The following is a 56,595-nucleotide window of genomic DNA, read 5'->3' as shown; positions in this document are numbered from 1 at the left end:
TCTATCAAAGAATCAGGAAGCGCAGTCGTTTCTCCTCAAATTTCCTTCTGTGCCTTGACCCAGTACTGAACCTACCACTGGAGACCCTTGTGCATGTATTCCAGCTCCACTCTACTTAACCCTAGAAAGACTGAGCTATAGTTACAAATATTAGGCAGTAATATAGGCAATAATAGTTCTGTGAATTATTCTGAATTGTTGATTGACATGTGCTGTATTTGACCTAATACATGTTAAATGAAGTCTATTTTTAAAATAAAACGAAATAAGGATGTTATCTTGAATGAGTTTTATTTTTCCCTTTTTGTGTTTTTCCTAATAATGCATTGGAACATGTATTAATTAATTATGCTCTTCACACTGTATGAATATTTGGGTTATAAATATCTTATCAAGATTTTCCTTTAAAAAGAGAATTCTGCAGAAATACTTTGTGCAAAAAAGTTTTGTATTGTTTCCTTTTGTAAGAACCTATAGTATTATTACATAACTGGACTGGAATGGCATTTGCCTTGTATACAGTTAACAATATAATACACAAATCCATATTGTTATGTCAGCACTGTTAACAGGGTCATAGCATGAGTGGAACAGGATAAAAAAAAAACATAATTGCTTAAAAGCTCCCATCCCTCTCAAAAAAGCAGCTTGACTTGGTTCATTTCTTGACATCAGCAAGCATGGGTAACATAAAACACATTTAGCTCTTCAGAAAGATTGAATATTATTTGTATATTTATGTATGAATACAAATTCACACTTTGGTCTTTGGACCATTAATTAATTATAGAATTCCTCTTAAAATCTTTTAAATATGTTGGTATTCTGTTGGAATGGTACACTCCCATCGGGTACACTGGGTTACACTTGCGTGTTTGGGTAGGTGCACATTTGTGGTCTCAGGCTTGTGTGGTTGACACTGGCTCTTGTTCTTGTGTGGATAGTGGTTTCCTTGTTTGTGCAACATTTCATGTCATTTTGTTAGATGCCCTTTGTGCTTTGCTTCTGGAGTTGCTTGGGACAAGAGCATGTGCTGGATGTCAACAATGCAAATGTAGTGTTAAATGTACTCACCTCGTTCACTGCTTTGGATAAGAGCCTCTGCTACGCGACTAAACGTAAAGGTATTGTAAATATATTGTACACGTTGTCACTACAGATATTTATATATATATATATATATATATATATATATATATATATATATATATATATATATATATATATATTTATATATATATAAACTTCAAATCAATAATCCAGTACTACATGCTACACCTACTTCTGGCCTCAGTCAATGTCCTTTTATGAACATGAATTTACTTAAGCCCACACACTAAATCACCCTACTGAGTGTAAGAGCAATATCTGGAATTTTGAAGACAAAGCACAGAGTATAATATAATTCAGCAATATTATAGATGTTTTTCCTGATCTATAAAAACAAACCAATCCAAATTTCTTTTTTGATTCAGTAGCCACCTCCTTGGGAGTCAAACTGTCATTCAAACCCCAGACTGAATTTCACCATTTCTCTGTCTGTCGCTAAAGAGAAGCAGCACTCACAATGACCTGTGCAGTGGAAATGAGGGATTCCATTTGTTTTTCAGTTACAAAGGGGAGCAAGGAACAGCTAGATTTTATCAGAAGAAATCTGACATCCTCCCGCTGTCTGAATATTGTATATGAGCAACACAAGACAGAAGCCGCAGACTGCCTCGCTGTGCATACTGGAGACTGGAGGCAGAGAGGGTCAAGGCTGGGGACCACTGTCTGTTCCAAAAGAAAATTTACAACATCTCTGTAAAATGACACACCTTGTTGTCTGCACAGCCACATTAATGTAGAGGGCTCGTAATGTGACAGTAAAAACACTTACTTGTTCGCGGATGTCTGAACTCAAGCATCCATTCAGTTACCACTCACCAACAGTATGTAGGATTTCCAATATTATAGCTATTAGTAATAGTAATTATCATTCTAAAATTCTCCAAAGAATATATATGTAAATAAAATGAAAAAAAAAACTGCTATAAAAAAAATTCATTCACACTTGGTACATAAATGATATTTATTAATATATTTTCAGACCTTAATACATTTGTATTATGGGCAGAAACATGATTCCTTCCACTAAGCACACAGACATTTCATTCTACCAAAATTCTTTCCTAACTTTTTTTAACATCATTGACACGTTAAGGGAATTAAATCAGACACTTGTCAACAGAGACCACTGTCCTCCTTTCCCAAACAGCCACTCAACATTTTGTTTGTTATTTCGTATCTGTGAATGGGACACAGTTTGTCCTTGAATACAGCCATTGCTCCTCATAAACAGGCACCTGTGCAAACATGGCTATTAGGATTAAGGTGATGTCAAACAAATAAGATTATATTACATATTACACTGAGGTCTGTGTATAACAAAGATTCAGGGACAAATCTTGATCACAATAAAATTTACTACCGTTGTGGAAAGTACTGAGCCTCAGATGGCTCATACTAGTGTGGGTCTGTTTACCTGGCATGCCCTTTATGCACTCCATTAAAGGCAGTGAGTTTGGCACAGGCTGATGATGGTCTAAAGTCATCTCCCTACACATCCAACGACATTCTGCCCCCCTGGGGGTTTTATATCAGAAACATGTCATAGACAGGCCATACCTAAAAGCCTAGAAGGAGCACAGTTAAAGATGGAATGAGGACAGCTGGATTGCTCGATTACACAACCGTAAAAGCTGTCAATACAACATGACCACTGAGGTAAACAGTAGTGGTAAATCTCTCCAGTGGTATTGACCTTGAAAAGGATGGTCTCCGGTTCTTTTCCCACAAGGAATTAAAGTAATCCACACCTCTGTCTCCATTTTTTACAAAAAAAACGACTTGTTTTGTTCCTGTCTGCAGGACTGAAATTATCTGCAATAAACCAGCTTGCCCGTTTCAAAAGCATTTACAGTCTTTGGTCTGTATGTTTTCCAGGAACTCTTTCAGTACACTGATTGTGACACAGAAATAAGCAGTGCCAACTAATGTACTGTGTTATAAATGGCACGGTTATGAGGTTCTGTACTCTGTGTACAAATGTTAAGGGCACAGGGATCCATTACCTCTCAAGACCGCCCACTCTGGCCTCTATGTACATTACATAAATCAGGGCTAAATCAGACCACCTCCAAAACACTAATAATGTACACTATGTTTCAAACAATTAGAGGCTTACCCGAAAACCATCCCAAACACAGACACAAATTGATAGTAGAACAAACCCTTTAGAAGTCAATATGCAGCATAACTGCAGCTATTACTGCTCATCAATTTAGTATCTGTGATATACTGGGACAAAAAAGTGACTTGTGCTTTGGAGTACCAGATTGATAATGTACAGTAATGTACAAGTCCAATGTTGGGAAATGCATGCAAACATGTAGTGTAGTGCAGTTTCTTTCAGCCTTTCCTGCATCCTAGCAGAATGATCACATGATCACCACCATGTCACATGACATGACAGCACAGAATCTGTAAAAGTCCCCAGGAACCTCAAATCTCCGTATCAGCTGTCTGTATTCTCATTTCCATGTATAAAAAATGTAGAAGACAGTAACAAACAGAACATTAAGTACTGCTCCAACAACTATGATAATGGCACATAAAAACAGACTTCCCCTTGGCATTTGGACTGTACTGACAATATGTAATAAACAATGAATATAAAAACAGAACAGAAAGCAGTGACGTAAAACCAGCCTGACCGAAAGGTTGCTTTGGTTACTCCAATGGCAAATAACCTCAAACGGTATTTTTATACACAAAACCTGTACAAATATTTCTAGACTACTCAAGTGAATCATGTCATGCATTCCATGATATTCTGAAATGATGCACATATGATTGCTCTCCCTAACAGTCTCCTGCCTTAATGAGGCACAGTTCACCCAACGGAAATTAGAGCTCAAGTGACCAGGTCTGAAAAGATATCATCCCGCCAACTTGCATCTCTCTTTATGTATGTATAAATATGTGTATCCATTTAAATTTCTGCACATATATATGCACACACACATTTTAGGTCAATGCATTGTATTGCAAGATGATGCACTGGTGCTATTTGGAGTTTGACTTTATCACATGACTAGTAACCTATATATGGTACCGGTCGATTGTTCCAGCATGCATGTAGCTCCACACGTTACACGTATCCAAGCACAAGCATGGTTACAGAGCCAGTCCCTGAGGATCCCAGAACCTTCGCTGACTGTTGGCATCCTGTTGGTCATTTCGAATTCTGCCGTTTCTCTCCTCATCCTTTTGCCAATGGTCACACATCGATCTTCTTCAGCTGCTCATACGTGATGAAGAACTGGGAGACGCAAGCTGAGGAATAATAGGTAACATGTGGACCCAATTTTCACACACCATGTTCACTCATGAACCTTTACATTAAGAAATGAAAAGTGAATGGGGAATGGGTGGCTTAAAGAACTTTGGTTCTTTTCTACATTTTTGCTGATTTCCTTTTTACATTAAATCTAAGGCTCCTGGTCCACACAAAAATGAATGAAGGACAAAATCTCAGAGAAGTTACCATCTAGTATTTTTAGCCAGTGGCTCATTCTGGTTGCAGCTGTTCAGTTTGCAATCACTAAGGGTCCCTCAGTTTATGAATGCATTAACTGGCCATAGATACGTTAAAGACTGTAAACAGACTGTTTAATTCACATGTGATCCCACTTCTAATTTAGCCGTTTTTGTTATTATCTGTTGAATAACAATTAATGGGCAGTGTTACAAGTTCATTAGTTGGGAACCTATGAATAGATCTAATTTATTAACATCTAGTTCAAACTAATAACCTGCTTTAATTTGAATTTTGTAATTATTGGGATCAAGTAATTATAGATAATTGGTCAGTTTATATAGAGTAGCTTTCTGCCTCAAAAACATTCCCACGGCTATCTTCAGCAAACTAGCAAAGCAGAATCACCCATGGATTTTCTGGAGAGATAGAGCAGCTTGTTTGCTCACTTAACAGATAAGTGCAAATGTGCTGTCAGGACAGAAACAGAGAAGCACTAAGTGCTACTGTTTACTGGTCACAGCATAAGAGTGGCCTCCCTAACTCCCAAATCACTGGAGGACACTTGTTGTATGTCCCAAAGGTACTCTTCAAGGAAAACTCTTCAAAAACAGCATTTGGAGTGCTCACAGCACTCCAATGACTAGATCAGGATTGTTTGTCTGAGTGTGGGAAGAATATGCAGTTTGAGTGTGCTCTGACTGGTCGAGTGATGTCACCATGAGTTGTTCAACTGAGACATGCGCTTCTGTGAGATTTATAACAGGGGAACTGAACCTTAGGCCAAAAGTGCCATCTGGCCAGGCTTCAAACAAGAATTTCCATCCATTAATTCAATTAATATTTTTTACTTTAGTTTATCCCATTATATAATTTAATCCTCTACTAATAGCATTAAACTAAGAAGGACCCCTCCCCAGTTCTTATACTCCACTCTACACTTCAAAGTCAAATGCAGGGACTTATGCAAGCATTACATGACGAATCATTGTATAATCAATGAAACCAGCATTACTATACACAAAGAGTAAATGCCACTCAGCGACTGCAGCTAGAAAGGATACAATGATATTCCATGGACCCAGTCGCAACCAGTTGGGAAAAAATCCCTTGTAAAGAGCAAGGAAGCCTTCTGAACGCCACGTCTAGAGTAAAAAAAAACACAACAAACCGTTGACAACAGTGAGTAAACCATTGACACCTACATTTTACCAGGTGATGCCATTATCCATAGCAACACCAATCAATGCTCCAAAGCACACTTTTATTGTATAACTTAGGAACAAACCATACCTCTGAAAATTCAGTTAAATACATGGTGTGAAAGCCCTGTAGGGGTCAGAGACACAGTGGCTGGTGCCTCAAGTAGTCTTACCTGCAGGAGGCAGTCTATAGTTCCCTTGTAGCCCACACAAGTCCCATCCAGCACAGCCTTCTGGTTCATCATGCGCGTCCGCACAACATCAATGGGGTTGGAGGCCAGCGCCCCAGCCAGACCACACACAAAGCTCGATCTGGAGCAGACAGAAAGGTCAGCTGTGATCTCAAAGCTTGCCCACCAGGGTTACTCAACCTTGGGCCTAGAGGACCACAGTGTCTGCAGGGCTACTCAAGCCTAGTCCCAAAGGGCCACAGTGTCTGCGGTCCCATCTGCAAGATTGCCTTGTGGAGCTTGATGACTATTGGATTCTGGTGAAAATTTTCTGACGAGCCAGAAGCTGAACGACTGATCACGAGAACCTGACACAAAATAACACTTTAACCATCCAGCAGCCCTGCTTTACTGTTTATTGCTATACATTTACACTGAGCAGCAAATATGTTTCCTCAAGGTACCTAAGACTGGCAAACAACTGAAGGATGAGCTGTAATGGTAGAACGATAGGCATGTTACTCAAGTCGCTCAAGTCACTCCAGCATCTCCAGAGAAGCAAGTCATCTGTTATTTATGCGGATGTTAAAGGCTGGGACAGACTTCACTCTGAGACACATTTTTCTGGTGCAAAATCAGCGAACTCCATCTCTGCAACCTGTAGACTAGTGAGAACTCATCTATGAATGTTGCTGTTTATCGTCAAACAGTACCAGAGCTGCTCATTACTCCTGTGGGCACACTGGCAGGGACCATAGGGGTCAGTGGGTACGTTCAGAACTCACAGGAAGTGTGTGTACACCGTGTCCCCCATGTAACCCGAGAGGATCAGGTGCTTCTTGGTGAGGTCATACACTGGCAGCTCTACCCCCACAACAATTGCCGCCCTCTGTGCTGTCAAGGATACACCCTGAAAACAGAGACAGAGAGAGGAGGGGGTGAGAGAGAGGCAGGGGGATTTCTTTCTTAATATCTATCACTGCACCTCTTCCTACCAACTCTTTGCAGAGTTGCTCACAGATATCGCCCTGTACTGCATTGCATAATGTCCTCCAGGCATTATTGTTCAGGAAAAAGTGCAGCGTACGCCAGCACGTGTGCTATATGACAGTGCACTGACAAATCAGAGGTACGACCCATGTTGCTCTGCAAGAGGTTTACGATACCGGTGCTCCACTGAGGTGAACAAAGCGAGAAGCCACAGTTTAAGAAAGGTGCTGGATGTACCATGTGCATCCTGAGCCAAAAGCCATTAAAAAGACAGATTTATAAATGCTTGTGGCACCCAGTCAACCACTCTCAAGTTTTATTTTCTCCATGTGCCACTGACCTTCCAGAGCCCTCGTGTTCCCTCCTGCTGGTAGATACTGAGGAAATTTCCCATCATGCCTCCCTGAATTACGCTTCCTTGTGCTTGCATCCGGATCTGGGAAAAAAAAAAACAAAAGCATTGTGATGCAAGCAGTAGAGCCAAATCAATGTCCTTGTTTTACAGTCAACAGACCTGAACGTTCTGTTTTGAACCTTTATCTAAAACATCATTTCAGATCACATCCGATGTCAATATACAACTACCTGGAGTATAATAAGTTACACATTACACATTATAGGGAAAGTTATCAATGGAGGAGCACAATGTACATTCACCAAGGGCCACTGACAAAACACTGCTATATTGCCACAACTGAGCTCTAATCAGAGGCAATAAAGTGTGATAAAGCACAGTTCATCAGGGAAAAACACATTCTAACCCATCCATTATGAACACATTCTGCTTTCTGGGAAAAATCAAGACAACAATGTTAGAAATACCAGTTCTGTACTAAACAGGAATGTTCTTGAGGCCTCTGACAGTAGTAGCAGCTCAAAAGTGTGCAGACAGGTCACCTCTGGCTGTTATGGTGCAGGTAAATCTGTAAAGCTTCACTGCAGTAGGTTTTTTTCATTGTCATTTAGTAAAAGCTTTCTCAACAGAAAAAGAACAAAATATCAAATCAATGACTGAAATCTTCAATGGCGTTTGATTCCTAAACTGACTTGGTGATTCAAAAAGATATCCAATGTAAGGGGGATATGGGGATGACATGGGGATGCAAACACTTTGAAATGAGCAAAATATGGTATACACTTCTTTAAAATGTTAATGCTAAAAATATGAATAGGCTCTGTGTGTCGTAGTCAGTGATGGTGTTCACTCCGTGTGAAGGCTTGGTACTATTTCCCAGGCGATGCGAGTGTTACAACTGGGCTCCTTCCTCAGCTGACTATGTCACGGGAGTCTGCAGTGCCAGAACAAAATTAGCTTCATCCTACTGGGGTAAGCCATGGCTCCTTGGGACACTGCTGCAACTACCAGGAAGACACCAGGTGTATATACAGTTACTAGGCTGTCGTCAGTAAAAGACATGCTGCTCCTCCAATCAGCGTTACATTACATACATACATGCAACGTTATAGTATGAAATTACCCTGAGGTCAGAATACAGTGTAATGTGGTTTCAAATTCCTCTGTACCCCTGACTAAAACACTCATCTAGAAAAATAAGACAGTGCTGCATTACATAAGAAACACATATATGTACATGTGATTTAGATATTCACTTAGTGCTATTTAAAATTTGGTTAATGGATAATTTGTAGCTGCTAGGCAGCCATCAGAGTAAAGGGACACATTTTAGATAGAGATAAAGCACACAATGTCCTGCTTCAAACATCCAGCCTCTGCAACAATCAATCCTTGCATTCCATACACAGAACTGGAGCCTTTCCCAAAGCGTCTGGCTTTGGCTTAACCATGAACTTATGAAGTTATGAACTTCCCCTTCATTACTCTGAAGTCACATACCCTGCAGATACACAGAAAGGAACAGCTTGTTCCTTTTCACACACTGTTCCCTTTCTGAGTGAAACCCAGTGATACCACACTCCTAGAGTACTTGCAAAATTAAAAGCAGCCTGACTGGACACGGGACAGATGAGTGCACTCTGCCAACATACAAGATCCAGCCACCGCTGATCATACATCAGCACCTGGCTTGTAATGTGGAACCAAGTGGGGAATTTGGGGGTGTTGGAAAACTCATCTGAGGTCTTCCCAGACAACATTTCTTCATTTCAATGTATGTTCAAGTCACATCATACAAAATCAAAACGCTGTAAAAATTTTTACCTGCCCCAGCATGAGGGAGTGAAAGGGGCACCGAGACAGGGGTGGGCATCAGGCACCGGAGGCCTGACTATAAATACATACACAACATTTTTATTATTACATAAGTGTCTCCCTCCAACCCTGGCACCCATTTAACCTTTAAGGAACATACTGCAGAGGTCAATTTATCGCTGCCATTTTTTACAAAGGACGGGACTGAAATTCAATAGCAGAAACATTTCTAAAACTAGCTTCGTCGTCATGCTGGCTAAATGAAACCATATCGCTGACGCCTGGCCCAGCTCTGGAAGTGGGTCCGCTGATCCTACCAGAGTACCCCAGAGACGTCATGTGAGATTGAATAGTCATTTTCTGGGTTACATGGTGCGGCTTTAAATAACTCTCCAGCTCTCTCGAGCCATCTGGCATGGTATTCGTAGTTACACCAACCTAGCTAACCGCTCTTAAAACAATCTTATTTGCAGAAATTGATGTTCCATTTGAGTTTGAAACTCTATAAAGTTCACTAATGTTCACTGAATGTTTGGGCCCAATTCACAGTGGGAAAGGGGTGAAATGAAGTCAAAAATCTGATTATCGGTGACTGTTTCCTTCATAAGACAGGAAAGCATAAAACTACTGAAATATACTCATGAGAACATTTCCTTTGACACCAGTCAAAAGGGCCATGGCATAGTCATTGTGCTAAAAAACAGCCTTGTGACCTCTGACATGACCCCGCAATCTCTGGTTGAAGCTTACCTTGAGCACATCTGTGGGGTTGGCGATCGAGGAGGAGATGACGCCAGACAGTACTCCACACAGCACGTTCGTGATCAGCGTTTCATCTGCATCAAGAGAACACAACACAAACCATCTTCAGTTATTAAAGTCTTGGCAAATCATGAATACAAGCTGTCCTCCCGCTGCAGTGCCCTGGAGCCAATGATTGGCAGAAAGATCAAACAGATGACTCTTGGCATGTTCCTGTAAGCTTAAAAAAATCTGTATTTTCAGGCTTAAAAGCTGCATTCTTCAACTGCCAATGAAAGAAATAAAAGGGTTCAAAAAAGAATAATGACAATTTCAAATGACTATGATATTTTACAGGCATCCAGTAAAGAGAATAATTATGCGTTTGGCCTTCTGACTTCTTAAGAGAATATTGCTCACATCATGGAACATACTGTCCTCTTTTTAGGGATTTGCCTGGGAATCTGACAAAGCGAACACTCATTGCATTGTCGAGCCTGGAGGACACAAATGAAAATATCAGTCCGTATTCCAGCATATTTTTTTCCAAGACTAAACCAAGAATAATTACATCAAAATATTCAGCTTCAAATTCAAGCCAGTGCAAGACTGCTCTTCCCCAAAGTAATCTTACCAACCACTTAGGCTGGAAGTCAGATGTGAGTCTATTATCTCAGGAATCTGAAAACACTGAAGAGTTTTCTGATTTTTGACCTGAGGGCAGTATATAATTATAGGTGTTCTGTACCTGTGTGTGATATTTATTTAATGTAGCATTTCATAACAGCCCTGTCAGTCACTTTGGATAAGGACATGAACAAAATAAATGAAAATTTTCTACTCACTCTCTGGATTTTCCACCAGCAGACGTTTGAAGCTTTGGTAAGTGCCAATCTTTATGGTCCCATAGGAGGCCTGACGTAACATAGCAGGAGCAATTCTGGAGAACAGCAAGTACCACACTTTAAAGGGCATAAGGTCAAATCAATACCAAACACCCCTGTAAATTGTGACGGGTTCACATGAGCATGTCCAATAGCTTACCCTGAATACAGAGCTCTGAGACCTTCCTCTTTGCATATCCTTACGAGTGCATGCAGCATTCCCCGGTAACGGATCTCTCTGTATTTACTGTCGCAGACTTGCCCCTGTACTTGTAGCCGAGTTTTTGTCAGGTCGATGGGGAAGGTACCTGACATGACAGCAAAGGGTGTTTAGATTTCTGAAGCCAGTACATTCACCTCTCATACCAAGTATGCGGAACATTTCTAAAACTAGTTATCATATTGTGATAGAAGGTCTGAGGACCAAACCGAGGTCAAATATAATTCAAAACGTTCTCACATACCACATTCCGCCGTAACAGACGCCAGTCCCCCGAAAATAAACGGCTTCCAATTTGCGGTGGACATTTGAAACACTGTCTCCTATAAGAAAAAACAATATTACTTCAGAAGAATACAAATAGCCCGCAGGAGAGTTATGAGAGGAGAATCAACACTCGAGTAGGTCTGTTACAATGAGCAGGCTGTTCACACGTCAGTTATACCCCTCTCCGCTCCGCCTCCTCCCCTTGTCGCTATCCATCAACAGTAGACTGTAAACTAATAAGGGGCAGTACATTAATTATCAGAGGAGGGGAGTGGCCCAATGCCGACTTAGTTCGAAAAAAAAAAATAGAACTCCCGTTTGACTCATATATATAGCCCACACACATACACAAATAAAAATATAAGACCTATTCCTATTCCTAGCCAGACAACACATGGTAATAGCAGGCATAGCTAGATAAAATCCTGCTGCAAAACACTCATTCTAGAAATGCACCACATTTCGTTGCTGTCGCTGCTAGAACAAGAGAAATTAATGCGCTGCTACAAGCCAACCATGCAAGGACGTCCATCAGTAATGAACTATCTGTAATTTACCTGTGAGATGCTAACAAGTAAGTTAGCAAACTAGATGGCTCACTATAATAGCTAAACTGGCTGTAACAGAGATACACGAGCTAATATGGCTAACTCACTGTCACGGCTAATTAGCAACATAAGTAACCAGCTGTGATATCTGGTTGCTTGCTAGCGAGCGGCTGTTTCTATAACACCATCACCAACCAAAATCTAACTAGCAACAATTTCGCCGTAAAAACGGGCTTTCTAGCTAGATAGCATCTGAGGAATCATCGGCATCTTGCACTGGTTAGTTAGCCAACTTAGCGAGCCAATGAAATAATTAGCTAATATACAATCTAGGTACGTTAGCTACCTAGTAACAGAAGATAGCTAATTTATGGCTATCTATCTTGGATTGGATTAGTTAAGAATGATAGCTAGCTTCCTGGCATGTCACAAATACTTACTTAAAATGAAGGAACTGGATGGAAACGTCTTTGAGTATGCGCCCACAACAATGTGCCTTACAAGCCAATCAATCGTAAAAATGTTGGAAAGACTACTTGAGTGAAATAACTACAGGGTTTCGTGACCTTGGACACAACCAGTTACCGCAGAAGTCGGGTACGTTCCAGCCGTTTAGCTCTACAAGGGAAATTTCATTCGAAACTGCTTGCAGCGTGTTGTCGACGCTGTCCTCTTTCCTTTCGTGGGTGTGTCGAAATGGGGTAGACGTTTTGCCATCGTGAGAGGGGAGAAAACAAAAGAACCACATTTCCTGCTGACATGTTCCAAACGTGACCAGCTTGTACAGGTCACGCATGTACTGCTTTCCCAAATTAGAATATTTTCATGCTTCAAGTTTAACACTGGATAACGGATTTTATGCTAACTAAAGACTCCCTGTTTGGCGTGGTATTTCGGCCATTTCAGACACAAATACCCTCAAGTGACAAAATCAAGTAACCGAGCGGTGGGTGCAGGCTCAAAAACACACTTCAATGTGCAAAAGCACTAAGATAAAAAAAAAAAAAAAACACCAGCAAAACTGTATACATATTCGTGATATTAAATTTAGGGCAAGCTGGGGACTTTTTTATTGGGAGAAGGGGGTGGCTGTATGGCTCAAAAGGGGAAAAGGTCATGTGATTTATTTTAAAGTCCCAGGAAGGTCTTGTATGCATCTTTATGTTAGTCATAGGGAAGAGTCTTACATGTTCTTCCTCCAATGCCCCCAATGTTCTGAAATATGTCCATTTGTGTAAGTAATTATATTTAATATAAATACAGTATAGGGTACTCCTACAGGTGAGAAAACATGATGAAGCACCCCTCCAGTGGATAAAATGTGATGCAGTGCTGTAAAGGGTGTCCCTACATGCATGAGAATGTGGGGAAGTTTCCTAATAGATGCTCCTCCAGTGGGGAAAAAGTGAAGTGGTGACAGGTGATAGGTGTGATAGGTGCCCTTACTATATTATAAATTTGAGGTTCCCTACAGGTGCCTTTCTGACGAAAAAAACTCATGAAGTGCCCTTGCAATGGAGAGAAAAAATCTCAGTGAAGAAAATGAGATGTAGTGCCCTACAGTCTACCCTACAACGTGCTCTCTAGGGCAGGCTTTCCCAAAGTGGGTGCTGTGATGACAGTCTAGGGGTGCCGCCAAATGCTTTGATAAGATTTTGAATTTACATTTATTCATTTGGCAGACGCTTTTATCCAAAGCGACTTACATAGGTTACAGTTTTTTACAATGTTATCCATTTATACAGCTGGATATTTACTGAGGCAACTGTGGGTTAAGTACCTTGCCCAAGGGTACAGCAGCAGTGTCCCAGTGGGGATTGAACCAGCAACCTTTCGGTTACAAGTCCTGCTCCTTAACCACTATGCTACACTGCTGCCCCTCAAAGCCTGCTTACATTCAAAACACATTATATGGCTGCTAACAAATCTTTTCTGCATCAAAGCTGTTCTAAGGTGCCTTAAAGTCAACGATGTGGAATCAGTTTTCCCTAATCTGACTATGCTCCTCAAAACATATCCTACAATCCCGGTGACAACTGCTTCAGTAGAGCGATCATTCTGTAAACTGAAGCTGATCAAAACCCAGCTCAGAAACTGATGTGGGGAAAGAAGGCTCTCTGATCTTCTGCTGCTGTCAATTGAGAGCGATATCCCAGTTGACCATAATGAGGTCATTGACATACACTATATGGCCAAAAGTATGTGGACACAATCAAGCACATAGCCATGCAATCTCCATAGACAAACCTTGGAAGTAGAATGGGTTGTACTGGAGAGCTCAGTGACTTTAAATGTGGCACCGTCACAGGATGCCATCTTTGCCACAAGTCAGTTCACGAAATGTCTGCCCTGCTAGATCTGCCCCGGTCAACTGTAAGTGCTATTATTGTCAAGTGGAAGTGTCTAGGAGCAACAACTCAGCCACGAGGGGCCGCCAAGTGCTGAAGCGCATAGCATGTAAAAACGGCCTATCCTCTGTTGAATCACTCACTACAGAGCTCCAAACTGTCTCTGGCTACAACATCAGCACAAGAACTGTGCATAGTTCTGAGCATATCACGTGATGGATTTCAGCCAATCACGTAGCCAGAAATGGTCTATAAACTTCATTAGCCAATGATATTTCGAGAAGCAACCATTTCATCACTCAGTTTGTTCACTGCTAGAAGGAAAATGGCCATATATGGAGCAGCCAGCATTGTGCAAGGTATTACACTCTATGGTTTTATGAAAGATCACGGAGCTATATCGCGCTCAAAAATGATAACATTGGCTAAAGTTACGAAAAATTAGAGGACTCAAGTAGACAAAATGTAGTAAAATAAACATATTTGTGTGTAATTTGGACATTTTTTTTGACAATAGTGTTGTAGAAGACATGTTATAGAAGCAAAATAACCAAAAATCTGAACATTGATGAGTGGAAGCAAAAACGTCATTTTTGCCCACTGTGTCTCGCCTTAATATAACAAATCTGCCCAAGTTTGCAATTTATTATCATGTCATGAAATTCGTAACTGCATTGATTACTTTGTAGGTCTAAAACAGCGTTTCTCAAACCTCTCCTGGAGTACCCCCTGCCCTGCAGGTTTTAGATCTCTCCCTGCTCCAACACAGCTGATTCAAATGATCAGTTTGTTATTAAGCAGCTTCAGGAGTTCATAACGAGTGGATCATTTGAATCAGCTGTGTTGGAGCAGGGAGAGATCTAAAACATGCAGGGCAGGGGGTACTCCAGGAGAGGTTTGAGAAACGCTGGTCTAAAATATATCACGTATATATAACGATCAGTCGGTTTTAAATGTTGGTCACGTCACTGTAGCTATAGATAGCTGTGTTGGCTGATAGAAAGGTAGCTAGTGGAGTTCCCTGCATTCCGCTAAGTGGAAAAGTCAAGGATACAGAGAAAAGGTTGTTGTATCAGGGTGATGAACCGGATGTAGTCGGCCAACCCAAAACAGGTTTCCTGAACCCTCACAACAGTTGAATGAGGTGTCCACAGCTGTCTAGTCAACAGGAGATCCTGGGTTCGAATCCCAGCGGTGCCTTTGTGGTTCCTCTGCTTTTCTTTCCTCAACAATCAGCTAGCACCTCATGCTTTCTCCCCTGACTCAAAGGAGAACCATGAAGTCTGCTGAAGTCAGCGCCATGTGGTGGCAAGGCTTCGCCAGTCCCGAAATGGCCCGAGTTTCTGATACCAGGTGTTGTGTCAGACTTTCTTGTTTGCAGCAACAAGCGCTTTTTGCTGCAGAGAAGAAATTTTTTCCACCGGTTCTGGCAATGTGGTGATGAACCGGACGTAGTCGGCCAAACCAAAACGGGTTTCCTGAACCCTCACAACAGTTGAATGAGGTGTCCACAGCTTCATTATGTGGAGTCGAGTGTCAACTGTTATCCAGGGCTGTGCGTGACCGGTGGAGTTCCCTGCCTTCTGCTAAGTGGAAAAGTCAAGGATGCAGAGAAAAGGTGGGTGGGCTCCAACCACAGACCATTGGCTTAACAGCCAATTGCGCCACAGAGACCTCGCCACAGAAGACTGCATCTGACTGCACAAAGCGATGTGTTTGCATTTGGCAGCTGACAGTAAGAGGTACCAGAGACAGAGGCCAGTGACTTCTGGCAATGACTGCCGTCTGCTAAAGCAACCAAGCAGCCTGGCTAGCTCAGTTGGTAGAGCATGAGACTCTTAATCTCAGGGTCGTGGGTTTGAGCCCCACATTGGGCGCTGCTTTTCTGCACAAGCAACATTACCTTGCAAGATCACAAGGAGCACAGGCTTGTTTTCAGTTGCCAAAGCTGATTCCTCTCTCAAGCAACCAACTTTGCATTAAAAATGCAAGTTCTCCTCTCTAAGCAGTGTTTGTCGAGTTGGGAAAATCTTGTGAAATTGTCAACGTATCGAGGAAACACTGAGAAGCAATTTGTTTATTTCACCAAGTGGAAGCTCTTTTTAGATGGCTGTTTTATCTGCTTAGAGAACATGGACCCCAGGTTTCAGGACGGTTCCACATAAATTGAGCAAAACTTGAATTACCAGTACCAATTGAGACGAGCAATTCTCTTTATTAACATTTTAATTGCTTTTTAAACAGCTGCTTTTAAATGTGCACTTCAAATATAATCGTCACATAACTTTCACATAGTAAAAAATCATGTGAAACATGGCTCATCATTCTTACTCTGGCTGGCAATGAATTAGCCACTATCATTTTCCTTCTGTCTTATCATTTTAAAAGATTTCTAATAAGATAAGAATGCTGTTTGCCTAACTAAAACATGGCTGATTGTAGCACATAAAAAAAATCAAGATAATGTGAATTTAACCTATGAGGCTTAATCAGAATACATTTGAGTTATATTCTGTAATGCTAATGTGATTGTATCCTGTGTGGCTAAAGCAAATTACATTTGCATAGTATTCTGGAATTATGTAAAAAGTGCTTATCTACAGTTTTGGAGAAACTCACAAAGGCTGAAATTCTAAATAATTTACACTTGATGCTGCCTGGATCAGAGCCTGCATGTCCCATAGGACGTTGTGGCTATTCAGAAGGTTTATGTTTTGGCATAGAGCTGATTAGATCCGTCCCCAGTAACTGAATTTAATTCCAATAAGTAACCAGTATCGTGTTAAATTCTCACGTTTATAACAAACCAAATTTCATGAAAATCGGTTTCAGAATTAAGCGAGTTACAGTCGATTTTATAGAGAAGTCTGCATCTCTCAATACACATTGTATTTGTTTACTATTGCAGAGGTTTTCAACCTTTTTGGGACTAAGGAGCATCAAAGGTCAAACCAGAACGTCAAGGCACACCAACTTAAAGTTGGTTATCGATTATGAAGAATGTCACACACATTATGATAGGCTGTAATGTTATTAGCGAGATTTGACCCATATTGCACTACAGCAGACTGTCAAATAATTATCATATATTATTACGGTCACACCGGTATGATCTGCCGTTTAGCGCGTAGGCTATGCCCGCGTTTCTCAAAGTGTGGGGCGCGCCCCACTAGTGGGGAATAGAGACGTGACAAGTGGGTCTGCCGTCTTGTGTCGATGAAAAAGTACACAGGACAGTAACCTTACTGGCGAACTTAAGCAGACGCCTCAAGTACATAAGAAAGAGCAGATATCGGAAACACACCACTGTGCAGTTGTGTCAAGTTCGTACCGATCTTGCAGGTTTCCAACAGAAATATCTTATATCATGTCAGAAATATAGCTTTTAAACTGCCATTAAACTGCCATTTACAATTTCAGCACCAGCCTTTTAAAAGGCTAACCTTACAGCACTGCAGTTGCAGTAATTTAAACAGTCTTTTTAAAGACTATTTCAGTTCTCTTTTACTCTTTTAGTCTCTCACTTGCAAGCTCCGCTATAGTGTAATCTTACGATTTTTCTTTACCTTTCTGTCACGTCTCCCTTCTTGCTACTTCTACTTCTCGTCATCTGTCTCTTCTTTATACGATCTTCCAACACCGTATTCAGCAACAGTCAGTAGTCCTATGCATGCGTGACAACTAGCATAAAATGAATAAACAGAGCTTCTATTCCAGTTTCACAACTGGTTGATAGCGAATTATTTTCAAAATGTATCAAAATTCCCCCCCTCCTCCTTTGGAACGCAGCGCATACAGGCTGTCGGTCTTGATGCAGAAGGTGGTGTTAGTGTTTACTATTAGCTTATCGTTCCTTGCTTTGCTGTCTAAAGAACCATTTTGGCAGAAAATAAAAGAACTTGCCATTACATTTACAGTCGCAATCGCTCTTTCCGCAAATTGAAACTGATTAAGACATCCACAGTGTCCCGGGAAAGACTAGCATTGGCTTGTCTATCGAGAACCGCATGGCAAGACAAGTGGATCATATGGTTATCATAGCAAGATTTGCTGTGGCCAGGAAGACGTTTTAAGGTAGGACAATAGGGTTTCCTTTGTCAGTCTGGAATGCCCACCGTGGTTTCGTCTCTTGCAGTCTGTGTGAGTGAGCTCTGAATTGGTCTGAATTGGTTGATCTGAACTGGGTAGTATTTTGTTTACTTAGTTTGTGGTTGTGAGAGAGAGGGTGAGCTCACGGCTAGCTCAAGATGTTAAAGGTGGCCGAAAACACTGCAGCTGAAAACGAGGTCAGGACATTGTGTCAGGCTACCAGAGAGCCTGACCAGGTCAGTCATTGAAAAGATTAAGTGCACTAGTTTATTTAACCTGTATTTTGATTGTGATTGTGATGCTTAATGTTGCTTGCAAAGGAGATGGGCTAGAATTAAACCAAATTTGTTGGTTAGTTAGCAACGCAGTCAAATAGGCTGCTGCTGATGTACAACACTAGTCAGCAAGAAATTAACCTGGAATATTATTTTGAATGGTTCTCCTTTCACGTATGTGGTGTATCCTAGACTAAGGTCAAATTCACAAATGGCATCACAAAATTCGTGGCCAAGCCTCTCGCATGCTAAACACATACCACAGCTTTCGTGACACCACAGCTTTTAAACCTCACGCTCCGCTACTAATTATTTATTTATTAAATAAGATTTTGTCGGGGAATGGGGGGGGGGTTACTTCTGCAGGCGCCCCTCTGCCCAACTAGCCTACTTTCTAAACATCTGACATATCAGGATGGATTTAAGGACTACACGTGTCTTTTCAATGGGCTACGTTGATCCGAAGTTGCAAATGTCTTTCCATTAAACGAATTCAGATCGCTAAACTGAATATGTAGGCTATTCTGTAGGATGTGTAGGAATTCTGGCTTGGAGTGGAGAAGGAGCATACACTCATTGGGCAGAGGGCTCTGACCATTCTTCTGCCCTTCACTACATCCTATCTCTGTGAGATGGGATTTTCAGATGTTGCTTCACTGAAAACAAAGTACAGATCTCATCTTAACATTGAGCATGACTTGAGAGTGGCAGTATGAAGCCTACAACCCTGTTTTGAAAAGATGTACACTGAGCTCATTGCAGCCACTAAAGTAGTGGTAAGATTCCTATATTGTTCATCTTTTTTTGTCAAATGTATTCACTCTTTTTGCACAGTTTGCAAAGTGACAAAGTGAAGCAAAGCAAAAACACAACTAGTCTACACTTTTATTTTCTCCATTTCTGAACTTGATGTTATTAGAGACAAGTGCAAACACAGCTGCATTATTATTTTCTTTACTTTTGAACTTGTTACTTGTTACTTGATGCAAAGTGATAACACAATTGCACTTTTATTTTCTCTGTTTTGAACTTTTTATGGTGTTCTTTGATGTTATCGTTTTAAAACGTGATGTTATTTCAATAAATTTGATCAGTTTAAACTTAAAGCCTAGTTTATTACCATTTTGTTGGGGCGACTGGGGACAGGTGGGGCTTGGAAGCCTTCCCCACCTCCAAAGTGGGGAATGGCAGAAAAAGTTTGAGAAACACTGGTCAAAAGTAAGGTGTATTTGCTTTTTTATTCTATTCTGTTATTCCAGAATTATTGTGTTCCAAAATGTTGTATTCTGGAATTATAACCCCTGAGTGTTCCACTTCTGAATGGTCTGCCTGTGAAAATGGGCTAATCTCAGTGGGATAATTTTGCTAAACCATATACTCAGTGTACCTACCAGTTGACTCCGACGGGAAAAAATGAATGAAAATATGGAACGCTTCACGAATTTGCGTGTCATCCTTGCCTGCGGCAGCGGGCGGCAGGCGGTTCGCGGTCGCCCTCCGCCAGCCGGCGGTCGGCGCGGTACATTTAGCCGAGTGAGACGTGCCAAATCACAGCTCCTCAAAACGACTCTGGCTAGTTTTACTGATTTTTTTGCGGTCGAAATAGGAACGATAGACGTCTCAGACAGGATTTCGAAGATCACTGTCAATCAAACCGTGTTGTTCATGACATCATCTCGAGTACATGGCTACTTAACATATTTCAACAAAAGGGCTTAAAGAGACAAGACCTAAATTTTTCAGGGCACATAAAAGTACATTCGTATTCATGGTTTTGGCCTTAGGAATGTGTCCAGATTTAAAAGCCTTTTTTTATTTAAAAGCCTGTTTTAACTGTTTCTAATGACCAGGTTATGTTATGTTATGTAAACTGTAAGGAAAAACAAGGCGCAATTCCGATCTTCGCAGAAAAGACTTCTTTATTTACAGGAACAGCAGTTGTCAGAAATACGTGAAAACGCACTCTGGGTTCAGCAGAGTCGATCTGAACCCCGAGCACTCAGCGAAAGCATTCTTTATACTGATACAGAGCTTTGATCAGGATCGACAATAATTAGCGTACAGGTGGTGAAATACAGGAGGTCTGGCAATTACATTATCTTCCCTAGCAAGAACAGTTCTCAATCACCCATCACCGGTTTCTTTAGAAGTACCAATTGCTGCAATGGCCAGCCACGGCCAAAGTGACAATTGAAGTCTGTGAGCAGAACTGTGGTTACAATAAGGCCATCTAGACAAATGAGTACAGGTATTAGCATACCTTAAGTGAGAGGATCTGTGCTATCTTATGCTGCACTGAGTGAGCTGGTTTAGGGATCTGGACCAAAATCTTTCAAAACTAAAAACATGTTTGCCATGATATCAGTCACCCCTATCATTACCACCATGTTTTTTCTACAATTATTTAATTTTTAAGGGGGAGAATAAACTTTATCTGATGGTTGAATGTAACATTGAATAAATGTAATGAATCATTCACTGTTTGGGTGCTTACAAGATATAAATAAGGAGGAGAAAGCATGTGGCTATTCAGAAGGAAGCAAAAAAAAAGAAAAAGAGTTTATTAAGAACACACACACTGGGGTGGCTGAGGCTGAGGAGGAGGCTGAGGCTGGCCCTCGCAGTGGCGATGACGGGACAAGCGGCCCTCTGATGGTGGCAGCCAGACCAGAGGCGTCCACGGGCAGGTGGTGCTGGGGAGGCCGGTCTGGCTGCTCGGGCTGCTGCGGCAGGGGGCTCTGCTGCCGTCTGGGGTGCGCTGGGCCCCGGGACCGCTATCGCGATGGTCTCCCTCATCATTGCCTTGCTCCTCTGGTTGTGCCTGAGAAAACCAGACACAAAAAAGCGGACATTAGTAATCAAGAACACACACACACATCATGACACAAAAAGGATCAGGTCTAACCATTGCATAAGGGTCCGCTGATTTACATCATACAGCTGGATGTGGGTGCTCGCCATGAGGGTGGGGAAATTCAGGACGTTGTCCTGAATCTGAGGGTCGTCCATCATGATGGCACCCCAGCGACGGACGCGGACCCCCGCGATCGTAGTCGCCTCACGGCTGTGCGCACGACACAGTTCCAGCAGGACAGCTTCCACAAGCCTGCTGGCGTTTGAAGACTGTGCCGCACCTGCCTCCTGGCCCAGGACGGCGCTGCAAAGAGAGACACAGAGAGAGAGAGAGAGTGTGTGTTAGTGAGGGTGGGTGACTGACAGGACACGAACCCATGCATGGAAGTGTATGTGAGAGTATGAAAGAGAGTAATTACATTGATCACACTGCTAATACACATGAACCGTTTACATTCCCTGTGGAGCTGTTACAATAGCCCACTAGTGTACAGTTTGATAGTGGTTTACACACGTGCCCGTTCATTCACACACATTTTTAACATAGCAGGAGTTTACACATCTAAAACATATTTACGCCTTTTATTTTGATTCCACACTGTTGCAACAACATCTCAGGGGTCTTAAACCAAATAGTCTGATCATGGTTTAAATGCATTTTCAGAGGTCACCAGGTCATTATAGAGGACTGACTGAAATTAGCTCATTCATTCCAATGCGTTTAAATGAAAATCACGATTAATAATTAAAAGGCATCAAAAGCATATTTACACTTTGAATTTCCATCCCACACTGTATAGTAACACAATCTCTAGGGCCTAAACATGTTAACCAAATAGTCTGATCACGGTATAAATACATTTCCAGAGATCGCCAGGTCAGTCTGTGGCCATATTCTTTAGTCTTGTGAAGTGGTAGACCTTCCGAGACGGCTTTAGGGGCCGTCCTTCCTCCCGGGCACGGCGTTCCCTCTCCTGCTGGAGCCTGTGCCTCCATGCTGTGACCGGAAAGGCAGGACAAAGACAAATGGAACAAGGGCATAAAGAAGATGAGGAAACCGGAGCTGTTTAGGAAGCGGAAGGTTCTTCAGGGCAGAGACGCCCCAGGACGAGCCCGTCTATATTAGCGGAAATTGGAACGACGGGGCCGTCGGACAGGATGCAGTGCGGCCGCCGCGTCAATCAAAGGGCGCGTCGGCGATGTCATCCGCAGCACATGGCTACTTAGCATATTCCAACCAGAGGGTTTAAAGAAACAAGAGGCGGGCTGTGTTTTTTTTTTTTTTAAAAGGCGCATAAAAGTACTGTATTTACGGTTCTGGTCCCGACTGAATTTTAAGAATGAGAATTTGTAGGAAACACCTTTCAAATGATTTTTTTCAAGGAAGGAGACAAGGTTTTAAGCAATGAAACGTTTATTATACAGTATGAAATCTTGGAAAAATTATAAAAATATAAATGTAAAAATGTAATGTAAAATGTAAAAATAAAAATGTAAATTTAAAAACACTCACACACAAAGGAACTATTTACAGATACATGGCCTTTTCAGTTCCCCTCGCTCCTCTTTTCGGCCAGCCACTGCTCCACAGATTTGCAGGCGTAGAGAGCACAGAAGTGCTCCCCACGGTACTGGCTATGGCCATAGTCCTTCTGCTGCGGCTGGCCACAGAGCTGGCAGATTCTAAGTTTGTGGGGCTTCCTTTTCTTTTTCTGGGGTGACGTGCTGCTGTCTCTCTCTCTCTCCTCTCTCTCCCACCTCTTTTTCATGTTCCAGGCAGAAGTCCTGGGGATCTTGCCCACGTCCTCCGGGCCACACTGATCCTGTAGCATTTGGCGAGCCGTCCGTCCTCCGGGGCCCGCTTCCATGGCACAGAAAAACTGGCCCTTGAAATAGGCGTGCCCGCCGTCCAGAGTCCGTGGTTTGCCGCAGAGGAGGCAGGGATCCCCGGGCTGGCTCTGCGGCTTCCCCCTCGCACTGCATAGGATCTCCAGGTCCTTCTGCTTTTGTACCTTCCGCCTGTATATTGTGCTTCTGGTGGGGACCCGTTCAGAAACACCCGCCGCCGCCGGCTCTGCTGCAGCTGCCGCTGGGGCTGGCTCTGCCGCTGTCTCCGCTGCTGCTGCTGCCGCTGCCGCCTGCTGGTCCTGCAGCCACTGCTGAGCCGTCCTCCCACCAGGGCCGTCTTCCAGGGTGCAGAAGAAACGTCCCTGGAAGGACGCGTGTCCATCATCAGTTTTGGCCCAGCCGCAGATGTCACACGGGGACGACGGCGGCGGCGAAGGAGAGGGAGAGTGACGCCATAGAACTCTCTTCCTCTTCTGGAGACCCTGGGCCGGCTCCGCTGCTGCTGCTGCCGCTGCCGCCTGCTGGTCCTGCAGCCACTGCTGAGCCGTCCTCCCACCAGGGCCGTCTTCCAGGGTGCAGAAGAAACGTCCCTGGAAGGACGCGTGTCCATCATCAGTTTTGGCCCAGCCGCAGATGTCACACGGGGACGACGGCGGCGGCGAAGGAGAGGGAGAGTGACGCCATAGAACTCTCTTCCTCTTCTGGAGACCCTGGGCCGGCTCCGCTGCTGCTGCTGCCGCTGCCGCTGCCGCCTGCTGGTCCTGCAGCCACTGCTGAGCCGTCCTCCCACCAGGGCCGTCTTCCAGGGTGCAGAAGAAACGTCCCTGGAAGGACGCGTGTCCATCATCAGTTTTGGCCCAGCCGCAGATGTCACACGGGGACGACGGTGGCGGCGGCGAAGGAGAGGGAGAGTGACGCCATAGAACTCTCTTCCTCTTCTGGAGACCCTGGGCCGGCTCCGCTGCTGCTGCTGCCGCTGCCGCCTGCTGGTCCTGCAGCCACTGCTGAGCCGTCCTCCCACCAGGGCCGTCTTCCAGGGTGCAGAAGAAACGTCCCTGGAAGGACGCGTGTCCATCATCAGTTTTGGCCCAGCCGCAGATGTCACACGGGGACGACGGCGGCGGCGAAGGAGAGGGAGAGTGACGCCATAGAACTCTCTCCCTCTTCTGGAGACCCTGGGCCGGCTCCGCTGCTGCTGCTGCCGCTGCCGTCTGCTGGTCCTGCAGCCACTGCTGAGCCGTCCTCCCGCCAGGGCCGTCTTCCAGGGTGCAGAAGAAACGTCCCTGGAAGGACGCGTGTCCATCATCAGTTTTGGCCCAGCCGCAGATGTCACACGGGGACGACGGCGGCGGCGAAGGAGAGGGAGAGTGACGCCATAGAACTCTCTTCCTCTTCTGGAGACCCTGGGCCGGCTCCGCTGCTGCTGCTGCCGCTGCCGTCTGCTGGTCCTGCAGCCACTGCTGAGCCGTCCTCCCACCAGGGCCGTCTTCCAGGGTGCAGAAGAAACGTCCCTGGAAGGACGCGTGTCCATCATCAGTTTTGGCCCAGCCGCAGATGTCACACGGGGACGACGGCGGCGGCGGCGAAGGAGAGGGAGAGTGATGCCATAGAACTCTCTCCCTCTTCTGGAGACCCTGGGCCGGCTCCGCTGCTGCTGCTGCCGCTGCCGCTGCCGCCTGCTGGTCCTGCAGCCACTGCTGAGCCGTCCTCCCATCAGGGCCGTCTTCCAGGGTGCAGAAGAAACGTCCCTGGAAGGACGCGTGTCCATCATCAGTTTTGGCCCAGCCGCAGATGTCACACGGGGACGACGGCGGCGGCGGCGAAGGAGAGGGAGAGTGACACCATAGAACTCTCTTCCTCTTCTGGAGACCCTGGGCTGGCTCCGCTGCTGCTGCTGCCGCTGCCGCTGCCGCCTGCTGGTCCTGCAGCCACTGCTGAGCCGTCCTCCCACCAGGGCCGTCTTCCAGGGTGCAGAAGAAACGTCCCTGGAAGGACGCGTGTCCATCATCAGTTTTGGGCCAGCCGCAGATGTCACACGGGGACGACGGCGGCGGCGGCGAAGGAGAGGGAGAGTGACGCCATAGAACTCTCTTCCTCTTCTGGAGACCCTGGGCTGGCTCTGCTGCTGCTGCTGCCGTCTGCTGGTCCTGCAGCCACTGCTGAGCCGTCCTCCCATCAGGGCCGTCTTCCAGGGTGCAGAAGAAACGTCCCTGGAAGGACGCGTGTCCATCATCAGTTTTGGGCCAGCCGCAGATGTCACACGGGGACGACGGCGGCGGCGAAGGAGAGGGAGAGTGACGCCATAGAACTCTCTCCCTCTTCTGGAGACCCTGGGCCGGCTCCGCTGCTGCTGCTGCCGCTGCCGTCTGCTGGTCCTGCAGCCACTGCTGAGCCGTCCTCCCACCAGGGCCGTCTTCCAGGGTGCAGAAGAAACGTCCCTGGAAGGACGCGTGTCCATCATCAGTTTTGGCCCAGCCGCAGATGTCACACGGGGACGACGGTGGCGGCGGCGAAGGAGAGGGAGAGTGACGCCATAGAACTCTCTTCCTCTTCTGGAGACCCTGGGCTGGCTCCGCTGCTGCTGCTGCCGCTGCCGCCTGCTGGTCCTGCAGCCACTGCTGAGCCGTCCTCCCACCAGGGCCGTCCTCCAGGGTGCAGAAGAAACGTCCCTGGAAGGACGCGTGTCCATCATCAGTTTTGGGCCAGCCGCAGATGTCACACGGGGACGACGGCGGCGGCGGCGAAGGAGAGGGAGAGTGACGCCATAGAACTCTCTTCCTCTTCTGGAGACCCTGGGCTGGCTCTGCTGCTGCTGCTGCCGTCTGCTGGTCCTGCAGCCACTGCTGAGCCGTCCTCCCATCAGGGCCGTCTTCCAGGGTGCAGAAGAAACGTCCCTGGAAGGACGCGTGTCCATCATCAGTTTTGGGCCAGCCGCAGATGTCACACGGGGACGACGGCGGCGGCGAAGGAGAGGGAGAGTGACGCCATAGAACTCTCTTCCTCTTCTGGAGACCCTGGGCCGGCTCCGCTGCTGCTGCTGCCGCTGCCGTCTGCTGGTCCTGCAGCCACTGCTGAGCCGTCCTCCCACCAGGGCCGTCTTCCAGGGTGCAGAAGAAACGTCCCTGGAAGGACGCGTGTCCATCATCAGTTTTGGCCCAGCCGCAGATGTCACACGGGGACGACGGCGGCGGCGGTGAAGGAGAGGGAGAGTGATGCCATAGAACTCTCTCCCTCTTCTGGAGACCCTGGGCCGGCTCCGCTGCTGCTGCTGCCGCTGCCGCTGCCGCCTGCTGGTCCTGCAGCCACTGCTGAGCCGTCCTCCCATCAGGGCCGTCTTCCAGGGTGCAGAAGAAACGTCCCTGGAAGGACGCGTGTCCATCATCAGTTTTGGGCCAGCCGCAGATGTCACACGGGGACGACGGCGGCGGCGGCGAAGGAGAGGGAGAGTGACGCCATAGAACTCTCTTCCTCTTCTGGAGACCCTGGGCCGGCTCCGCTGCTGCTGCTGCCGCTGCCGTCTGCTGGTTCTGCAGCCACTGCTGAGCCGTCCTCCCACCAGGGCCGTCTTCCAGGGTGCAGAAGAAACGTCCCTGGAAGGACGCGTGTCCATCATCAGTTTTGGGCCAGCCGCAGATGTCACACGGGGACGACGGCGGCGGCGAAGGAGAGGGAGAGTGACGCCATAGAACTCTCTTCCTCTTCTGGAGACCCTGGGCTGGCTCCGCTGCTGCTGCCGCTGCCGTCTGCTGGTCCTGCAGCCACTGCTGAGCCGTCCTCCCACCAGGGCCGTCTTCCAGGGTGCAGAAGAAACGTCCCTGGAAGGACGCGTGTCCATCATCAGTTTTGGGCCAGCCGCAGATGTCACACGGGGACGACGGCGGCGGCGGCGAAGGAGAGGGAGAGTGACGCCATAGAACTCTCTCCCTCTTCTGGAGACCCTGGGCCGGCTCCGCTGCTGCTGCTGCCGCTGCCGACTGCTGGTCCTGCAGCCACTGCTGAGCCGTCCTCCCACCAGGGCCGTCTTCCAGGGTGCAGAAGAAACGTCCCTGGAAGGACGCGTGTCCATCATCAGTTTTGGCCCAGCCGCAGATGTCACACGGGGACGACGGCGGCGAAGGAGAGGGAGAGTGACGCCATAGAACTCTCTTCCTCTTCTGGAGACCCTGGGCCGGCTCCGCTGCTGCTGCTGCCGACTGCTGGTCCTGCAGCCACTGCTGAGCCGTCCTCCCACCAGGGCCGTCTTCCAGGGTGCAGAAGAAACGTCCCTGGAAGGACGCGTGTCCATCATCAGTTTTGGCCCAGCCGCAGATGTCACACGGGGACGACGGCGGCGGCGGCGAAGGAGAGGGAGAGTGACGCCATAGAACTCTCTTCCTCTTCTGGAGACCCTGGGCTGGCTCTGCTGCTGCTGCTGCCGCTGCCGCCTGCTGGTCCTGCAGCCACTGCTGAGCCGTCCTCCCGCCAGGGCCGTCTTCCAGGGTGCAGAAGAAACGTCCCTGGAAGGACGCGTGTCCATCATCAGTTTTGGGCCAGCCGCAGATGTCACACAGGGACGACGGCAGCGAAGGAGAGGGAGAGTGATGCCATAGAACTCTCTTCCTCTTCTGGAGACCCTGGGCTGGCTCCGCTGCTGCTGCTGCCGCTGCCGTCTGCTGGTCCTGCAGCCACTGCTGAGCCGTCCTCCCACCAGGGCCGTCTTCCAGGGTGCAGAAGAAACGTCCCTGGAAGGACGCGTGTCCATCATCAGTTTTGGCCCAGCCGCAGATGTCACACGGGGACGACGGCGGCGGCGGCGAAGGAGAGGGAGAGTGACGCCATAGAACTCTCTTCCTCTTCTGGAGACCCTGGGCTGGCTCCACTGCTGCTGCTGCCGCTGCCGTCTGCTGGTCCTGCAGCCACTGCTGAGCCGTCCTCCCACCAGCGGAGCTGTCAGAGTCTACAAAAATGCAATACAGAACTGTTAGTCAAGATGACTGGTACATGCAGGTAAAAATAAACAGCAATTTAACAAAATATATTTTGTTACACACCTGAAATAGGCTGCAAATGCTTTGTTTTCCTTGTCGCTTTCCTTCCTTCCATTCTGCCTTCTGCCTTCCAACTCAGTGGTCAGGTCAGGTCTGTTCTGACTGACGTTGTGTGCTGAACCCCTTTTTCTCCCAACAGGACAGACATGAAAGGCTTTGTGTAGGCTTTGTCTGAAGGTGGGGGGGTAGTGTACCATTGTTTAAGACTGATGGCCCTCTTTTGAATGTTAAAACAGCACATCTCCTCAGGTAGTCTGGGAGCCTTAGGTAGAGAGAGAATGAATGGGGTGGGGGTAGTGTACCATTGTTTAAGACTGATGGCCCTCTTTTGAATGTTAAAACAGCACATCTCCTCAGGTGGTCTGGGAGCCTTAGGTAGCCTGTGTAAAGTTTTACCTGGGGAGAGAATGAATGTGAAAAGATTTCTTGATATGTTATGTAAACTAAAAACATGTTTGCCATGATATCAGTCACCCCTATGATTACCACCATGTTTTTTTCTACAATTATTTCATTCATTTTAAGGGGGAGAATAAACTTTATCTGATGGTTGAATGTAACATTGAATAAATGTAATAAATCATTCACTGTTTGGTGGCTTACAAGATATAAATAAGGAGGAGAAAGCGTTTTTTTTTTTAAAAAAAGAGTTTATTAAAAACATACACACACAAATAAACTTAAAATGAAAATAAAGAAAAGAATAGTTTAACTATATACAGTATTTACAACTTGGCGTCTGCCAGCCACTGCTCCACAGTTCTGCCGTTGGACCGGGAGCAGAAGGTCTTCCCCTTGGAGCGGCTGTGGCCATATTCTTTAGTCTTTGGTTGGCCACACAGCCTGCATGTGAAGTGGTATACCTTCCGAGACGGCTTCAGGGGCCGTCCTTCCTCCCAGGCACGACGTTCCCTCTCCTGCTGGAGCCTGTGCCTCCATGCGGTGACCGGAAAGGCGGGACGAAGACAAATGGAACAAGGGCATAAAGAAGATGGGGAAACCGGAGCTGTTTAACCTCGTTTCATTTGTGTTCTTGGAACAAGTATTTGGTTTATATTTACAATTGCATTTTTACATTTATTTATTTAGCAGACGCTTTTATCCAAGGCGACTTACAAAAGTGCATACAGTAAGTATAGCGACAGTACAGGGACAGGATGTGTACAGTTCCACAATGAGACGGTTCTCAGCTGAGAGCAAGGTCTGTCTGAGGACACAGTACTATCAGATTTGTACAATTACAGCGTATAGGGCAACTAATACGATACACCTTCAAACAGCAAACTTCAACAACCTCAAACGGCGCAATGAGCGTCAGGGTAAAGGCGGCAACAAGAAACAATTTAAAAAGCATAGCAATTTCCAGGTAGAGTCTGAAGAGTTGCGTCTTCAGGCCCCGTCTGAAGGAATGGGGTGAAGGATCTGTCCGTAGCAGGACAGGGAGTTCGTTCCACCACCGGGGAGCGATGTAGGTGAAACGCCGATGTCTGACAGAACTAGCACCTCCTGTTTATATGTTGGGACCTGGGAGATTATTATATTACTACCATGTGCCATCGAAATTCAAAGTTTAAATATGCTTTAGATGTGTTAACACATTACTTGCGATTAGCATTTAAACGCATTGGAATGAATGACCTGGCGATCTCTGGAAATGTATTTAAACCGTGATCAGACTATTTGGTTAACATGTTTAGGCCCTAGAGATTGTGTTACTATACAGTGTGGGATCAAAATTCAAAGTGTAAATATGCTTTTGATGCCTTTAAATTATTAACCGCGATTTTCATTTGAACGCATTGGAATGAATGAGCTAATTTCAGTCAGTCCTCTATAATGGCCTGGCGACCTCTGAAAATGCATTTAAACCGTGGTTTAAAATGGTTAACATTTTAAGAACCCTAAGATGTTGTTACAACATTGTGGAATCGAAATAAAAAGCGTAAATATGTTTTAGATGTGTAAATAGGACCCCTGCTATGTTAAAAATGTGTGTGATTGAACGGGCACGTGTGTAAACCACTATCAAACTGTGCACTAGTGGGCTATTATAAAGGCTCCACAGGGAGTGTAAACGGTTCATGTGCATTAGCAGTGTGATCAGTGTAATTACTCTCTTTCATACTCTCACATACACTGCCATGCATGGGTTCTTGTCCTGTCAGTCACCCACCCTCACTAACACACTCTCTCTCTCTCTCTCTTTCTTTGCAGCGCCGTCCTGAGCCAGGGGGCAGTCTCCAAAGGCCAGCAGGCTTGTGGAAGCCGTCCTGCTAGAACTGTGTCGTGCGCACAGCCGCGAGGCGACTAAAAAGTAACTGAATCAGCCCGAAGTACCGTGGTGGTAGAGTTGTATCGCAATTGTCAAGTTTCTAACGTAACTGAAACTGTGTCTGAGTCGTAATTCCCCGAAAACAATTCTAAAGATTCTGAAGTAAGTGAACTGGCCCGAAGGACTGTGGTAGAGAGGTGTAACTGGAATTGTGACGAAGATCCTGAAGTAACTGGAACGTGGGAATTTGCTGTGCCCGAAGTACTGGGGCAGTGATTCCGTAGTGTAAGTATCTAAAGCAACTGACACTTGTGCTGTTGCGAGCCCGAAGCACTGCGGCTCTGTGAAGTTTAAAACGATTACCCGAAGAAGTGTGGTTTTCGCCAGACGTACTGTGGCAGAGTTTAAAAGTTGTTAGCGTTGTTGTTAGTGTGGAAACTTTATTCATTTGCGTCCGAAGCACTGGAGCTGTGAATAATTGGACTTACGGGTATCTTAAAGTAACCAGATAACGTACAGTCATCAGAGGGGACTGGTTGTGACTAGCCTACGGAATTGTTATAACTTCATCCATAATGGAAGATTTAATTGTTAAATATATTGCTAAGCACGGTTCATGCGGAATCTTCAATGGGATAGAGAACATCATGTATGAGCCCTATGAGTGGGCTAAATGCCTAAAAACTAGAAAGGAAGGGTTGCTAATGCGCTTCATGCGATTTTTGCTTCATACAAATTAACAAACAAAATGTTAGATAACGTGGAGTCGGAGAAAGAAGCACTTGAAACTGAAAATAAAGTGCTTCACTCACGAATTTGCGAAAGTATAATGACTATGAAAAATTACCAGGCGGGTGAAACTATTTTGAAAGAGGAAAGAGTGCAGTTGAAACAAGAAATTGCAGAACTTAAAGCTGACAATTACATGCTTAAGTCAAAAGACTTGATGATTTTTGGGAGAAAACCTCTCAGTTACAAGACAATTATGATCATTACTCTGACCGCACAGTTAAGTTCCCCATGGCGCAAATCCATTCCACTACTACCATTCACCCAGGTGAGGAAGATAGCACCGTCACCACTACGACTGTTAGGGCTCTCACTCCTACGGAGTTTGATCTATCTCAGCATGATGCTTTAGAATTTCTAGCCAGTTTGGAACAATATGTTAATTTGCATATCTTAACAGATTCAGATGCTTGTGTGGTCCTGACTATGTGTCTCCCACGTGCATTGGCAAGGGCCCTCCCAGAAAAGGTGCAGAGGAAAACTGCTAATGATAGAGAGAGGAAGGAGGCATTGCTTGAGGTCTTGGGGGCAAGAGTCATTAACTGGGAGAAGATAACACGGGTTAAAATGAGGACCTGTCCAAATCTGTCCAATAACCTTCCTAAGGAGTCTCCTTAGCTGGAGTAGTTCTCTGTCTTCTATCCTGGTTAAAAGTAGATAATTGAATAAAGGTTAGTGTGAGCAGTCTGTGGTTGTAATAAAGCTTCATCGGGCCTGAGGATGTGGTGCTTAGAGTGTTCCAGTGGAAAGAGGTGTTGTTCCAAAGATGGGTAAGTCCGTGCAAAGGATGACAACCTAAGGCAGGACAGCACCGCCACTAGGATACCTGGAATGGGTGATGCTTTATGGCATATAAGCATCAAGCACCTGTATGCTAATTATTGTCGATCCTGATCAAAGCTCTGTATCAGTATAAAGAATGCTTTCGCTGAGTGCTCAGGGTTCAGATTGACTCCGCTGAACCCAGAGTGCGTTTTCACGTATTTCTGACAACTGCCGTTCCTGTAAATAAAAAAGTCTTTTCTGCGAAGATCGGAATTGCGCCTTGTTTTTCCTTACAGTTTACATAACATAACATAACCTGGTCATTAGAAACAGTTAAAACAGGCTTTTAAATAAAAAGGCTTTTAAATTAAATCTGCACACATTCATAAGGCCAAAACCATAAATAGGAATGTACTTTTATGTGCCTTTAAAAAATTAAGTCTTGTCTCTTTAAACCCTTTTGTTGAAATATGTTAAGTAGCCATGTGCTCGAGATGATGTCATGAACAACAAGGATTGATTGACAGCGATCTTCAAAATCCTGTCTGAGAGGTCTATCGTTCCCATTTCGACCGCAAAAAATCAGAAAAAATAGCCAGAGTCCTTTCGGGGAGCTGAGATTTGGCACGTCTGGCTCAGGTAAATGTACCGCGCCGACCGCAAACCGCCTGCCGCCCGCTGCTGCAGGCAAGGATGACACGCAAATTCGTGAAGCGTTCCATATTATCATTCATTTTTTTTTCCCGACGCAGTCAACTGGTAGGTATACTGAGTATATGGTTTAGCAAAATTATCCCATTGAGATTAGCCCATTTTCACAGGCAGACCATTCAGAAGTGGAACACTCAGGGGTTATAATTCCAGAATACAACATTTTGGAACACATTAATTCTGGAATAACAGAATAGAATAAAAAGCAAATACTCCTTACTTTAGACCAGTGTTTCTCAAACTTTTTCTGCCATTCCCCACTTTGGAGGTGGGGAAGGCTTCCAAGCCCCACCTGTCCCCAGTCGCCCCAACAAAATGGTAATAAACTAGGCTTTAAGTTTAAACTGACCAAATTTATTGAAATAACATCACATTTTAAAACGATAACATCAAAGAACACCATAAAAAGTTCAAAACAGCCGTGAGCTCACCCTCTCTCACACAACCACAAACTAAGTAAACAAAATACTACCCAGTTCAGATCAACCAATTCAGAGCTCACTCACACAGACTGCAAGCGACGAAACCACGGTGGGCATTCCAGACTGACAAAGGAAACCCTATTGTCCTACCTTAAAACGTCTTCCTGGCCACAGCAAATCTTGCTATGATAACCATATGATCCACTTGTCTTGCCATGCGGTTCTCGATAGACAAGCCAATGCTAGTCTTTCCCGGGACACTGTGGATGTCTTAATCAGTTTCAATTTGCGGAAAGAGCGTTTGCGACTGTAAATGTAATGGCAAGTTCTTTTATTTTCTGCCAAAATGGTTCTTTAGACAGCAAAGCAAGGAACGATAAGCTAATAGTAAACACTAACACCACCTTCTGCATCAAGACCGACAGCCTGTACGCGCTGCGTTCCAAAGGAGGAGGGGGGGAATTTTGATACATTTTGAAAATAATTCGCTATCAACCAGTTGTGAAACTGGAATAGAAGCTCTGTTTATTCATTTTATGCTAGTTGTCACGCATGCATAGGACTACTGACTGTTGCTGAATACGGTGTTGGAAGATCGTATAAAGAAGAGACAGATGACGAGAAGTAGAAGTAGCAAGAAGGGAGACGTGACAGAAAGGTATAGAAAAATCGTAAGATTACACTATAGCGGAGCTTGCAAGTAAGAGACTAAAAGAGTAAAAGAGAACTGAAATAGTCTTTAAAAAGACTGTTTAAATTACTGCAACTGCAGTGCTGTAAGGTTAGCCTTTTAAAAGGCTGGTGTTGAAATTGTAAATGGCAGTTTAATGCCAGTTTAAAAGCTATATTTCTGATATGATATAAGATATTTCTGTTGGAAAGCTGCAAGATCGGTACGAACTTGACACACCTGCACAGTGGTGTGTTTCCGATATCTGCTCTTTCTTATGTACTTGAGGCGTCTGCTTAAGTTCGCCAGTAAGGTTACTGTCCTGTGTACTTTTTCATCGACACAAGACGGCAGAATGTCGCCTTCTCATCATAAAGGGATCTTGACATTTCTTAGCCGATAGATAAATCAGAATTAAACACTGATGGCAAGTGATTGGTATATTCCAGGGGTGTTCAAATGATCAGTTTGTTATTCAGCAGCTTCAGAAGTTCATAACGAGTTGATCATTTGAATCAGCTGCGTTGGAGCAGGGAGAGATCTAAAACATGCAGGACAAGTGGCCCTCCAGGAGAGGTTTGGACACCCCTGGTATATTCAAATTCACTTCGCCCGCGAGGCCTCGCCCATATCAGAGTACCCGCCTTGGCACAAGAATCTGCCAGGAATACCGTCCTCAAACTTTGGCCGAAAATTTCCTCCCGTTCGTCGCGACCCACTTGTCACGTCTCTATTCCCCACTAGTGGGGCGCGCCCCACACTTTGAGAAACGCGGGCATAGCCTACGCGCTAAACGGCAGATCATACCGGTGTGACCGTAATAATATATGATAATTATTTGACAGTCTGCTGTAGTGCAATATGGGTCAAATCTCGCTAATAACATTACAGCCTATCATAATGTGTGTGACATTCTTCATAATCGATAACCAACTTTAAGTTGGTGTGCCTTGACGTTCTGGTTTGACCTTTGATGCTCCTTAGTCCCAAAAAGGTTGAAAACCTCTGCAATAGTAAACAAATACAATGTGTATTGAGAGATGCAGACTTCTCTATAAAATCGACTGTAACTCGCTTAATTCTGAAACCGATTTTCATGAAATTTGGTTTGTTATAAACGTGAGAATTTAACATGATCCTGGTTACTTATTGGAATTAAATTCAGTTACTGGGGACGGATCTAATCAGCTCTATGCCAAAACATAAACCTTCTGAATAGCCACAACGTCCTATGGGACATGCAGGCTCTGATCCAGGCAGCATCAAGTGTAAATTATTTAGAATTTCAGCCTTTGTGAGTTTCTCCAAAACTGTAGATAAGCACTTTTTACATAATTCCAGAATACTATGCAAATGTAATTTGCTTTAGCCACACAGGATACAATCACATTAGCATTACAGAATATAACTCAAATGTATTCTGATTAAGCCTCATAGGTTAAATTCACATTATCTTGATTTTTTTATGTGCTACAATCAGCCATGTTTTAGTTAAGCAAACAGCATTCTTATCTTATTAGAAATCTTTTAAAATGATAAGACAGAAGGAAAATGATAGTGGCTAATTCATTGCCAGCCAGAGTAAGAATGATGAGCCATGTTTCACATGATTTTTTACTATGTGAAAGTTATGTGACGATTATATTTGAAGTGCATATTTAAAAGCACCTGTTTAAAAAGCAATTAAAATGTTAATAAAGAGAATTGCTCGTCTCAATTGGTACTGGTAATTCAAGTTTTGCTCAATTTATGTGGAACCGTCCTGAAACCTGGGGTCCATGTTCTCTAAGCAGATAAAACAGCCATCTAAAAAGAGCTTCCACTTGGTGAAATAAACAAATTGCTTCTCAGTGTTTCCTCAGTACGTTGACAATTTCACAAGATTTTCCCAACTCGACAAACACTGCTTAGAGAGGAGAACTTGCATTTTTAATGCAAAGTTGGTTGCTTGAGAGAGGAATCAGCTTTGGCAGCTGAAAACAAGCCTGTGCTCCTTGTGATCTTGCAAGGTAATGTTGCTTGTGCGGAAAAGTAGCGCCCAACGTGGGGCTCGAACCCACGACCCTGAGATTAAGAGTCTCATGCTCTACCGACTGAGCTAGCCGGGCTGCTTGGTTGCTTTAGCAGACGGCAGTCATTGCCAGAAGTCACTGGCCTCTGTCTCTGGTACCTTTGACGGTCAGCTGCCAAGTGCAAACACATTGCTTTGTGCATTCAAGATGCAGTGTTCTGTGGCGAGGTCTCTGTGGTGCAATTGGCTGTCTTTTCTCTGCATCCTTGACTTTTCCACTTAGCAGAAGGCAGGGAACTCCACCGGTCGCGCACAGCCCTGGATAACAGTTGACACTCGACTCCACATAATGAAGCTGTGGACACCTCATTCAACTGTTGTGAGGGTTCAGGAAACCCGTTTTGGGTTGGCCGACTACATCCGGTTCATCACCACATTGCCAGAACCGGTGGAAAGAATTTCTTCTCCGCAGCAAAAAGCGCTTGTTGCTGCAAACAAGAATGTCTGACACAACACCTGGTATCAGAAACTCGGGCCATTTCGGGACTGGCAAAGCCTTACCACCACATGGTGCTGTCTTCAGCAGACTTCATGGTTCTCCTTTGAGTCAGGGGAGAAAGCATGAGGTGCTAGCTGATTGTTGATGAAAGGAAAGCAGAGGAACCACAAAGGCACCGCTGGGATTCGAACCCAGGATCTCCTGTTTACTAGACAGGCACTTTACCCAACTTAGCCACGGCACCCTGAAACAGAATTGCACAAGCTCATAAAAAACAAACAACGTTATGGCAAACGGAAATTTAAAGGTAGAAGTAAAATACTGAACACCGGAAGGGTGGGAAACAAAAATTTTGTACATAATGTGCTACACCTCTTCATGTGAATGCGGGGACAGCAGCAGACTGGTGTGAATGGAGTGACACCATCTTACACTGCGGGAGGTTCTTTAAATGAGCCGGTTAAATCGTGTCTCTGCAGGTGCCTGCCCTGCCCGTCTCTTACAACATCACAAAACGCGGTATTCAGTCTGGAAGTACATCCAGACGATCACCAAGTAAGGGGTGTGGCTTCCTGTTCATGCTCTACAAGGATCCGCTCACACATTTGACTGATGAAGTCAGGCTTATAATTACAGCTGTTGTCACCTGAGCACCATCAACCTCCAGAGCGAGAGCTCCGGCCTACCCAGGGGTAAACCTTGTCAACCAGAGCTGCTGGGGTAAACCGTGGGCACAGTGCCCCCTGGGTGTACAGCCGGGATGGCTAACTTTCTCCTTCTGGACTCTGTAAGCAAATTCCTAAATCAAGGAAAGAAGAATTTAGAAGTTTTATTTTTAAAGTTTTTAAAGAATGTAAGAGTTAAAGAAATATATTAGTTTAACTTTAGTTCCAGTTTGTTGTTGAATCAAATGCAATGTGATTGAGTGCAGTCCTGCTTTAGGCTCGTTCCCAGAGATTATTCAAGCACGAAAAATCCATCAGCATTTCACTCTTCCATTTACATTTTATATGTTTATATGGCAGAAAATTTGCTACTTGCAAGTAATTATTGTTATTGGTGAGTTTTTTTGTGAGTCACCCTCTGGAAATTTTGAAACAAATGGTGAAATATTTGTCAATAACTGGCTTTGTAATTTTAGTTGCATTTCAGCCATTTGCTACAAACGAGGCTGAAGTGAAGACAGAGCACTAACATACACACTAGCTGCTTTGCCTCTGAGGCTGTGCCATTCATTCACTTTGCATGTGAACTGCAATGTTGAGCATCCACACAGATGGGTGGATAACACACCGGCTGGCTCACAGAAGTGTCTGACTAGCTGAAAATCACACAATGATGTAAAGATTTCCTCACTTCTCAAAATCTTTACACACATGGTCTTAAACACTGATACACAATAAGCATGGTTAGATCTGCAATGTCTGCAATACAGTAATACATAGACTGTTATGTACATAATTTCCTATTTCCAGTGTGAATGCTGTCTTTTGCACTGATATGTCAGTGCCATCTAGAGAAAAGGCATACTGCTAGTTAAGCTTAATGTGGGGTACTATTATCTCCATGATTATGTGTTTACATAAATGGTTATAACAGAAACACACCCGGAGTGCCATGTACAGTGAATATCTGAACAGTTTTATCTCAACCAAGGAAATTGTTTGAATGAATATCATTCATCTTGTATCAACTGAGTCCAAGGGATCATAAATGTGTTGACCGACTGCATTAGGCAAAACTGCAGTATGTGTAGCAGCACAGGCAGCATGTACCTGTGTTACGCTGTTGTGCAGGTTCTCCTGCGACCTGAAGGCGGTCAGGATGCTGAGGGAGTGCGCTTTGGGGAACAGTGCCACCAAATTGTACACCACAGTGTGCAAGCAGCACAGTGAGGCCTGGATGCAGCGGTCCGTGCACTACCTCACCGAGCTGAAGCGTTTTCTGGCCCTGGGCATTGTGCTCACAGGCATTTCTGCTGGAGGGCCTGGTGAGGTGGAATGAGGAGCGTGCTGTGGCAGCAGCGGAGGGAGCGGGCCAGGTGCTGCGCTGCTGTAGTGGCCACCTGCAGCGCTATGCTGTCTGAGGAGTTCTTTTTATTAAGGTGCTATTAGCCATCTCCCGTACACACATTGTAATGTCTGCATTAATAACACAAGATCACAGCAGGAGGGGTGCGCTCAAACGACAAACAGTAAAAGGTAAACAGCCGCTCAAGACCCGTTTCCCCATATATATCCTCCATTGACTGGTTTTCTATTGTTGTTGTTGTGTTTTTTCAATAAACAAACACACAAATGCAAATAAAAGCATTGGATTTCAAAATGCTGGCTGAGGATGTTTTATTTTTATTTTTTTATTATTTTCTATTTTTATTAACTTGTTATTAGCCATTTCACCACAGGTGGGGACTGCAGGGCATAAATACAATGCTTTTTATATACTGTAGAGCACACATTTTGGAACTAGCACCTACTATGCACCTATTGAGGCCTACTCTGCAGTACATTTGTTGAGTAATTTAGGTATGGGGCTTTGCTCCACTTAACAGCACACTCATTTGGTTAGGAGTCCAAGGCCTTGCCTGCAATGGCGTAGTGGCAGAACAGAAATCACAATCCTTTTTTATCAAGCATGGTTTTGCTTTCAATCCAGCTGCAAGTCTTAGTTGACAACTTTAATAATCTTTTATATTTTGGAGATCTCCCAGAATGTTTAGTAGTTTCCAGGTTCAGGGCTTGATGAGAAAGTCTACATTACAGAGTATTACCATCTATAATACTCTGTAATATAACATTTGTGATATACAGTATATAATGTAAAATTTGTAATGAAAGTTAACAGCTAAACCTTGTCTAGTGTTTCGGATCGCACACTAGCACACTATGTAGTATGCTTATCAACTATGCTTGGCTATTTATCGCTAACAACCATTGATGTTGATCCAGTTCAATGTTTTCAATATTTCGATATTTGATAACACTCTCTAGTAAGTTAACTTGGTAGTAATAGTATTCATGACAACAAAATGCCAATATAAGTAGCTAACCATCTACCTTGGCTAATGTGGTTAGTTGAACAACATTAGCTAGGGTAGTTAACGATGTTTGAGAAGATGATACTGCTAACTAGTCCTTTGCTGTTTTGATGACAAACACCCAATCAAGATAATGAATAATATTCATGTGTAACGTTATATTGGTGTGACAGCTACGGATGAGGACACTGCTAATTTAATAGCCTGGCCGTTGGCATGCGCAAATCGGCCTAGAGTATGATAAAGTAAGATAAAATAGCCATATGTTTCCTTAAATATTTGTGTAAGAGTCAACAACCCATAGTAATGTTAAGTTTAGCTAGCTGTACATTTATCAAGTAGCTAGCTAGTCAACTTTTGTATTTGTATGTGCTTTATTTTCCTGCACACAACCACAGGTGTTCAGCAGACACAAATTGTTCTCATTTTTAAGAAATATGTGAAGGGTGAAGAAAAATAATCTGGAAGGAAAGGTGACGAGATTAAAAAAAAAGATTAAAAAAAAGATTAAAAAAAAAAAAGAACCTAACACAAGAATAGTAGGCCCTACGTAATGCTAGCAGGCATAAAATACCATAAGCAACGGTGTCAAGGCATCAAGTCCTGCTCTTAAATTGTGTGACATATGAGAGTTGTCTTTTCAATATAATTGAAATATATTAAATTCTAAGTTATATAAGATGTTTATTTATAATGATATATTATGGGTGGCATTTGTAGTGTTCTCCTTTGCCGGGTGTGGGATTTGAACTCTGCTCTGGTCTTTCCCTTTTCTTCACCTTCTTACTCGAACAAGAAACAAGACGCAACATGAAAATTTCAACGCTGCAGTACCTACTTGTGACAACAAGATGGGAGACTAATACCAGCATTGAATATTTTGTTTTATAGATTCCCTCAATTGCTCTTGATACGTTCCTGCAAAATACGGTGCATGTTTTCAAAACAATTAACACAGCCGTCTCATCAGAATTTTCAGTTTGCAAAATAGCTAAATTCAACTGCAAAATTATGTATTGTTTATATTTATGATACTACCTTTATATAAAACAAATATCTGCATTGAAAAAATAAAAAGTCACCTGTCCAGGAGAGAACAAATTCACCGAAATCCACATAGGAATAATAATCGTAAAATACGTGTCAGAATGTGCAGCAATGTCTTTCACTGAATTGTGTGTGTGTGTGTGATGAAATTTAGGGTTAATGTAAAACATAAATCACAACTCTTTATTACAACTTTGAGTATGGTGAAAAATAAAATGTATTTTTTGTGTTGCTTTACAAAAGCTGATTTCAAGAGAGCTATGTTGCATGTTGCATAGCTATGTTGTGGTTATCCACAACAATCAACAATCAAAGTCCTGATTTACCTCCCTTTTGGTACATCGTGCAATACTTCTTAAGTAGAAGGAAACTGACCCACTAACACACTCCCAGTGGAATAATGTTAGACATAATGTCACACATTCAACTTCAGAGGATTTGTTACTCTTTATGGGGGTCAGAAAAGAGATTTTATAATATTTGGAGTCATTTCCTTAACTATCTCCAAAACTTCAGAAGTAGAGCTTCTGAATAATGTTACATTACATTACATGCATTTAGCATACGTGACTTCCAGCACAATAGAAGAGAAGCGTATCCATTAATTTAGATAAGGAACAGTGTCAGACCAGGCTAACAACACTCCCAGACCAGTGAGTGTGAGCATAACACTATTTGAGCCCTACCACAAGTTAACTTCTGATGGCAATCTGATGCCAAGTATACTACAATAAAACAGTCCCTAGAACACAGTCAAAAATGCATATATAATACTACCTGTTAAATAAGCATCAAATACTAGAGGTATCAGGTGTTAGGGGGTGGGGATTGAAGTGGAACTGAGATGCAGTCTAAAGAGGTGGGTCTTCAGTCTGCATCAGAAGATGGCCAATGATTCTGCTGTCCTAACTTCTGTGGGGATATCTTTCCACCAATCCAGACAGGGATCGTGTCTGAGAAGAGGGACCCCATCAGGTAGGACAGTCAGTTGCCATGGAGATGCAGAGCACAGCGATCTTGAGGGAACATATAGGGTTTGAAGAGCGGTCGTAGTGATGAGGGGGCTGTCCCATTCACTGTCCTGTATGCCAACATGAAGGTTTTGAACTTAATGCGAGTGATAACAGGAAGCCAATGAAGCGAGGTGAGGAGGGGAGTAACTTGACTACGTTTAGGGAATAATAACATAGCCCTTTATTTGTAACAACTGTGGCTTTGTTGTTTCTCATGGATGTATACCAACTCTGTTCATATTTTTCCATAAATCACTGATTTGTTGTTTTTGCCCTTTTGGAAATTGTCACATAGTCACGCTTCACGAATTTGTGTGTCATCCTTGCGCAAGCGTTCCATATTTTCATTCATTTTTGAGTCAACTGGTAGGCCCAATAGTGAGAATTTAGCTAAATTTGAGATTATCGTATTTTTGCAGGCAGATGAGCATTTACTTTAGAGCACTTAGACCTTTCAGAAGTAGAATACTCAGGGGTTATAATCCCAGAATACATGATTCTGGAATAATGATTCCAGAATAGGGTGCAAATATACCTTGCCTTCAAATCACAGGTTAAATTCACATTAGCATTACAGAACAGAATTCAAATGTAAATGATTTAGTCTCACAGAGAAGAGAAGAGCAATCCGCTTTGTTTCAGTCTGACATTAACGTGTAAAATTCAAAGCAATATTTGTAGCACATCTTCCCTTAGGAATGTTCACATGCATGTGAAATAACAATTCAGTGCACTGTACAACCCTAAAATTTCTGGACCAAACAATCTGACGTAAAAAGCAAAGGTAAAAAGGCGCAACAATAAAATGAGAGATCAGCATTTTCAGATCAGCTATTTCAATGCTGCAGTACCAATACACACCCACAAGATGGAAGACTAGTGCCAGCATTGAAAATTCTGTTTTCAATTGATTTTGGCACATTCCTGCAAACTAAGTCCCACGTACTCAAAACAGCTAACACGGCCGTGTCAACAGAATTTCCATTTTGCAAAAGAGCCAAACTGCAAAATGATGTACTGATTACATTCCTGATACTACCTTTACAAAAAATATCCACTCAAAACAGTAAAAAAAAAGTCACCTGTGGAGGAGATAATAAATTCACCTATATCCACACAGAAATAATAATGGTAAAATACATTTATCAGAATGTTCAGCAATCTCTTTCACTGAATTGTGTGTGCACCTGCGTTGTTTTGCGTGCACCCTAACCCTAACCCTAACCTCATTTTTAAAAAATGTGTAATAACATAAAAAATGCTGCTTATTCAGCCAAAACAGGACTGACCATAAAACATAAATTTAGGAATTGATGGAATTTAACCTGTGAGGCCTAATCAAGACACATTTGAATTACATTCTGTAATGCTAATGTGATTGTATCCTGTGAGGCTAAAGCAAAGTATATTTGCATAGTACTCCGGAATTATAAATTCCAGACGAGTATTCTACTTCTGAAAGGTTTGAAAGCAAGTGCTCATCTGCCTGCGTAAATACGATAATCTCAAATTTAGCTAAATTTTCACTATTGGGCCTACCAGTTGACTCTGACGGGAAAAAAATCAATGAAAACACAGAACACTTGACGAATCTGCCTGTACATCCTGGGGCCACGGGTTCTTCTCCCTCGGCGCATGGCTACATAGCATACTGCTCCAGCCAGAGGGGTTTTTTTTTTTTTCTTTTGAAAAAAGGCCCGCGGCGCTGGTTTTTTCCTTTTGCAAAAAAGGCGCATAAAAGTACTGTATTTACGGTTCTGGTCCCGACTGAATTTTAAGAATGAGAATTTGTAGGAAACACCTTTCAAATGATTTTTTCAAGGAAGGAGACAAGGTTTTAAGAAATGAAATGTTTATTATACAGTATGAAATCTTGGAAAAATGGTAAAAATATAAATGTAAAAATGTATTGTAATGTAAAATGTAAAATTAAAAATGTAAATTTAAAAACACACTCGCACACAAACGATTTATTTACAGATATGCACACGACACGGCCTTTTCAGTTCCTCTCGCTCCTCTTTTCGGCCAGCCACTGCTCCACAGATTTGCAGGCATAGAGAGCACAGAAGTGCTCCCCACGGTACTGGCTGTGGCCATAGTCCTTCTGCCGCGGCTGGCCACAGAGCTGGCAGATTCTAACTTTGTGGGGCTTCCGCTTTTTCTTCTGGGGTGACGTGGCGCTGTCGTCTCTCTCTCCCACCTCTTTTTCATGTTCCAGGCAGACGTCCTGGGGATCTTGCCCACGTCCTCCGGGCCACGCTGATCCTCTAGCATTTGGCGAGCCGTCCGTCCTCCGGGGCCCGCTGCCACGGCACAGAAAAACTGGCCCTTGAAATAGGCGTGCCCGCTGTCCAGGGTTGGCGGTTTGCCGCTGATGAGGCAGGGATCCCCGGGCTGGCCCACGGCTTCCCCCTCGCGCTGCGCAGCTGCTCCAGGTCCTTCTGCTTTTGCACCTTCCGCCTGTATATTGTGTTTCTGGTGGGCACCCGTTCAGAAACACCCGCCGCCGCCGGCTCTGCTGCAGCTGCCGCTGGTGCTGGCTCCTCTGCTGCTGCTGCCGCCGCCGCAGCCTGCTGCTCCTGCAGCCACTGCTGACCTTCCTTCCATTCTGTCTCAGTGGTCAGTCAGGTCTGTTCTGACTGACCTTGTGTGCTAAACCCCCTTTTCTCCCAACAGGACAGACATATGAAAGGCTTTGTCTGAAGGCGTGGGGGTAGCCTAGCATTGTGTCAGGCCAATGGCCGTCTTTTGAATGCTAAAACGGCACATCTCCTCAGCTAGTCTGGGAGCATGAGGTAGAGAGAGAATGAATGGGGCAGGGGGTAGCCGGGCATTGTTTCAGGCCGATGGCCGTCTTTTGAATGCTAAAACGGCACATCTCCTCAGCTAGTCTGGGAGCATTAGGTAGAGAGAGAATGAATGGGGCAGGGGGTAGCCGGGCATTGTTTCAATTAACCAATAACAGTGTTGGGTGTCATCATTAAAAAAGAAACTACATCATGTAGGGTAAAACCTCATAGAAGAGAGGCATTTGAAAAAATCAGTGGCTATTTCAATAAAGAAAAACTATACATTACATATAACAATTTGAATTGCACTGCAAGGGTTGTGTTCATGTTACATTGTTTAGTAATTGTGCCAACTATCTTTATGAAAACTAGAGATAATAAATAAATCATTATACCAGATGTCAATATCATTACTGATCTGTATGGACAGTGGCAACATGTGTTCTTAAATATAGAGGAACTGTACAGCAATTTGGTGTTCTCATGTATAATTCATACACACCTACAGTCTCAGATTCAGTTTTCTAAAGCATGTGATCTAAGTTAGCATTAGGTAGCCTGTGTAAAGTTTTACCTGGAGAGAGAATGAATGTGATGCCATGATGTCAGTAAACCCTTATTATTACCACCTTGTTTCTTCAATTATTTCATTTTTTAAGGGGGGGGAGAATAAACCTTATCTGATGGTCAAATGTAACATTGAATAAATGTAATAAACCATTCACTTTTTTGGTTGCTTACAAGTTATAAATAAGGAGAAGAGAGTTTTTGTTTTAAAAAAAGAAAAAGAATTTATTAAAAAAAAAAAAAACACACACACACACACACACAAACAAATAAATTATATAATAATGTAACTATGTACACTATTTACAGTTTTGAGTCTGCCAGCCACTGTTCCACAGTTCTCCCGTCGGCCCGGGAACAGAAGCTCTTCCCTCTGTAGCGACTGTGGCCATATTCTTTTGTCTTCGGCTGGCCACAGAGGCTGCAGAGGAAATGCCGGACCTTCCGGGGCGGCTTCAGGTGCTGTCCTTGCTCCTGGGCACGACGTTCCCTCTCCTGCTGTAGCCTGTGCCTCCACGCCGTGGTCCGTGAAACCGTCTTAGCAGGAGAGGGGATGGCGGCTGCGGCTGGAGCAGTGGCGGCTGTGGACGGGGCACCGGCGCCTGCGCCCGCGCTGGTGGAAGGGGTGGCGCTGGTGGAAGGGGTTGCCGGGGTGGCTGAGGCTGAGGAGGAGGAGGATAGCCTGGCACTGGTGATGATGAGGTCATACAGTTCCGGGGCCAGCGGCCCTCTGATGGTGGCAGCCAGACTAGAGGCGTCCTCGGGCAGGTGGTGCTGGAGAGGCCGGTCTGGCTGCTCGGGCTGCTGCGGCAGAGTCCTCGGGGCAGGCAAGGGCTCTGCTGCCGTCTGGGGTGCGCTGGGCCCCGGAACCGCTATCGCGATGGTCTCCCTCATCATCGCCTTGCTCCTGTGGTTGTGCCTGAGAAAAGCAGACACAAAAAAGTGGACATTAGTAATCAGGAACACACGCGCGCGCGCACACACACACACACACCACGGCACAAAAAGGATCAGGTCTTACCATTGTGCAAGGGTCCGATGATTCACATTATACAGCTGGATGCATGTGCTCACCATGAGGGTGGGGCAATACAAGACGTTGTCCTGAATCCGCCGGTAGTCCCTCATGACGGCACCCCAGCGACGGACGCGGACCCCCGCGATCGTAGTTGCCTCGTGGATGTGCGCACGACACAGCTCCAGCATAATGGCTTCCACAAGCCTGCTGATCTTCGGAGACTGTGCCGCACCCACCCCCTGGCCCAGGACGACGCTGCAGAGAAGAGAGAGAGAGAGAGAGAGAGAGAGAGAGTGTGTTAGTGAGGGTGGGTGACTGACAAAACAGGAACCCACACTGCAAAAAATAGCCCTTCAAAAATAAGAAATAAAATAATTAATACAAGGTGTTTTTTGCTAGTAATAAGTGAAAAAATATTCCAATGGAACTAGTGGAAATACACTTGTTAAGATTTCTTGAAAGGGATCTTAAAATTAGGTGGAAAAAAAATTTTGATCCATTCTTAACTGGTATTAGGAAGTGTTTTTGTGTCATGCAGTTTAAAAACCTTCTGACTTGTTAAAAAAGGCTTGCTTAATTTGATATACCACTCAAAGTAAGATGCTTTCAAGACAGCTTCACCAAACAAGATATTGAAGATGCACCTTCTAAAAACAAGTCCTTGTAGCTCAAGGAAATTTTGCTTGTTTGGTGACTGTGTCTTATATTAAGTGTAAAGTGTCTTGAAAAGAGACAAATATGCTTGGTGAGATTTACCGCTTCACGCTGTCCGCTCCCGGCGTGTGAGCGCGCCGGTGGCTCGTCTTGAACCGGCCCTGGTGGCGTGGGGGGAAGTTCACCGGCGCCTTGTCCCGGTCCGACATTTTCTGCCAGAGAGAAACGATCTCTCTGGCCTGTCGCTGGGTAACGAAGGCGTGGTGGCGCAGCCGCACGAGGGCGTGGGCCAGGGCCACGACGCGATGGTAGCCGCCGTGACCGTCTGGCCCAACCACGTCCTGCAAGAAAGCGCAACACAAGAGAGACAGCTCGTGAAGCCACGCAGCAAACCCACAGCTGACCGTCACAACAAACTGTGTGAAAACCGCGCACTCACGTCCTCCTCCTCCTCAGCCCGCTGCACCTCTGCGCCGGAGAACGACGGCTGGGCGGGGGTCCTGGGGGGATCGGCGTCCCTGGATGAGCCTGAGGGCACATAGCAAAGTTACGCGTTACACATACATTACACGTGTGCTGTACACGTACGCGCTGCATGACTGGATTTTCGTAACAACGCGCACTTACGGGGAGAGTCGGCCTCCATGGCAGCGCCTGCTCGTACAGGGAACAACAAAGCACCGATTACGCGTCGACGCATTTATAAAAGCTGATATTCGTCGCACAGACTTTTGCATAGATAATGTGGTTACCTGGACGTGGGAGAATATGTGCTGGCTGGGCTTCGGGCGTCCTCTGCACTTCGTCCCGGGCCAGCACATACCTCTTCAGGTCCTGCATCCTAGACCCTGCTCCCACCTTCTGCCGCCTCACCCACTGCACATAGCTGCAAAGAGAACAGAGCAAACACAAAATTAATCTCTCAGTCACACACGCGCACACACAAACGCGCACACGCGATACTTACGATCGACTCTCGGCATCCCTGGCCTCATACAGGGACTTTAAAGTGCGGTGGCCGTGCACTCCGATCCCCACCAGGCTGTCATCCAGGCCCCTCACGCTCTGGGAACCCTCACCCATCCTACGCCTGGCGATGGCTTCCACCATCGCTGGATAGAACCTGGCGTAGGAGACGAGGGCGTCCTTGTTCAGCATGAGGGGCGTCTGCATGGTATTCCCGCCCTCTCTCTCCCTCTCATGGGACGCGATGATGGAGCACGCGTATCCCACGTCGTTCTCCAGCAGCCAGCGCAGGCTGTGACCCCGATACTGGCCGAACTGCAGCTCCGTCTCGGCCAGCACCGCCTGGAGGTCTTTGGGGTCACCCCCCTGTTCTGCCACTCTAGCCCTCGCCTCCGCACGGACCCTATCGGCCCTCTTTATCTGCCAGGCGGCGGGGCCCCCCCGGTGGTGCTGAAGGGCCACCGCCTGCGCTGCGGTGGAGGGTTGAAGGGTCAAGAAGAAAGACGAGGGCTCGAAGCGGAATTTCGGGGCGCTCTCCATTTTCTACAAGGAGAAGAAGACAAAAGAAATTAAAGCACACCGTACGCAAAGCATTTTTAAGACACACACACAATGAAAGAGAGTGATTACACTGATGACACTGCTAATACACACGAACCTTTTACACTCCCCGTGGAGCTGTTTCAATAGAACAATAGTGCACAGTTTTTACAGTGGCCTACGCACGCGGCCGTTCATTCACACGCGTGGCCGTTCAACATAGCAGGGTCTCATTTACACATCTAAAACATATTTAGGCCTTTTGTTTCGATTCCACACTGCTGTAACAACATCTCAGGGGTCTGAAAAGGTTAACCAAACAGCCTGATCGCGGCCTGAGCACTGACGGAAATTAGCATTTAAACGCATCGGAATGAATGAGCTAATGGCAGGTAACCGTGCTAACGCTTCTAAAGCGTACTTAAACTTTGAATTTAGGTAGTAACAGAATCATCTCCCAGGTGCCAACATATGAACCAAGCACTCCGATCGTGTTTTAAAGGCGTTTTACCGCCGCGATCGATCTCCTAAACAGTCGATCACCGGTAGTCAGGCTAGCGCGGTAGCACGCTACGTCTGCTATAGGTCCGCTTTATTAAGGCGAAAAAATGGCTTTTCGTGTAAAGTAATCTCGCAGGCAGGTAGCGTCACATAAACCAAGTACTCCGATCGTGTTTTAAAGGCGTTTTTCCGCCGCGATAGATCTTCTAAACCCGCGATTACCGGTAGTCAGGCTAGCGCGGTAGCACGCTAGGTCAGCTATATTAAGGCAGAAAAGGGCTTTTTCGTAGAAAGTAAAGCTATTTTTTTGCCGTGGCACATAGCGTCAAACATGAAAAAGTTGATAAAGTGGATAAAGTTTACGCAATTCGACTTACCGCTGATATTCTCCGCGTAGGTTCAGAATGACGAGCGGCGACGGGAAAACCGGCCCTTGTCGAATCAGAGAGCGGACGTGAAATGGAACAGGCCAATTAAAAGATGCAGCTTTGTCCCATTGGCCTGTTCCATTTAGAACGAAAGCCAATGAGAGCCCAGCTAGAGGGCGTGGCTAAGGTAAATGAACAAAGAATAGAGAAAAGGGTAAACCGGAGGCGCAATTGAAATAAAATGTTGTTTGTGGATGTAATCAGCGAGAAAAGTATCTCAATGTGTCATGTTTCTTTGTAATTTGTAAAGAAGTTTTGAAAAAGAGTTTTTTTTTCTCTCGCAGAGATCTCGCTGATCACCTCCACCGTAGCTGCTGTACAGTAACGTTACGTATTTCAGGTAGGGCGGCTGACCTCGCTGCCCTGCCGAAATTGCACAGCGCCCCGCTGTTTTTCTAAGTGAATCTGTGGCGAAATTGTGGAACTGCAGCAAGAGCGTGGCTCGTAAAGGGTCGGAGGGGCAGATCATGACACTGCCCGGCCTACTGTTAACGTCAGGGCTCAATGTAACACATTACCTGTATTACTCCGCACGAACTTCTCGTGGTCAGTTTGCAAAGATGGCGAGTGAGCAGCATGGGTGCAACAGCGCTGAGTTTCTTTTAAAGAACTCGTTCGAAAAACTTGATATTGGATTAAATTGGCTATCAAGGAATTGGGACCTGATAAACCTGACATTAACATCGACCAACAAACAAACGACAAGGGTCGGTCACTCAATCGGACGTTTTCACGTTCGTGGTATGACAAGAAACCTCGGCTCTCTGGTTGTCCTAAACGGAATAAAATGTTGTGTTTTCCATGCCTGCTTTTCCGTTCCTCTGTTACGGGGGGACAAGGGGATGTTTGGAGCAGTGTAGGTGTGTGTGACATGAAACATTTTTCAGAGAAGGCGAAAAAACACGAGGCTAGCAAGCCTCATCTGAATTGTGCTGTCAAGTTAGCCATGCTGGGGAATGCTAATATTGCAGCACAACTCGATGAGGGCTACAGTGTGAGTTTAAGAAATCACAACAAAGTGGACAGGAATAGGCACATTCTGTCCAAGTTGATAGACTGCATACGATTTTGTGGGGCTTTTGAGCTTGCACTTAGGAGGCACGATGAGACTGAATCATCAAGCAATCCGGGTGTTTTCACAGGTGTTGTGGATCTGGTTGCATCCTTAGTGTTATGCAGGGACACCTCGAAAATGCCACCGTGTTCAGAGGTACCTCCAAAACCATTCAAAATGAAGTGGACTGTATGTTTGAGGTTATGCAGGGCCAGATTATAAATGATCTAAAAAATTCCGAGTTCCTCTCTGTGCAAGCGGATGAAACTACCGACGTGTCCACGCACTGCCAGTTAGTTGTAGCGTTTCGCTACATTGACACCGCCAGCACTGTTCAGGAGAGGTTTTTCTGTTTTAAATCAATTCATGGACAGACAAATTCAGAGTCGATCTCTAAAGTGCTTTTGGAGCAGCTCGGTGTAGTTTGTTCACCCGAGAGCGAAACAGATAAAGGCCGACTGATTGCACAAACATACGATGGGGCTAATTCGTTAGATTCCGCCTGTAACCTAAACATGAACAGAACCTCCACGGTCCGCTCACAATGGTCTTCCTGGGCTCTCACTATCTGGGACGGTGCAAAATATAAAAATTTTAATCCGTTTCAGTGCGATCATCAAATAATCTGCCCTACCCTACCTATTTTTCAACCCAGGAGCCGCTACTGGTCTCCATATAAGTGTATTTACCCTAAAGAGTGGTGATTCTAACATACCTTAAGAGAAAAATAATCTGTCATCAAAAACTGATTGTTTTCATTCTTTTTTTTTTTTGATGAATGTTTTTTATTTTTGCTATTTTTCTGCCGATGTAACTCAAGGTGCATTGTGGATATTATGCAAGTCTGCTGCTGGTGGCCTGAGAGAGGGTGGGTGTGGCGTCATGACGTATGTGCCATTCGCAGTTAGCTACATGCAGAGCTGGCTCTACAGAAACGTCTCGCTAGTTCGACACAGGAGCCTGTGAGAATGAACCAGGAGGTCGAGTGTATATTCCAAAATCACCCCTATGTATTTGGGAATATTCCACTTCTGAAAGGTGAAAGTGTTCCAAAAGTGAGGCTCCAACACTGAGAATAGATTTACTTTAAAAGAGTTGTGCTGTGTGAAATCCTGACTGTTTTGAAAGTGCTGGCCTAAAGGGCAAAACTCTTTAGAGTAAATACCCATATATTGAGACTCTATTGAGGATACTTGTGGCTACGGTCACCAAAAACAGTTACCGTAGCCTACTATGGCAGCTATATAACAGTCGTCCCTTCCTTTCATTCGTGCTCGCTTCGGCAGCACATATACTAAAATTGGAACGATACAGAGAAGATTGATAACCTCAGGGGCCATCCATGCTAATCTTCCCTGTATCGTTCCAATTTTAAGGGGCCACGCTAATCTCCCCTGTATCGTTCCAATATTAGTATATGTGCTGCCGAAGCGCGCATGCTTGAAAAGAAGTGTTATATAGCTGCCGTAGACAGATAACTGTTTTCAGTGACGGTAGCCACAAGTATCCTCAATAGAGTCTCAATCAGGCGCGGCTGGTTCATCTGGGCAGGTGGGGCCGAGCCCTGCCAAAGATTTATCCACCAAAAAAAAATGGATCCATAATATAAATTTGAAATGAAATGTTGCTTGTGGACGTAATCAGCGAGAAAAGTACCTCAATGCGTCATGTTTCTTTGTAATTTGTAAAGAAGTTTTGAAAAAGAGTTTTTTTTTCTCTCGCAGAGATCTCGCTGATCACCTCCACCGTAGCTGCTGTACAGTAACGTTACATATTTCAGGTAGGGCGGCTGACCTCGCTGCCCTGCCGAAATTGCACAGCACCCCGCTGTTTTTCTAAGTAAATCTGTGGCGAAATTGTGGAACTGCAGCAAGAACGTGGCTCGTAAAGGGTCGGAGGGGCAGATCATGACACTGCCCGGCCTACTGTTAACGTCAGGGCTCAATGTAACACATTACCTGTATTACTCCGCACAAACTTCTCGTGGTCAGTTTGCAAAGATGGCGAGTGAGCAGCATGGGTGCAACAGCGCTGAGTTTCTTTTAAAGAACTCGTTCGAAAAACTTGATATTGGATTAAATTGGCTATCAAGGAATTGGGACCTGATAAACCTGACATTAACATCGTCCAACAAACAAACGACAAGGGTCGGTCACTCAATCGGACGTTTTCACGTTCGTGGTATGACAAGAAACCTCGGCTCTCTGGTTGTCCTAAACGGAATAAAATGTTGTGTTTTCCATGCCTGCTTTTCCGTTCCTCTGTTACGGGGGGACAAGGGGATGTTTGGAGCAGTGTAGGTGTGTGTGACATGAAACATTTTTCAGAGAAGGCGAAAAAACACGAGGCTAGCAAGCCTCATCTGAATTGTGCTGTCAAGTTAGCCATGCTGGGGAATGCTAATATTGCAGCACAACTCGATGAGGGCTACAGTGTGAGTTTAAGAAATCACAACAAAGTGGACAGGAATAGGCACATTCTGTCCAAGTTGATAGACTGCATACGATTTTGTGGGGCTTTTGAGCTTGCACGTAGGGGGCACGATGAGACTGAATCATCAAGCAATCCGGGTGTTTTCACAGGTGTTGTGGATCTGGTTGCATTGTGGTGGAAAATTTTTGATAAAGTGTATACCCCATATGTAAATTATGAGTATTAGTATTATGAGTATTGCCACTTTCACCCCCCCCCCCCCCCCCCAGAGAAAAGCGGAGCTTGACGTGGTACGATTAAGCTTGTTACATGGTGGAAATAAGTTATTGCCAGCAAACATCATAAGCATTGCCAACAGATGTTAGCTTTTGATTTTAACCACAGTTATTGACATATTAACTGAAGTTATTGATATATTACATTAGATATTTATTTTATCTTTACTGTACATGTGGAGGTCTGGAAGTATATAAGGAAACCAGACAATCTAATATGTTAGCCTTAAATAATATGTATTCTATAATACTTTGTATAGTGGAAAATATTGTTTGCATTAAGCACTACTACTGAAAAGTAATATGATGTGATTGTATGCCTAAATAATGCTGGGGGTTACCCTAGGTCATAAACATTGCATGTAGGCCATTGTAAGTCACCGCTAGGGGGGTAATCTTGGGGGCTATTACAGGACAGTGGGTGACCTTGGAGAAGGAACACTGCCTTCAGCATTGCCCCTCCTTGGACGTCACCCCAGAACCTTTGTGCGCTATGTTGTTGTTTCATAGTCATGCCATCCTCTCCTATTGGCTCCTAGTCTACGCTTATTGTATCTTCTCTCCCTTCACGTCTATTGGTTCATAGTCTACGCTTATTGTATCTTCTCTCCCTTCTCTTCTCCTATTGGTTTACGGTCTACGCTTATTGTATCTTTTTCCTCTGACTCATAGTCATGCCACCTTCGCTTATTGTATCTCCTCCCTTTGACATGCCCCTACAGCACGTCAGCCTGTTTTTGCCCCTTTTAACATATGCATCCCATTTTAGTTTTATATTTCTTTTATGAGTTATACAGTTAGAAAATAAGAGCTGATTGCCTGCTTTGGCCTAGCTGACATCTACTGGCAAATGCTTGCGAACTGTATGTGGATTTACTGCTGTTTGTCATAGTTGCCCATCATAGTAGTGCTGAGCCAACGGGCCCCCTTTGCGGGGTTTAGTTCTTCTGGCCCATCTCCTGGGCCGTGTCCAGACGGGGCCTAGTTCTTACATTAACCCTTTGTTTTAAGGCTTAACCTTGTAGCTTATGGCACATAGATATCTGTGTGCCTTCTTACAGTCTGCAGCACCGTGGTCTGGTTAACTGAGTTACTTAACCTTTTTTATTATTTAAATGTGGGCCTGGAAATAATGGTAATATTCCAGGCATATATGCTGTGTATTATTTAATTATGTTTAAAAATCATATAAGTGTGGAGTGGAAATAATGGGAAATTTCAGAAGTGTTATGTTTAAAATAATATACCATTAATGACTATGGAGTTTATGAGACTTTCCAGGCGGGGTAAATGTAACATCTTAAAAATTAAATAATGGTGTATTAAAATGGAAAATGGGATGATCTTGAAGGAGGAGCCTGGGAGGAGTTGGAAGTTGTGGTCTGGGATAGGAGGAGCGAGAAAAGGCATAAAGGATGGATGTAGGCTGAGGGGAAGAGGAAGTGATTGGGAAGTGATTGGGGAAGTGATTGAGGGAGTGATTGGGGAGTGTTTGTGAATGTATACACACGCATATACACCTGTTGCTCCGCGGACCAACCCGGTTTACTGTATGTGATTGATCACCATACGCAATAAACCAAACAACCATGATTACATCAGACTCTGTGAGGACTTATTATTTTCCGGAAGGCATCAAAATGTGGAGGAAGACCCTCGGTCCATTTGGCCCAGACCAGGGGGATATCCACCACAGCATCCTTAGTGTTATGCAGGAACACCTCGAAAATGCCACCGTGTTCAGACGTACCTCCAAAACCATTCAAAATGAAGTGGACTGTATGTTTGAGGTTATGCAGGGCCAGATTATAAATGATCTAAAAAATTCCGAGTTCCTCTCTGTGCAAGCGGATGAAACTACCGATGTGTCCACGCACTGCCAGTTAGTTGTAGCGTTTCGCTACATTGACACCGCCAGCACTGTTCAGGAGAGGTTTTTCTGTTTTAAATCAATTCATGGACAGACAAATTCAGAGTCGATCTCTAAAGTGCTTTTGGAGCAGCTCGGTGTAGTTTGTTCACCCGAGAGCGAAACAGATAAAGGCCGACTGATTGCACAAACATACGATGGGGCTAATTCGTTAGATTCCGCCTGTAACCTAAACATGAACAGAACCTCCACGGTCCGCTCACAATGGTCTTCCTGGGCTCTCACTATCTGGGACGGTGCAAAATATAAAAATTTTAATCCGTTTCAATGCGATCATCAAATAATCTGCCCTACCTATTTTTCAACCCAGGAGCCGCTACTGGTCTCCATATATGTGTATTTACCCTAAAGAGTGGTGATTCTAACATACCTTAAGAGCAAAATAATCTGTCATTAAAAACTGATTGTTTTCATTCTTTTTTTTTTTTGATGAATTTTTTTATTTTTGTTTTTTTTCCTGCCGATGTAACTCAAGGTGCATTGTGGATATTATGCAAGTCTGCTGCTGGTGGCCTGAGAGAGGGTGGGTATGGCGTCATGACGTATGTGCCATTCGCAGTTAGCTACATGCAGAGCTGGCTCTTCAGAAACGTCTCGCTAGTTCGACACAGGAGCCTGTGAGACTGAACCAGGAGGTCGAGTGTATATTCCAAAATCACATCTATGTATTTCGGAATATTCCACTTCTGAAAGGTGAAAGTGTTCCAAAAGTAAGGCTCCAACACTGAGAATAGATTTACTTTAAAAGAGTTGTGCTGTGTGAAATCCTGACTGTTTTGAAAGTGCTGGCCTAAAGGGCAAAACTCTTTAGAGTAAATACCCATATATTGAGACTCTATTGAGGATACTTGTGGCAACCGTCACCAAAAAACAGTTACGGTAGCCTACTATGGCAGCTATATAACAGTCGTCCCTTCCTTTCATTCGTGCTCGCTTCGGCAGCACATGTACTAAAATGTTTTGCTCGGTCCCGATTTGAATTTTAAGAATGAGAATTAGTAGGAAACACCTTTCGATTTATGAACGGTTTTGCTCGGTCCCCGATTCGAATTTTAAGAATGAGAATTAGTAGGAAACACCTTTCGAATTATTTCTTTCAAGGAAGCAGACAAGGTTTTTAGCAATGAATGAAACGTTTATTATACAACATGTTCAGTATTTATAATATGTATGCACTGATAAAAATGTAAAAATGCAATGTAAAATTAAAAATGTAAATTTAAAAACACACTCGCACACAAAGAAACTATTTACAGATACACGGCCTTTTCAGTTCCTCTCGCTCCTCTTTTCGGCCAGCCACTGCTCCACAGATTTGCAGGCGTAGAGAGCACAGAAGTGCTCCCCACGGTACTGGCTGTGGCCATAGTCCTTCTGCTGCGGCTGGCCACAGAGCTGGCAGATTCTAAGTTTGTGGGGCTTCCGCTTTTTCTTCTTGGGTGACGTGGCGCTGTCGTCTCTCTCTCCCTTCTCCCCTCTCTCCCACCTCTTTTTCATGTTCCAGGCAGACGTCCTGGGGATCTTGCCCACGTCCTCCGGGCCACGCTGATCCTCTAGCATTTGGCGAGCCGTCCGTCCTCCGGGGCCCGCTGCCACGGCACAGAAAAACTGGCCCTTGAAATAGGCGTGCCCGCTGTCCAGGGTTGGTGGTTTGCCGCTGATGAGGCAGGGATCCCCGGGCTGGCCCACGGCTTCCCCCTCGCGCTGCGCAGCTGCTCCAGGTCCTTCTGCTTTTGTACCTTCCGCCTGTATATTGTGTTTCTGGTGGGCACCCGTTCAGAAACACCCGCCGCCGCCGGCTCTGCTGCAGCTGCCGCTGGTGCTGGCTCCTCTGCTGCTGCTGCCGCCGCCGCAGCCTGCTGCTCCTGCAGCCACTGCTGACCTTCCTTCCATTCTGTCTCAGTGGTCAGGCAGGTCTGTTCTGACTGACCTTGTGTGCTGAACCCCCTTTTCTCCCAACAGGACAGACACATGAAAGGCTTTGTCTGAA

At 44.8% G+C, this 56,595-nt stretch overlaps 1 protein-coding gene and 3 non-coding genes across 5 annotated transcripts; 1 reads left to right on the top strand and 3 right to left on the bottom strand.

Annotated features, from left to right (window-relative positions):
- Positions 1-2,689: 2,689 nt before the first annotated feature.
- Positions 2,690-12,469, bottom strand: LOC118785661 (kidney mitochondrial carrier protein 1). Of its 2 annotated transcripts, none has more exons than XM_036540492.1 (10): positions 12,338-12,469; positions 11,201-11,279; positions 10,897-11,044; positions 10,698-10,792; positions 9,862-9,947; positions 7,282-7,377; positions 6,737-6,861; positions 5,955-6,093; positions 5,644-5,724; positions 2,690-4,363 (listed from the first exon to the last, which is right to left on the bottom strand). In XM_036540492.1, the coding sequence occupies exons 2-10, from the start codon at positions 11,262-11,264 to the stop codon at positions 4,322-4,324; spliced, it is 876 nt and encodes a 291-aa protein (XP_036396385.1). In that variant the 5' UTR covers positions 11,265-11,279; positions 12,338-12,469; the 3' UTR covers positions 2,690-4,321. The 2 variants fall into 2 exon arrangements, with proteins under 2 accessions (XP_036396385.1, XP_036396384.1); XM_036540491.1 differs by lacking the exon at positions 12,338-12,469 and adding an exon at positions 12,212-12,304.
- A 3,454-nt stretch (positions 12,470-15,923) lies between these two features.
- Positions 15,924-15,996, top strand: trnak-cuu. The gene has a single exon. It is a non-coding gene; the product is annotated as a tRNA-Lys (tRNA).
- A 19,879-nt stretch (positions 15,997-35,875) lies between these two features.
- On the bottom strand, positions 35,876-35,948 carry trnak-cuu. Its single transcript has one exon. It is a non-coding gene; the product is annotated as a tRNA-Lys (tRNA).
- A 572-nt stretch (positions 35,949-36,520) lies between these two features.
- Positions 36,521-36,594, bottom strand: trnat-agu. The gene has a single exon. It is a non-coding gene; the product is annotated as a tRNA-Thr (tRNA).
- Between the last annotated feature and the right edge of the window lie 20,001 nt (positions 36,595-56,595).

This window comes from Megalops cyprinoides, chromosome 11 (genome assembly GCF_013368585.1).
Source record: "Megalops cyprinoides isolate fMegCyp1 chromosome 11, fMegCyp1.pri, whole genome shotgun sequence".
In the NCBI taxonomy this organism is placed as follows: Eukaryota; Metazoa; Chordata; class Actinopteri; order Elopiformes; family Megalopidae; genus Megalops; species Megalops cyprinoides.
The sequence above is the reverse complement of the archived record's forward strand: the minus strand, read 5'-3'. Positions and strand labels throughout refer to the sequence as shown.

Coding starts and splice junctions, on each gene's coding strand:
- LOC118785661 (XM_036540492.1), bottom strand. CDS start 11,264: ATGTCCACCGCAAATTGGAAGCCGTTTATTTTCGGGGGACTGGCGTCT. Junction 10,793..10,896: donor CTCAGAGCTCTGTATTCAGG/GTAAGCTATTGG, acceptor GCTGTTCTCCAG/AATTGCTCCTGCTATGTTAC. Junction 5,725..5,954: donor CTATAGACTGCCTCCTGCAG/GTAAGACTACTT, acceptor TTTTTACTCTAG/ACGTGGCGTTCAGAAGGCTT.